The sequence below is a fragment of the Humulus lupulus genome, chromosome 5 (assembly GCF_963169125.1).
Source record: "Humulus lupulus chromosome 5, drHumLupu1.1, whole genome shotgun sequence".
NCBI classification, from domain to species: domain Eukaryota; kingdom Viridiplantae; phylum Streptophyta; class Magnoliopsida; order Rosales; family Cannabaceae; genus Humulus; species Humulus lupulus.
This window is the reverse complement of record NC_084797.1, coordinates 223,396,143-223,468,231: the sequence shown is the minus strand read 5'-3', so window position 1 is coordinate 223,468,231 and position 72,089 is coordinate 223,396,143. Positions and strand designations below refer to the sequence as shown.

Genomic DNA, 72,089 nt, shown 5'->3' with positions numbered 1-72,089 from the left:
CCCACTATAGGAGGCCTTGAAGTAGTCTTGCCTTTTTTTTTTTTTAACTTTGTAATACCATTATCACTGCTACTTTTCTTTTGGTAATTCTTGTACTATCTCAAGAACTCTTTTTTTTTTTTAATGTATAAATATATGTGTTGCTGTTTATTTCCTGTTCTACTGTATTTGAGGCCCTTTTAAGCCTGCATGATGGGGTTTGGTTGGTTCCCTTCTTTTATCTACCAGGCTGGAGGTCCTTTGGAGCCCATGCGAGAGGGTTCACTGGGACCTCTTTTGGTGCCTCTTGGTTGCTTCTATAAGGATATTTTGACCCCTTGGGTCCTAGTTATCCTTTTATGTTTTTCTTGCGCGTGCTTATTATTTCTTTGCGAGAAGCGTCCTTCTCGTCGTTATTCATAGTACTATTTTTGCAAGGGTCTCCTTTGGGACCCTTTTTGGCTAGGCGGCTTGGTGGCCGCTCTAGACTTATTATCATTATCATCACCATACATTTTTTGTAAGTCCCTATGGCCTCCCTTGGTGTTCATAAGGGTAGCTAATCCTTGTGATCCCAAGGGATGCCTTGTAAGGACTTCGTTTAAGGCCCTAGTATAGGGGGTCCCTTTGGTTTTGGGTCACTTCCTCTTGATGGAGGGCCCTTGTTAGGATCCTCTTGGTAGAGGGTCCTTTTTTAGGGGCCTCCTTTTTAGGAGGGCTAAGGGTCCTCTTGGTAGAGGGTCCCTTTTTAGGGGCCTCCTTTTTAGGAGGGCAAGGGGTCCCTTTTTAGGATCCTTCGTTATAGGGCCCTTTCTAGGTTCCCTTTGCTAGCCGCCTGCTGTCGCCTCCTATCCTGCCCCCCAAGTGTCTGGTGAAATATATTTCGGCAGGCACTTTGGTTGATGCCCACGTAGCGAAGGAAAATAATACATGAGGTTGCGAACAGTTTCACCCATAACATGCAGTTCCATTCATCACATTCATAATAAACAGTCTCATACAAATAGTTGCAACGGTACATATGAGATTTTCATAGAAAACTGAAATAAAAAGACTCACACCTACTCAGGAGGCTATCTAAGTAACCTCTTTGATTTCTCCCTATCACATTAAGAGAGTGTGCAACACTTGTCCTTTTACCATCGGACGTGGACGCCTTACTGGTAGTACTTCCTCAGGTGCTCCGCGTTCCATGCTCGGGGTATGATGGTGTCGTCCATGCGCGCCAGCTTGTAAGTGTTCGGGGGTATGCACTGAACAACCTGGTAGGGCCCCTCCCAATTCGTCCCCAGCACTCCTGCGCCTGGGTCTCGTGTGTTAGGGAGTACCTTCCTTAGCACCAAGTCGCCAACTCTGAAAGTTCTCTCTCTCACCCTTGAATTGTAGTACCTTGCGGCGCGCTGCTGGTATACTGCCACCCTCATTTGTGCTTTTTCTCTCTTCTCTTCAAGCATGTCTAAGCTTTCGGCCAGGGCTACGCGGTTGGTCTCGTCTCCATATGCCTGTACCCTGTAGGACTCGACTCGCATCTCAACTGGGAGCACTGCCTCGCACCCATAGACCAAGGAGAATGGGGACTCCCCAGTAGTCGTGCGTGGGGTGGTTCTGTAAGCCCACAGCACATTTGGTAGCTCATCTACCCAGGCTCCCTTCATCTTTTCTAGCTTTGTCTTCAAGTTCTTCTTAAGGACCCTGTTTATGGCCTCCACTTGTCCATTGGCCTGGGGGTGCACAACCGCGGAGAAACTCCTCCTTATGCCCATTTCCCTACAATATTCATCGAAAGCTCCTCCCTCGAACTGGGTACCATTGTCGGAAATAATTTTGTAGGGTACTCCATATCTACAAGCAATGAATTTGTTGACGAAAGAGGTGATGTGCCTGGCGGTTATCTTCACAAGGGGTTCTGCTTCCACCCACTTAGTGAAATAATCCACTGCCACCACCGCGTATTTCGCTCGACCCCTGCCTGTAGGAAGAGCGCCGATCAAGTCTATCCCCCAGACAGCGAAGGGCCAGGGGCTGGTCATGCTGGTCAGTTCACTTGGGGGTTTCCGAGGGTAGTTGGCGTGCCTCTGGCATTTGTCGCATTTCGTGGCAAAGTCATGCGCATCTTTCTCCATGGAGGGCCAGTAGTATCCTTGTCTCATGGCCTTCCTAGCCGTGGAGGGTCCGCTCTCGTGGTTGCCGCACTCCCCCTCATGTATCTCATGTAACACCTTCAACGCCTCCTCTTCTTCCACACACCGCAGGAGTGGCATTGAGAATCCTCTTTTGTAAAGGACCCCATCTACTAGGGTGTATCTTGCGGCCCTATACACCAACCTCCGAGACTCGTTTTTGTCTGCAGGCAAGGTTCCTTCTTCCAGGTACCTCTTGATTGGCTCGGTCCATGACTCCCTTGGGACACTAATCATGTGCACGTCCGCACCTTCGATGCTGGGCTTGGGTAAGTACTCCACGGGTATTGACTCCAAGATATCACCATCCTTGGTAGACGCCAGCTTTGCGAGTGCATCGGCATGGGTATTCTTTTCTCTGGGGATTTGCTCTATATCATATGCCACCAACCATCCCAAATATCCCTTCACCTTCTCCAAGTAGGCTGCCATCTTGGGTCCCCTCGCCTGGTACTCCCCCTTTACTTGGCATACTACCAATAGAGAGTCACTGAAGATATGAAGGCGCGTCACTCTCAGTTCCTGGACTAAACGCATGCCAGCTAGGAGCGCCTCGTATTCTGCCTCATTATTGGAGGCCTCAAACCCAAATCGGATTGCGCAATACATTCTGTGTCCCTCGGGCCTAGTCATCATGATGCCCGCTCTAGATCCTCCTTCATTAGACGCCCCATCAACATGAAAACTCCACTCCTCTAAACCTCCTAGCTCTTCCTCCATAACAGGCTGCTCCCCTTCTTCATTCCTTCCTTCATTCGGCTGATGGGTGAGCTCTACTATAAAATCTGCCAGCACCTGTCCATTGATTGAAGCCCTTGGAGTGTATACAATGTCAAATTGACTCAGCTCGATTGACCATTTCATCAGCCTCCCTGAGGTCTCAGGTTTATGTAAGACCTGCCTCAAAGGACTATTTGTCAGGACTTCAATTGTATGTGCATGGAAGTAAGGCCTCAACTTCCTCGAAGCCACTACTAATGCATAGGCCAATTTTTCGATCTCCGGATACCGGTTCTCCGCGTCCACCAAACGCTTGCTGATATAGTATACGAGTTGTTGCTGCTTCTTCTCTCCTTTAACCAAGGTTGCGCTGATGGCATGCTCAGACACCGCCAAGTACAGGTACAGCTTCTCGCCCTTCTCTGGCTTTGCCAACAGGGGTGGCTTCCCCAGGTGCTCTTTCAGCTTGACAAACGCTTCCTCACATTTTTCATCCCAAGCGAACTTTTTGCTCCCTTTGAGGATGTCTAAGAATGGGAGGCACGTGTCGGTGAACCTTGAAATAAACCTATTAAGGGCCGCCACCCTTCCCGTTAGGCACTGCACTTCCTTCTTATTTTTTGGCGGGCTCATCTCTATTAGTGCCTTTATCTTGTCAGGATTGGCCTCGATGCCTCTGGAATTGACCATGAAGCCCAAGAATTTTCCTGAGGATACCCCGAAGGTGCACTTGACTGGATTCAACTTCATCCGGTATTTCCTGAGTGTGTCGAACATCTCACCCAAGTCCTTGTTGAGCTCTGTTGCTTCTTTGGTCTTCATTAACATGTCATCCACATACATCTCCATATTCCTTCCTATCTGGTTGGCGAACATTTTATTCACCAACCTCTGATAGGTGGCTCTCGCGTTCTTGAGCCCGAAGGGCATCACCTTGTAACAGTAGAGCCCTTTGTCTGTAATGAATGACGCGTGCTCTTCATCTGCCGGGTTCATTGGGATTTGGTTGTATCCTGAGTAGGCGTCCATGAAACTCAGTAACTCATGTCCTGCCGTCGCATCTACTAGCTGATCTATCCTGGGAAGTGGGAAGCTGTCCTTAGGACAAGCTTTATTCAGGTTCGTGAAATCGACGCAAGTTTTCCATTTCCCATTCGGCTTCGACACGAGTACTGGGTTCGATACCCACACATGGTAGTAAGACTCACGAATGAACCCGTTGGCCTTCAGCTTGTCAACCTCCTCTTTTAATGATGCGTATCTTGTTGGGTCTAGCGCCCGCCTCTTTTGCCTGACGGGCCTTGCCTCTGGGGAGATATTCAGGTGGTGGCACATCATACCGGGGTCTATACCCACCATGTCCTCATGACTCCATGCGAACACGTCTAGATTATCTTTCAAAAGTTTCATCAACTCCTCCTTCACGTCACCTTCCAGGCTTCTCCCTATCTTCAATTTCCTTAGGGGTTCCTCCGTCACCGTAACCTCCTCTGCTTCTTCTACTGGTTCTGCTCTTGACTCATCCATGACCCGAGGGTCCAGCTCCTGCGGACCCCCCGTGGGCATACGTAGCGACTCATGTATCACCATGGCCATTGGCTCCCGCGGTTTTGCAGGCGCGCAGAGTGAGGTGTTGTAGCACTCCCTCACCTCCTTCTGTTCTCCCTTCATACTAGCGACCCCTCCTGGAGTCGGGAACTTGACAACCAAGTGATATATTGAGGTTATGGCTTTCAATTCTCTTAGGGAGGGTCTCCCCAATACCGCGTTGAAAGCTGATGCACAATATACTACAACAAAGTTAGACATGACTGTAGTCTGCCGGGGTTGCTCCCCCATGGTAAGTGTCAATTCGATCATTCCAAGGGGTTGCACTGAGTCCCCTGTGAATCCGTATAGGGACGACTGGCAGGGCTTTAAATGACGAATGCCCAGTCCCATCTTCTCCAAGGCAGGGCGATATAGGATGTCTACTGAGCTCCCGTTGTCCACTAGGACTCGATGCACACGCATATTTTCCAATTGAACTGTCAGCACCAGCGGATCATTGTGGGGAAAGTGTACCCCCCGCGCATCTTCCTCGGTGAATGTTTTCGAGTCGTTTTCCCCCTTGAAACTTTTTGGGGGTCGCTGTTCTAAACTCATGACGCAGGGGGGCGGACTTCGCCGAGCCTCTCTAGCATATCTATCTCGCCCCTTCCGAGAGTCTCCCCCAAATCCTGGACCTCCAAAAATGGTTCGGACCTCCCCCTGTATTTCTGGGGCTCGCTCTTGTGCCTGGGGTACCGCGGGCTCGTCCTCTGGCCTTTGCCTTTCTCTCCTGGCATAACGGCACAGGTGTCCCCGGCGGATGAGCTCCTCAATTTCCTCCTTCAGATGGATACACTCTGCTGTGGTGTGTCCGATGTCCTTGTGGTATTTGCAGTATCTACTGGGGTCCTTTTTGGACCGATCCTTTCTCATTGGTGGGGGCTTTTTGAAGGGCACTCGATCTTCGTTGGTGATGTAAATATGCTCCCTGGTATCTGTGAGGTTCGTATAGTAAGTATAAGCCATTTGCCTATGATCACCCCCTCGTTTGGTTTTCCTCTGCTGGTCATCTCTTGACCCATCGTACGTCCTTTTCTTCTTCGCTACATTCGACCCGTCCTTATTGGGGGCTTTACGTGGGGCTCCTCCTTTCCCGCCTTTAGGTTTGCGTGGCCATCCTCCACACGGATGTACTTCTGCGCTCTCTCATAGAAGTCATCTAAGTCAGTGACTTCCCTCTTCAACATGTTGTCCCACAACTTGCTTCCTGGGAGCACTCCAGCGGTAATGGCCATTTTTAACTCTCGGCGCGTTAGGCTCCCCACTTTTGCGGCCTCCATATTGAACCGGTGAATGTAGCTCTTCAGGCTCTCATTCTCCCCTTGCTTCACGTTGGCCAGGCTGGTACCTAGAATCGTGTAGTCCCGCACGGCATGGTGCTGTTGGAGGAATTCGTCAGAAAACTGCTGCCAGGACCTGATGGACCCCGGCCTTAGTCTTTTGAACCACTTGTAGGCGGGTCCTTTCAGAGTAACAGCGAAGCAATGGCACCTGGCACCACTTCCGATCCCCCTCAGTTTCATCAGATCATTAGACGCATCCAGGTGGTATTTCGGATCCGTGTTCCCTTCGTATGGGGTCATATTGGGCTCCTTAAAATTGGTAGGGAGTCGGATTGCCTGAATTTCTCTCACAAAGGGCGACTCATGGTCGAAGTCCTCCTCAAAGGCCTGGCCGCCTGAAGCGGTGACGATCTTGCTCCGCAGGCTCCTCATCTCCGTGTCTGGGTCCTGTCTCCTCTTGCTGAGGGTGTCCCTCAAAGCGAACGGGCTAAGATCCGCCTTTCCCTTGCCTTCTCGAGGTGCCACAGGGGGCGTGGTCCCTTTGCCCGCCCTCTTCTTATTGAGCTCCTCCCGCAAGTCTGAGGGTGCTCTTTTAGAGGTGACCTCATCCTCATTGCGAGGGGCAGCGTTGGTCCTCGGCGCTGGCTTCTAGTCCTGCTTAGGCGATTTAGGGTGACCACGTTGCTTCGTTCGGGGGGTGTTACTGGTTGAATGTCGAGTTCTCCCATCATCTACCGGTACAGTGGTCTCCACCCCATCCTCGCCCTTCTCCTTCCTCTTAGGCAAGGTTACGCTCGAATTACCCTGCAGCAGGCCGTTCAGGACCTCTTGCATGTGTTTCCAAGGTGGTTTCCAACCTTTGGTTCTTACGGTGGAGCTCACATATTTCCTCCTCGTAAAACCGGGATTTCAAACTCGAGCTCACGGAGTGGACCCGGGGGTGCTTATCATGCCTATGGGCAGAAGGGCCCGGGTCTTGCCGGCCAGAGTTCGGTGCCTGCGGTGGTTTTGGAGGAGGGAACTCATCAGCATTTCTCGGTGGTGCTCTTGGAGGAGTTTCTCCAGGTGGAGCGGCCGGTGACGAGGCCACTCTATCACCTCCGTGAACCTCAGGGTCCTTAAGGGGTTCCACGTCTCTAGGTGGAGGAGCGTCCTTCATGGAGGCCTTCAGCTGGACTCCGTTCAGGTGAACCTCTACCTCTCGTGGTTCCCTCAGTCGCTTTGAACGTCTTGGCATCTTCTTCTTGCCGGAAACAATGGTGGAACAGTAGCTTGAGACTAACGTTCCCACAGACGGCGCCAAACTGTTGACGGTGAGAACTCGTCAACTAAGTTGAGTTGGAAGAAATTATTAAGTTAGGATCGTCAATAAAAAATCTATAGAAATCAAAGCAATAACTCAAGAATTATGACAGGATAACAATGGAGAAATCAATCAATATTTCATTAACTCTCAAGCCTTTGCTACAGTAAAACTCCCAACAACCTTTCAGGTGGTCTTAGAGTTCATTTTATAGTAGGCTCTAATGGCCTTAGATACATAGTGGTCCAGGAGACCATGGGATACATAAGTACTATGTTAGGGGAGTGGCTTCAGAGGTTGTGGTCGTACATCCAGCACAGGAGCAGATGTCAGGAGAATGCCTCCACTACTTGTCTGTACCCATATCTGATGAGTGGTGGCAGGCGTAGTGGTGCAGGAGGTAGTGGTGTCGGTTCTGACCTTTGGTCGTAGACGTACGGACCATGACTCTTACCCCAGCAGTCTCACTGGCACTGGTATCCGTACTCAGTACTAGGTCGTACAAGTATGTCCCATTCGACTCATACTGGAGCCTCTAGGCATAGCGGTCTCAAGGTGTAAGGAATGGGACCCTGGGTATGTGTTATGGTCCCGGCGTGAGGTGGAGATCTTGGATCCATGGCACGAGATGCCTGAAGCCTTCCGAGATCACTCACAAGTCTGGTTGATAGGCATGTGGCCTTGACAGATGTCTAAGGATGCGTAGCGAGACGCCCTCTTAGCGACCCCCTTGGTGGTGCGGCTCCCTTAATGGCGTGGCTCCCTTGGTGCATGGCTCCGCTCATGTGGTTACCAGGTTGCGTGGCTCACATTCCTTCGCGAGGCCCTCCTCCTCACGCGTGGCCAGGGGCGAGATGGCGAGGCGGGGCCACGGGCGAGGCCACTTGAACCAAGATGGCGAGGCGGGGCCACGGGCGAGGCCACTTGAGCCAGGATGGCGAGGTAGGGCCACGAGCGAGGCCACTTGAGCCAGGATGGTGAGGCGGGGCCACGGGCGAGGCCACTTGAGCCAGGATGGCGAGGCGGGGCCGCGGGCAAGGCCACTCCGGAGCGAGGCCACTTGAGCCAAGATGGCGAGGCGGGGCCACGGGCGAGGCCACTCCGGAGCGAGGCCACGGGCGAGGCCACTTGAGCCAAGATGGCGAGGCAGGGCCACGGGCAAGGCCACTCCAGAGTGAGGCCACTTGAGCCAGGATGGCGAGGCGGGGCCACAGGCGAGGCCACTCCGGAGCGAGGCCACTTGAGCCAAGATGGCGAGGCGGGGCCACGGGCGAGGCCACTCCGGAGCGAGGCCACTTGAGCCAAGATGGCGAGGCGAGGCCACTCCGGGGCGCGGGCCTAGATGGCAAGGCGGGGCCACGGGCGAGGTGCATGGGCGAGATGGGCCTCGCGTATGGCCGAGGTGCAGGTGCGTGAGGGGCCTCGCGAATGGGCGAGGTGAGGTGCATGGGCGAGATGGGCCTCGCGAGGCTACTGAGCCTTGGCACCTATGCCTTGCCAATGTGGGCCACCTGGCATCGACTCCACGAGGAATGAACCCAGACTCGTGTCGTGATGGTGCGATGGCTTCCCGAGACGACGGTGGCCCAAGGGCCTTGCCTCGGCCTCATATTTTCTCTCGATGAGATTATGAGCATCAACACTACGTGGTGTCATTTTATTAGCCCACATAGCATTATTTTATTGGTTTGTTACGCAATTTATATTTTGTTCAAATTTAATGGTTATGTGTAGGTAAAAGATAATAACAGTTATTTATAAATGTTATATATTAGAAATAAACTAGAAAAAAACCATTCAATAATAAAATGTTTAATGCTAAAATTCTTTATAATGTTCAATACTAAAATAAGTCATAAAGTTATCATTTTAAGGTTACCCCTACCAAAATAAAAAAAAACTTCATAAAGTTCATTCCTTAGTAAATTAATGTAAATAAACTAAGAATCATCTTGTGACTCTCGAACTGAAATAGATGGTGACTCTCTTAAATTTGCATCTGAAGCTTGGTCTGTTGGAGGTGGTCGGGGCGGTGCCATCAAATTTTTATGACGAATTATATCCACAACTACACTAAGTTGTTCGTTAGTAGCATTAAGGCGGGAAGTTGTATCATTAAGTCGTTCAACTAACTCTTCATAAGTTGGTTGATTACCCACAATGACCCTTCCAAGCTTTTTTCATTTGTTCATCAATGTATTTTTTAGTTGTCTCATCATTCAAGTTGATGTCAAAATGTTCCTATAACATAAAACAATATTAATTATAAATATTACAGATATAAATGTAATATTGTGAAATGACTTACCAAAAGATAGTGTCGCAATGGAGCTCTCACATCTTCTGGGACCATTCTCCACTCTTTGTAATATTGTGTTTGGGTCTAACAGGTTGATCCTATTCTAAGGAAAACCTATCAAGGTATGCTTCGAGCAAGCATCAGAATTTTAATTTTTTGGCCGTCCAAAACAAAGGCTGGACAAAAGCACAATATTGAATACTTCGGCAAATTTGATTCGGTAAGTCGAACTATCTATCTGAAAGCTAGTTTTACTGTCAGTTAGAAATTGCATGTGACTAGTTCACTAAATTAGCTGTGGCAAGCATCTGTTGGGATATTGATGATCAAATGATAATGAACTGGCAGTGAAAAGGGAAAACAGGTACTACCTCACAACCCGTGCAAATTGCAGATTCACTTTCGTGTTGGGTCCTCTCTCACGCAAGATGGGAACTTCATCCAGCTTTGCACCAAACAAAAACTAGAAAAAGAAACAGAAGAACTCTACTCAGAAATTTGTCCCCACACAACCAATATTGGGTGAACAATGCATGGACAGGAAAAGCAATCACATCTTATAGGAAAATAATCAGACATCATGCTTAGTGCTTCAACCATCTTGAAATGACTATTGAATATTTCTGAATGAATTTTTTCTCTGCTCAACCCATGACATCATATTTTTTATGATAAACAGAGGTATTCAAAATAACAAGAATAATAATAGTACCATATTTTCTGCCCCAATTTCTTCAATAATTTCAACTGTTGAACCATCAGCTGCAGCTAAGAGTAGACATCCATTCATAAGAAATTTCATGCTACCAGTTCCTGAGGCCTCATGCCCTGCAGTGCTGCATAGAAACAGTCACGCTCACACAATGTGCATAGGTTCTTAGATAAAATAAAGTTCTGAATGGTCAAGCAATAAAAAACACTTAGTAAAGCATATGATCTCACTAAATGTCTTTAGAAACATATCTCTCATTCTTTCCATATGCCCAAATACACACAGTACAACCTTCCTCCTGTCACTCTCATTCATATTCTGGAAAGGGAAGAACCAACTATTAGCTACTTACTGGAAAATACTTATACCCCAAAAAGGAAAAAGAAAAAAGAAAAAAAGAGAAGAGAATACATTAGTATACAGATCCAATTAATTGCACCACTTACACTTGTAATAATCATTTATACAAGTGATCATTAACTGACACAAGATTTAATTATGCGAATTCCAAATGGTGTTAGAATAATGTATTCCCAACAATTAGCATGTAGTGAAAGAAGGAAAAAGAGAGATCCACGGTACTGCAAACAAATTATTTGATAGCTATAGAAAACTATGACCACTTCAATGACACTTAACAATGATAAGAAGAAAGAGGCTTGAAAAGTTGCAGGAAATAAGTATGCATGAGTAAAGGCAGTAACAGGACCTTGTAACTCTAGTATATTGTGTCAAAGTTAAATGATGTCACCTTGATACAATCATATCGATGGATAATGTCGAGGATATTAAGCAACTGTCTTTTGTACTCATGTATTCTCTTGATCTGTACATCAAACATTGTGTCTAAACTGACCTACATTAAAAATGATATGCATTCAAAATTGTAAAATATTGAAAATTAAAAAAAAAAATCAAATACAACATATCTCTTGCAATTAGCTACCGATCCCATGTTTTAAGACCAATCAAAATATTAACCTAAACATTATTATTAACATTATAAAAAATAAAAAAGTTAGATGTATATTCCATATCATGTTATTACCCCAAGTAATGTTATTTAAAATTCTATAATCAACTTAATTATTAATTATTTAAAACTTTGGAATGTTGCCTTGTAGGCAACTTATTGGGATAATGAGTTTGCTCATCAATAACTTGACAAAAATTGTATTATGGTTGATAGGGATAATGATATACTACTTCACCAAGCATCAATAGTTATTGGCTTCAGAAAATTCAAACTGAGTAGTGTTGCGAGAAAAGAAGGCTTCAAAGTCCCCAAGCATCAATAGTTATTGGCTTTAAAAAAAGCAAACCTGAGTAGTGTTACGAGAAAAGACGGCTTCATAGTCCTAGCTGGTGTCTCAGGTCCCTCATTCTTTTCTACGTTTTCTGGAATAATTTACATATTTAAGTCTTTTGGAGTAAAATAGGTGCTTGAGGAAACATTAAAGGCTCCTATATAACATATATACCACCTAAGTTCCCTATGTACTTCTAAAGTGCAGCAACACCCATATTTAACAAAATTAAAAAATCTAGTAAGTTTAGTGTTTAAGATCAGTTTTCCACTAACAAATGAGATCATAAATGTTTATAGAGATTCTTTTGCAACAATTTATGTACAGCAAATGTAAATCATAATATATAGTGGGCTAAGTATTTTAGCAGTTATTGCAATTGGGTGTAGATAAATATACAATCAACTAATTTTTATCAAATCAAGTCTTGCTTGTTGAATTAAAGCCATTATAGCATATAAACACAAACTTTGAACCAACTACCACACATCAAGGTATGTAACCCAATCAGCATATAAACAAAATAGATATGCCAATGTCATACAAAATGATCGCATTTGCTTGAATAGGGCTGAGTTCCCAAATAAAATACAATCTACAGTCCTTTATTAGGGAAGATGCAAACATAATAACTCAAAAAGCTAGATCCCAAACGAAAAGAAAAAAAAACAAGAAATCAGACATATAAAAAAAAGAACAATATACATTTGAATGAACTTACATAATTGCTGACATAAATGAGATTATGGATAGTCCAAGAGGTCTAAAGAAAGATCCTAACTAGCTACCCCATCACATTCGTATGAACCTACAGAGTTACCTCAATAAATAATGAAGTTATATATAAAAGTAAAGCTAATTCAAATACCCATTGCAGAGATTCCATATTCAAAGTGCTAGGCACATGATTTAATACCCATGGCACACAAATTTGTAGTTGTAAATACCAAAATGAAATTAAAAAATCCGTACACACATTGCACATATTTGTCTCTGTGAGCCCAGCCCTATTTTCAGATTCTACTATGGGTACAAATATGATCAAACACCATAAACCCATACATAAAAGAAAAATAAAATTTATCATCTTCTCTTGTAGCACTAATATTAAAATCAAATATAAGAAAGAAAGTGTGAGAAGAAATATACAGGTCTTTGATTGGAAAGAAACAAAGAGTCTAAATGCAAAGGGAGAGAGGGCTCGACATAGAGTTGCTCTTACCTGAAGACAGTGAGCCACAACACGAGGTGTCTAGGCTTCATCACAGTCATCTAGTAAAGGGCGAGAGACAAAGAGAATGTGTGATGCAACATCATCTCCCTTATATTTTTAAATAATTCGACCATCTGTTTCAAATGCAACATCACAAATCAATGGTAAAGATTTAAAATTAGCAAATAAAGAAACTGAGATTGATTAATTATGAACCTTGAATGTAGCAAATCAAATTCAGCCGTGCAAGTGCAGAGGGATTGCGATTGCGATTAAAAGAAAAATTGTGCTAGTAAATTAAGAGAGTGGAATCGGTGACATTTTCACAGCGAAGAACCCAAGCCCACCACCACCAATACCAGCCAAAAACTGTGCTTGTATACATATATGCATATATTTAGAAATAAATTAAGTTAACAATATTAATAATAAATCAAAATAAATATATATATATACCTTAATAGTCAGCCGTGCAAGTGTAGAGGGAGATGGGAGGAGCCATATCCGATGGAGCTCGAAAGAACCGCAGATGGCTGAACCAGATTACCCAGCAGCCCAAGAAAAAAAAACAGATGATTGAGGAAGAAGAAGAAGTAGCTGAGAAAAAAAAAATTAAAAACAAGAGGTGAGGGAGGGAGAAATACCTCTACCGTGGGTTTGGGTCTCTCCGTTTGGGGTTTCGACGCTAACTGAGGTTTGAGTTTGGGTCTCTCCGTTGGGGTTTCTGCCTTTGGGGTTTGGGGGTTTCCAAGTATGGGTCTCTCCATTGGGGTTTCTGTGTTTGGGGTTTGGGGGGTTTTCGAGTATGGGTCTGAAAGTGAAGGAAACAAAATATATTCATGGCACAGAGAGGGAAATGAAAAAAATTTTGGCACTTTGTTTTTGCGCGAAACAAAATATATTCATGGCACTTTGTTTTGTATTTTGATATAGAAGCATACACTATGTACTCATACATTAAGGACTCCCAAAGCAAAGCAAGTCCTTAAAAATTGTTAATTAAAACACTCATTTTTTTAGCCCAAATTTTTTTAGGACTCGCATATTATTTTAGGACACTCATTGCGAGTCCTAAAATTGTATTTTTTCAGGACTCTCAATGAGTGTCCTAAAAACTCCATAAATATTTTTAAGGACTTGCATTTATGTGTGTGTCCTAAAAAAGTGTGAGTATTTTGTAGTAGTGTTATGATTTTGTTTTTACTGGTAGTTAGAATTAATTTAATTTTAATTTTTGTTTTTGTAATGTTTATTTGTTTTTAAGATTTGTACCCTTTGTTAAAAATAATATGACATGTTAAAAATAAGTAAGATGACATGTAGGATATTTTTAACACATCATCACACAACTCAGCATCATTTTTATTAAAAATTAAAATAATAAGAGGGAAACATTGGCGCCAAATGCAAAAAAATTTCCCTCCAGTATATGTGTAGGGTAACACTCTTTACTTACCCATATTATTAGTAGATAGTCATCCTTCTAAAATATTATAATATTGGCAATATTTACCTACCAATAAATCTTACGAATAAATATTGGTGGGTAAAGGTTCCCTTTACCTACCAATATATATTGGTAGGTAAAATATTGGTAGGTAAATATCAGATTTCTTGTAGTGTATGCTTGGAAGTAAGGTCGGAGTTTTCGAGATGAGTGAATTAAGCTAAGAGCAAACTTCTCCATTAACGAGTATCTCGATTCTGCCCCCAGTAACCTTTTGCTGACATAGTACACTGGTTTTTGTACCTTCTGATCTTCTCGGACGAGTACGACGCTAATGGCGTGCTCGGTTGTAGCGAGATATAGGTACAAGATTTCTCCTGTGATAGGTTTTGACAAGATGGGAGGTTCTGCAAGGTGCTTCTTTAGCTCCTGAAATGCAAGCTCACATTCCTCTGTCCACTCGAATTTCTTGCCCCCTCTCAAAAGGTTAAAAAATGGAAGACATCGATCTGTAGATTTAGAGATAAATCTACTTAATGTTGCCATTCGTCCAAATAAGCTCTAGACATCTTTATGCTTTAGAGGTGAGGGCACGTCGATTAGCGCCTAGATCTTGTAATGATTAACCACTATTCCTCACTCGTTCACTATGAAGCCCAGAAACTTCCCCAATGATACTCCAAAGGAGCATTTCTGGGGGTTGAGCTTCATGTTGTACTTTCGTAGACGGCAAAGCATTTTTTGAGGTCGTCCACATGGCTATTGTTATGTTTATATTTGACCAACATATCATCAACATACACTTCCATGTTATTACTTATCTACTCGGAGAACATCATGTTTACGAGTCTTTGGTACGTGGCTCCAACATTTTTAAGCCCGAAAGGCATGACATTATAACAGTACATCCCTTTATCGGTTACAAAACTTGTATGCTTTTGGTCCGGGGCATGCATGGCAATCTGGTTATATCCAGAATAAGTGTCCATGAAGGACATAAGTCTGTGCCCGGCTGTGGCATCTACGAGCTGATCGATCCAGAAGGTAGGGGAAAGCAGTCCTTAGGGCATGCCTTACTGAGGTCAGAGTAGTCGATACAAGTTTTCCATGTTCCGTTAGGTTTTGGAACCAGCACTGGGTTGGCGAACCAATTAGGGTAAAAGGCATCTCGTATAAATCGGTTCGCCTTTAACCTATCGACTTCTTCCTTCAGGGCTTTCTTCCTGTCATCATCCAGGAGTCTTCGTTTTTGTTGCTTCGGGGGGAAGCTCTTGTCCATGTTAAGTGCATGGCTTGTTACATTCGGACTTATCCCTACCATGTCCAAATGCGACCATGCGAAAACATTCTGGTTCTTCCTTAAGAAGCAAATTAATTGCTACTTTCTTTCTTCTGAAAGATTTTTCCCCACCTTCATAGTTTTCAGGGGATCAACTTCTTCGAGTTTGACCTCTTCATGCTCTTCTAGCGGCTCGAGGCCAGCCCTCTCTTCTACTCTAGGGTCAATTTCTTCGTCTATTTTGAAGATCTTCCCATCCTTCTTCTGAACTACAACAAGTGCACATGCACTTGTTTTCCTTTTCCCTCTAACAGAAATGTTATAGCATTCCCTCCCTGAGCTGGTCCCCTTTTAGAGTCCCGATGCCACTAGAATTTGGGAACTTGATGGCGAGATACCTTACAAACGAAACTGTCCCCAGCCCTACTAGGGTGGGCCTCCCGAGCAACACGTTGTAGGCTGGTGGGAGATCCACTACGACGAACTCCATCATCTTGGTTATCGAGACTGGGTAGTCTCCCAAGGTTATAGGGAGTTCAATGGATCCCATACAGGCAATCCCTTCTCCTGAAAAGTCGTGCAACATCGTTGCACAGGCCTTTAGGTCGCGAAGCACGAGTCCCATCTTTTCTAGAGTGGCTTTGTAGAGGATATTCACCGAGCTCCCATTGTCAATTAGGACTCAGTGCACCCTCTTGTTCGCGAGCTGAAGGGTGATGACTAACGTGTCATTATGAGGGAACTGCACATGAGACGCGTCATCCTCAGTAAAAGTTATGGGCTGAGATTCAACCCTTTGTTGTTTCGAAGCTCTGGGTTCGGGTTCGTAGGGAGACCCGTTACCAGTTTTCAGCTCATTCACATATCTTTTCTGGGCATTCCTGTCCGATCCTGCGATATGGGGTCCCCCAAAGATGGTTATGACATCTTCTCCATCAATCGGAGGGTGTCGTTCATCTTCCCATGCTCAGGAGTTGTTGTTCTGGGCAGGTGGTGTAGCTGCTGCCCTCTGGCTAGTGGAAGCCTTATTGGGGTTTTGATTTCTCACATACTGCTTGAAGTATCCTCTCAAGATCAGACCTTCGATCTCATATTTTAATTGCCTGCATGCATCGGTTGTATGTCCGATATCTCTGTGGAATCTGCAGTACTTTTTGGAGTCTCTTTTCCCCTTTTGGTTTCTCATGGGGTCAGGTCATCTGAAAGGGATCTGGTTTTCATTAGCCAGGTAGATATTCTCCCGAGACTCATTGTGCTCGGTATACACTTTGTATACGGAGAAGTATCTCTCCTCTTTCTTCTTCTTCCCCTCATCCGCCTTGGGATTATTCCTTTCATTCTTCTTTCTTTTAGAAGGGTTTTCCCCAGGGGGTTTTGAGGTCATAGGATCCGCCGAGGTTGAGGCAAAGTTTATGTTTGTTGTTGTAGTTATGGGCTGAGAGGTCATATTCAATGTTGACCTCACCTCCTCTACATTAACAAACCTCTGAGCTCGTCGATTGAACTTGGTTAAGGACCTTACGGGCTTCCTTTGCAAATCTTCCTAGAGAGGGCTTCCAGGCATCACTCCAGGTCGAACAGCCATTAAATGGCCACTGTCGTCGACGTCACAAGCTTGAGCGACTTCCAAATTAAATCTGGTGAGGTAACTTTTCAGTGATTCATTTGGCTGCTGTTGGACATTGGTCAAGGCAGATGCCTCGGGCCTAATGCTGACCATGGCCTTGAATTTTTTCTTGAAATCTCGTGATAGTTGATCCCAAGAAGCAATCGAATGTATTTTATATTTTTCAAACCAGTTTTTCGCTGGTCTCGTGAGCGAGGCCGGGAAGAGCATGCATCTGATCTTGTAGCCCACATTACTGGCTCGCATGATTGTGTTGAACTTACTGAAATGACTATACAAATCTGAATTTCCATCGAATGGAGGGACATGAGGAATTCTGAATCCTTGAGGAAACGGGGTGCTAGAAATATCGGGGGCAAAGGGCTCGAGTTTCTCATCAAACTCTTTGCCCCTTTCTCGGCCACGTTCATTATGTAAGAGCCTGAATGCCATTTCCAACTGCTCAATCCTTTCTTGGACTGGATCTATTGGGGGTCTGGCTTGAATCAGTGGGAACTGGTTATCGCTGATTACAACTCTAGCTCCACGCCTTGGCACGGGGTGCTTGCGCCCATTGAGATGGTCTCTCAGATCAGGATTCGAGGGATTATCCCGCCCCGACTATGGTTCAGATGTTCCCATAAATCTGGGTGATTTCATTGATTTCTAGTGTTCCTAGGTTCCTGGTCGTATATACTTACCGACCTAGTATCACCCGAGCCTTCATTGACATGGCTCGTTGCACGATTATTATGAGATGAGTTTTTTGCTGGTCTCCTTGTCACAATAGTTTGAGATCAAGACATCTGGCTTCTCGTGGGATGTGGACCCCTATGCTCCCTAGCAGTTCCCCCATTCTCTGGCCTTCGCCCAGCTCACCTTTCCCACCATGGGTCGATTGTGCATTCCTCCGAATTGGCGAGGGGTGCCTTATTGGCGATGGTGGGTGTCTTATTGGCGATGGTGGCTGCCATCCATACGGTGCCTAGAAGGCCCTGGATTAGCTTGATCAGGTCCTACAACATTCTACGCGGTACCAGGATTTCGGGTCCGAGCCTTTGAGGGGGTTCGGTTATTCCTTCCTCTGGCTGGTGCCTCGGTAGTTGGGTTGGCAGGACCTTCAGCCCGGTTACCCCTCCGGGGTCTCAGTGAGACAGGCTGCTCTGCTGGTGGCAGGGGTGGCCTTGCTCTCCCAATGGTTGCATTTTTACGTGGTCGACCCCGAGGCCTACGGGGTGGAACAGGAGCGTCTCGTGGAGGCAGCGCCTAGGTGTCTTGCATAGGCGGGGCTTGAGTCGCCTGTGCTTTGGCAGCTAGTCTGGCTAGCTCTTCGTTAGGTTTCTTAGCTTCTGCCAACTGCTTACGCAGTTGATGATTTTTGAGTTCCACGATCGGGACATATCTCTCAAGATTGTAGTACATGTCCTCGTCGTCCCTGGGGGCAGGTGGTCCTTGAGAGTCGAATGAACCACTCCTCTCATCGGGCTCATAATCCATCATAAGCTGCTTTCCGGGGCATCGAGGGTACTCTTCTTCATCTTGGATCTCCTCTTCAGGGATATTGGGATCATTTGCAGCCATTGCTAATTTGAGAGGCTTTCTGACTAAACAGATCACGCACGCACTGTTTAATGGCTCTCAATGAAAGCACCAAACTATTGACACTGTTTTTCGTCAACTTATATAGGAGAGCAATTAAACAATAAAATATTGGAGGAAATGAACAAAGAAGAACACAAGAGGTTTTTTATGTGGTTCAGCAGTTAAATCTGCCTAGTTCACGAGTCTATGTTATTGGAACTTGGGAGTTTTCTAGAAACTTTTCAGAGAATAGTTGCCTAGAGTTTTCTCCAAAAATCAGAAATTGATCATTTACAAATGGTGCCTCCTTCTCTATTTATAGAGAAGGTTGCAGAATTTATTCCCACATATCTCGGGAAGATATTATGTGAAACAATTAATATAATGCCATTTAATGCATTATTTCCTACATACACGGAAACGTCCCATAAAATGTGGGATCAGATAACAGATTAAATAATATCCCTTCAACATTGGGATTGTACAACAATAAATATGTTCACACATATAACTGATTACGAGATTCATCAGATCTTCGAAACTGGCAGTCGATCTTGAACTCGCCGAGACTATCAGTTGATCACGAGCTCGTTGTCCAATTCTGCTTATGCTGAGAACAAATAAACATTGACAATGTCATCACATTCGAACTCACACATTCCGAGCTCGAACCAGTCTGGAAGGCAAGGGATGGTTCAAGGATATGTCCAAGTGTCACACCATGTTATTTGCGATCTCAGAGCATTTTCAAGGCAACATCCCCATTTGCTCCTTCGAGGACGCTATTTACAGAAATGGTTTAACTGAAAGGGCACACGGCGACCGTGTCTATTTTGAGCTTATACACACAAGCCTAGATTTTGTTACAGTTTTATTAATTATAAATTAAAATATTTAATTTATATTTTTAAATTTTCTAAATCTACCAAAATTTTGGCAGCATAACGACTATATTCTAACCTATCCAAAAATTTAAAACCTGTTAATAACACTCACAGAACAGTCTGAGGATATATACCCAATATACATTTACCAATAATATTACATACCATATATAAAAGAAAAAAAATAATCTAACATGCACTAACAAAAACTTAATTAACTTATAAAACATTCAAATCAACAATAAACAAATAAAACTTATACATGTGTTCTAACTTTAACAACAACAAAAATTTATAATCTAATTCATTATTTCATTTTGAAACTCTAATTATATTTATTATTTAACAACATTAAAATACTATTGCCACAAAAATTTCTCCCAACCTAATTACAATATAACTAATATTATTTATTTTAATTAACAATTAACAAAAAAACACAAGAATTTTTTTAAAAAATATACCTCTATCCAATGCTACAGTGGACAACCAATGGTGGTGGTCGTCGTAGGCGGATCTGCTGGTGGTGGTGGTTGTGACAGTCAGAATCCCGTGATCCGCAGGGAGAAAGACCAGGTAAAACATGTGCAATCCCACATCGCCTAGGGATGGTCAAGTGTGATGATTCTAAGACTTTGTAGGTATGGGACTACACAGTTGAAGAGGGCTTAAATGGATTGATGGGTACTACATATGCCAACAAGATGCATCTTCTTTTCGGTAGCCCATCACTTGAGAACTCCAAAGATAGCGTGATTGACCTAGAGCAATCCCATGATGGGTGACCTCTCGGGAAGTTTTCCCAAGAAGTGTGTGAGTGAGGACAAAGCACACTGGAAAGACTCATGTTGGTTTGTAGGGCTATTATTTATTCCGGGAAGAAGCCACAGTAACGTGGGGCGTTACAAATGGTATCAAAGCCTTGACCCAACCGGGAGTTTGGTTGACGAGGACGTTGAACCCCTAAAGGGTGGTGATTGTGACAGTCAGAATCCCATGATCTGCAGGGGGAAAGACCGAGTAAAATATGTGCAATCCCACATGGCTTGGGAAGGTCAAGTGTGGTGATTCTAAGACTTTGTAGATATGGGACTACACAGTTGAAGAGGGCTTAAATGGATTGATGGGTACTACATATGCCAACAAGATGCATCTTTATTTCGGTAGCCCATCACTTGAGAACTCCAAAATTAAGCGTGATTGACTTGGAGCAATCCCATAATGGGTGACCTCTTGGGAAGTTTTCCCAAGAAGCGTGCGAGTGATGACAAAGCACGCTAGAAAGACACTACAAGAAAAAGACTCTACATCGATGACATCTATTGCGACGACTCTAAAGTTGTCGTTGTATGTAAGCAAAATCCACGAAAAATTATTTTCTCTTAATTTATTAAAAAATAAGCTACAGCGACGACACATCGTCGTTTTAGGGTCGTCATCAACACACGATCTGGCCCTCCAAATTCCTGATACCCTACAGCGACAACGTGTCGTCACTGTAGGGTATCAGGAATTTGGAGGGAGCACGAGGCAGGAACAGACTATACAGCGACGACATGTCGTTGCTGTAGGGTATTCATAAGAAAAAAATAGGGAAATATGTTTATCTATAGTGACGATATGTCTTCACTGTAGGATGCTAAGGGAACTCAACCGCCCATAGTTGGTTGCCTATTTGCACACCCAATATATCCACTGATCAGCTATTTTTTACTCTACAACGACAACATGTCGTCGCTATAGGGTCCAAAATAAAATGTGGGAATGTGAACCGCCAAAAAATTTAAGTCAAATTTCACTGCCTATAGCGACGACATGTTTTCGTTGTAGAGTAAGCGCGTAGCACACGAGGGGATTCATGTACTATTCACTATCATACAGCGACATCATTTGAGTAAAACGGTGTGTTTGATATCAGCGATGACATTGATATACTCTATAGCGACGACATGTCGTCGCTATAGAGTCTGTCGATATAACCTCCAACCCGAGCCTTCATCCTCATTTCTGCAAAAAAATTCTCAAAGGACAGCCATCCCCCACCGCCATCTGAGGTCTTCCAGGCTAATTTGTGGCCATTTCTTGCTTGTTTTGGTACTCTAAACCTAATTTCTTTGTATTTTATGGTTTAATTTGTATTTTTTTTGTTAATATATGTGTGTATTTTGTATTTGTTATAAATGAGTTTATGAAATTTTTTGTGGGTTTTTTTTTTTTTTGCAGATTACTTGTGCCTAGCCCGAGCCTTGAGATTTGATTATTGGTGTTGGATAACACTTTAGCCACTTTTGGGTATTGTTTTTAAGTTTTAAAGTTTTTTATTATTGATTAATTGTTAAATTAAGTTTTTGATTGTGTAATTGGTTATTTTATAGAGTGATGAATTTTGTATTTTTTATGTTTTATTTGTTAATTTAATTATATTTGTATTTTTTAGGGATAGATTGTAAATATATTTATTAATTTGATTTAATTAAATATTATGTTTTAAAGAAATGCATATTATAGGTTTAAATTTTAGATGATATAATTTTATTTATTTATATATGTTTATTTTTTATGTTGTTGACGCTGTTTTTCGTCAACTTAAATCATAGAGCAATTAAACAACGTAAACTATGGAGCGAATGAATAAAGAAGAAAACCAAGAGGGTTTTTACGTGGTTCAGCAGTTAACTCTGCCTAGTCCACGAGTCTATGTTATAAAGACTTAGAGATTTCTGGAAATTCTTCAGGGATGAAGTACATAGAGCCTTCTCTTAGGTCAAAAGAAATCGATCCCTTACAAGTGGTCATTCCTCCTCTATTTATAGGGGAGGTTACAGAGTTCATTCCCACATATTTCGGGAAGATATTCTGTATATCAATTTAAATAATGACATTAAAAGTAATATCTCCTATATACATGGAAACGTCCCATAAGAATCGGGAACGGATAACGGAATAAATGATATCCTTTAAATATTGGGATTATACAACAATAAATGTGTTCATACGTAACGAGCTATCCCAAGCGACCCATCGGGTCTTCGAGGTCAGCAATCGGTCTTGTGGCTATCAAGACTTATGGTACTGTCATGAGCTTGACACCCTACTTCAGGACATACTCGGAGTAAATAAACACTGTCGAAGCTATCACACTCAAGCTTGCACTTCCCAAGCTTGGACCGTTTAATCCGAAGACAATCGATAACTGATGCATCCTAACGACGTGCTATTTCGAACTCAGAAAGCATTTCGAGGTTACACATCTTCGAGGTCGTTGTTTTACTTCAGAGATTATACAGCTGGACCATACTATGTTTCCATACGTTTCGAGCTCACACTTGACGAGCTCAGTCTTCGAGGTCATAACCTCTGGTCTCGAAATCTGGGTGTAACATATGTGTATATGAATGTATGTATAAAAAATGTGAATATGTTTATATGATTTAATGTGGATGTGAATATTAGAATTTAAATAATAATTAGATTATTATGTTAGATAAATACAATTAAATGTTTATAATATGATTTATGTTGTTGATATGAGATATAAATCTTTGAAATTAATTATATGTATGATCTGGGACTCGTTTTGTAGTTTTTATGCAGGTTTTAAATATTGGGATATGTTAGATTATAGTCGTTATACTGCCGAAATTTTAGTAGTTTTAGAAATATTAAACATTACAATTTAATTTTTAATTAATTTTAAAACAATTAATTATAAAAATTTTACAAATATAAAACTTTATTAATATTTTTTACAAAATAAGTAGAAATTAAAATAGTAATCTTTAATGGTAAATTAATAAATATAATATATTTATAAAATACAATAATATATATAGATAAAATAAGTAATTAAGTTAACTTTATTCTAATTTAAAATTAAAATAATAAAACTTTATTGGCATTTTAAAAAAATGAAAATTATAAATAGAATTTTATAATTATTAAATAATTTAATAATAAGTATAATTAAATATTATTTGTTTATATAATGAATCTTTATAATGCATTCATAACTAACAATAATATATGTTCATAAAATTTGATAAGATATTCATAAAAATTTATAATTTATTCATCATAAGATTCAATAAGATATTATAAATTACTTAAAAAAAATTAGTGCTTTGGTGATACAAAATTTATTACCAAATAAAGGTAGTTTATATGATTATCACATTGTGATCATTTTTTACCAAATAAAATTAGTGTTATTAGAATTTTTATGATTGTCAATTTTAAATTAATTAATTAAAAAAATTATAAAGTGTAAATCAAAATAATAATATTAAATAAAAAATTATAAATATATAATTAAAAATAAAAAGTACAAATTTTAACAATGTAATTTTAAGATTAGTGTTATTAGAATTTTTATGATTGTAAATTTTAAATCAATTAATTAAAAAATTATAAAGTGTAAATCAAAATAATAATATTAAATAGTAAATTATAAATATATAATTAAAAATAAAAAGTACAAATTTTAATAATGTAAATTTAAAATTAGTGTTATTAGAATTTTTATAATTGTAAATTTTAAATCAATTAATTAAAAAAATTATAAAGTGTAAATCAAAATAATAATATTAAATAGAAAATTATAAATATATAATTAAAAATAAAAAGTAGAAATTTTAACAAAGTAATTTTAAAATTTGATAATATATTCATAAAATTTATTAATGTATTCATAACATTCAATAAGATATCATAAGTTAATTAAAACAATTAGTGCTTTGGTGATAAAAAATTTACTACCAAATAAAGGTAGTTTTTTTATGATTATCATATTGTGATAATTTATTTTCCACTTGAATTAGTTATGACGATTAATAAGAGTTGGATAACTAATAGACGACGTAACTCTGTGAATTTTGGAATGATCTTCAAGCATTTATACAAATGGCCAAAAATCGTGTGAATGCTTCGGGAGAAGTCAGATGCCCATGTGTTCAGTGTGTCAATATGTTGAATCAGAAACTGGATGTGGTGGAGGCTCACATACACAGATATGGGTTTCTGCAGGGATACGTGAAGTGGACCTACCACGGTGAAGTTGATATGCCTCCAGTAGTGGACGACGGGGCTCCAGTGACTGATGAGATGATTGACATCATCAATGATGTTATTGGTGAACAAGACACTAATGAAGAAGGCGTAAATGAAGAAATTTCAGATGGTGGTGGCAATAGTGCAGAGAATCAATTTGATGACCTGTTTCAAGAGGTCGAAGATGAGTTATACCCTGGTTGTACATGGTTGTCTTCCTTGAACTGCTTGGCGAAGATGATTGTAGCGTCCCAAATTTGCTAATAAGGCTTGGGGCCTTGATTAGCGTGCCTGGAGGGTAATAATTGATTAATTATGTTAATATGTGAATTTGATGAGTATGTGATTACAAATGCATGTTAAGGTGAATTAAATATGCATGTGGGCCCCATTTGGTTGTTAGGGGCATATTTGTATGTTACACCTAGATTTCGAGACCAAAGGTTACGACCTCGAAAACTGGACTCGTCAAATGTGAGCTCAAAATATATGAAATACATTATATGGACCAGTTGTAAGATCTCCGAAGAAAAATGACGATCTCGAAGATTTGTAACCTCAGGATTCTTTCTGAGCTCGAAATGACATGGCATTGGATACATCCGTCATCAAGTGCCTTCGGATTGAGTAGCCCGAGCTTGGGATGTGCAGGCTCGAATGTGATAGCCTCGACAGTATTTATCTGCTCCGAGCATGTCTTGGAGTAAGGTGGCAAGTTCGTAACGAGTCTATAAGTCTTGACAGTCACGATGCTGATCGCTGACCTCGAAGATCCGATGAGTCACCTGGGATAACTCGTTGTGTGTGTACATATTTATTGTTGTAAAATCCCAGTATTTAAGAGATACCATTTAGTTTGTTGTTTATTCCCGGGTCTTCAAGGGACATTTCCTTGTATATAGAAGATATAGCATTTAATGTTATTGTTTAATTGCTCTACGATATAAGTTGACAAAAAACGGCGTCAACATTGTAATTTTAGCCTGTTGAGGGCATAAATGCAATATTCAAGTATATTGTGATTGACACCACGTGTGAGTGGTGATTTATTGGTGATGCACGATCCGAGATAGTCTTAGGGAGCAGTATACCTAGAAAGTCACAACAAGGTCAAATACCTGCTGGTTCGGGAGGAGCCTAGGGGTATTTTGGGTATATAATATGAGTTTGAGATTTATTAAGTATCGGGTAGTAATTTAGTAATGATTTGAGTAGGCCGGGATTAACGGGGATTTTTAGGTGTACTCGAGGACTTAGCGGGATATGTCAAAATGACTAAATAACCCTTGGTGGTGTTTGAGGACATAGACTAACTTAGGGGGGCAATTAAGTCATTTTGGCAAAAAGGATATATACAATTTAGAAGCGCTCATAATTATGCTCTTCATAGGAAAATTATTCCTTCACCTATTTGTCATGCTTATGGTTTTCAAGTTGAAACACACTTCTCATGCACATTGTTGGGCTGCACTAGAGCTAGAAAGGTTTGGAAACACTCTAACTTTAAACAATTTGTTTTTTCTAATTTGCAACTAATTTTTTTATTTGTACCTATTAAAAGCTATTTAGTCTATGTTGGCTTTGGAAAATTTGGAGGCTTTTTTATGTACTACTTGGGCTTTATGGAATGACAGGAATTCTGCTTCATTTATTTAGAAATCATAAGAAGCTCCTCAAGATATGGGCTAACTCTTTTTTGTAGGAATTTAAACAAGCAGATGCTTTTGCTAAAAGCCTTTAGATTCAGATTAATTCGCTTTGATCCTGTAAAGTATAATATGGCTTCTGGTTTTTTAGTTTAATGTAGATGCAACCATGTCTGCTTCTTCTTTGGTGTAGTTGTTAGAAATTCTGATGGTTGTATAGTGGCAGGTTTGGCAAATACCTTGAGGCTTGCAGGGAGTTTCTTCTTCATCAATCATGGAAGCTTAGGCTCTTTTGTTGGCTATCAGATGGTGTGCTGCGGTTAAATTTCCTTTAGGTTTCCTTAAGTCTCATGCCAAATTAAGTTGTGAACAAAATCAATTGTTTAGATTCTGATTTATCTATTTTTCAAGATATTGTATGTAATACTGAAAGTTCGTTATCTTCTTTCCCTGGTGTTTTTGTTGTTCATGTTTGTAGAGAGTTTAATACTTTAGCTCATTTTGTTCCAGGGTTTGATAATGATCTGCTTTAGAATAGTGTTATACCAAGCTCTTTAACTTGTATTCTTGACATTCATGTTTACTTCTAATGCTGGATATCTCTTTTTTCTTGAAAAAAAATAAAAGAAAAGAAATTTGAGGACCTATATGATATGTTGGAGATTTTTGTGATATAAATAACCCAGTGAAATAAAATTGAACTAATAAATTACTATACAGTCATGCATCAACTGATCAATATTTGTTTTGAAAAATGGACGCAGCACCTGATTTTAAGCCATCACTTCCATCTATAGAGTTTAAGGCAAATAGAAGACAGTCTTCAATATCTCAAGCTATCAAATACTGTAACAGTTAAAATGTTAAATTATATATGACAAAAGCAGTGGCAATATAACTATCTCATACCGATAAAAGAAAACCATATATATGGAGAGCCAACTAATAAAGTACTTAGTGTAAAGCCTGAGAAAAATATATATAAATATATATATATATTTTAATGGGTGGGACCACTTAAGTGAAAAGAGTCAATGGACTCTTTCTTTCTTTCTTTCTTTTTCTTTTCCTTTTCCTTCTTTTCTTCCTCTTTCTCTTCTTTCTCTCTTCTCTCCGCGGCAACACACCACCACCACTAAGACCCAACTTCCGGCAACCACCATTTTTGGCATACGGCGGCTCATTGGATTCGCCTTGCTCCGGCGACCTCAACCACCAAGCGGCACCGCCCAACTCGCCGTAAGTTGTTCGGAATAGTCAGTCAAAGTTCTGGTCCGTTAACTTTGACTGTGTTTTCCGGCCAACTCCGACCACCACTCGGCAAGTGGTTGGTACCTTTGGAACCAGCGTGGAGAGAGGAACAAAACCCACTAGGTCATTCCGGTCAACTCACTGTTTTTCTCCGGCAAGATTTTGGGTATCTCTACCTTTTTGGAAGCGTTTTCCGGCGACACCGGAGGTCATTTGGGAAAAGGAGTTGTACTTTCGTGATGTACTCATAAAGATGATCGTTTTAATATATGTCATGCATATATTCGTTGACGTTTCCGGTACCGCCACCAACCGCTATTGTGCACCGTTTGGGTGAGGTTCGGAACTTGAAATTTTAAATATGGTCATATTATATGTCATTGGACACGATTTTGAATAAGGAATGCTATAATGATAATCGTTTGCTCATTTGGTGCACGTAGGAAAAACGTGATATTAAAATCGCACTAAATCACTCTAAGTTCATCGTTAAGCTTAGGAGCGTCGCTTTGGGCTCGGATTAAATTCTAAGGAGGTATCTAAAGAGGTAGGGACTCAACTTGACTATTGGACTTATTTTACTCGTATTGAATTGCATTAAACATATTCAAATTTTGATATTTATATAATGTTTGAAAAATTGAAAACTTAACCTGCATGTTTTCTGATCTGTTCTGAGGGCACTGAGTGCCAAATATATATTTTTGTTCACTTATTTATGCAGGTTATGATTTTTGGGTATATTCAAATGTAGCTGTTATGCTGCCCAATTTTCTAAAATATAAAGGAAATATGTTTCTTTCTTTTCATGTTTACCTGCATTTGGTTATACCGATGAGAGCCATAGTGATCATGATTGGTGCACGTTGTTGTTTCACGACCTAGTCTCTGTGTCATCATAGTGTAAAGACCTAACATCTATATACAGGAAGTGTTCTGAGCCTCCCCCTTGTGGTGGTTATCAAGTCTGGCTACCCGGTTTAGGATGTCGGATTTTCTATGGTGGGTAACGGGAACTAGGGATCTAGTGGACGGTGTGATGTGCACTTGTAGCTATTCTCTTATGATTATTTGTGGTTTCTCTATTTTGGTTTATACATGATGATGTATGTTTTGTTTTCAAAGCTAACCATGCAGGGTTGTATTAAACTTTTGGGTCCTATGTTATTAGTTGTTTTCCTACTGGGCTTTATAAGCTCACCCCCTATCTCTCCCATTCCAGGAGTCTAGTGACGCGAACGTGGAAAAGATGAATTATCGATGGAGCCAATGTGTTTAGCCTATTTTTATTTCGTGTCTTTGTCTTATCTTTTGAGCATTATATATGCATTCGACTTCGAATCTAATGATCGGTATATCTGAATGAGCTATGAAACAGTTATGGATGAGGAATGGTGGATGCTAGGTATTATTTTGGGTGTTTATGACTTATTAAATTTAACTATTTGGTGATTACATAACTGTGGGAATATTATTGTTTTATGTATAATGATAAGTGATTATACTTTTATTACTAATATTTTTATATATAATTATAGGATTTATTTCATTATTTTAACTTATAATTATAGTACGATTTAATATAAATTAAATGACCATTTATAAAGACTATTTTTCAACGAGGGTTAAAGTTTGACTTTTGACCACCCAAGTTATGGATATTACAAATCTGCCACGGCCTAGGGCTCGGGTCGTGACAGAAAAATGGTATCAGAGCACCGGGTTCAAATACCTTGGAGTGTGTCACCAAATAGATTAAATTTATTTTAAAATAAAGTATTTTGATCTATAAAAGGCGTATGTATATAAATAGCATCCATTCCTCACTAACTGGTTAGCTTTTGATTTACTGACCTAAGAAAAATGCCTCCGAAAGGAAGGACTACAAGGAGAAGGCCTGCAGATGATGTCCTTGAGGCTGAGGTTCCTTCTTTGCCAGTTGCATTCCCTGTGAACACCATTCTTGAGGCTTTAAGAGGCATTCCTGCCCAATAGATGGATCCAGCTACCCGACAGAGCAATCACTTCCAAATTTTCCATCGGATTCAAATACTTAAGTCTAAAGGTGGAAAAGATTCCATGGTTGCTGAAAGATGGTCGAGGCAGATAAAGAAGAGTTTAAACATTGTGGGAACACCTAAGGAGTATCATGTTAATATTAATGTGCCCAAGTTGGAAAGGAGCGCACTAGATTGGTAGGAAGCCTTAAGTAGGATGAGTGGAACTGGTGGGATGACTTGAGGAAATTTTGAGATGGGTTCTCGAAGAACAACATTTTAACCCATCTCATAGGAGGACTTGATTGGATCATTTGATTGTTTAAGATCAATGATAGGAAAATGAACAAGAAGAACCAAGGGCGATGGTTATCTCAAGGACAACAACTTAGTGGGGGTAGCAATAGTAGTGGAACTTTAGGAAAGACTCGAATTGGGTCGTATGGGTGTTTTAGTTGTGGCCAACAGGGTCATAAGAAGAAAGATTGCCCACACGACAACAGAGGTTCCAACCATCACCTGGAGGACCCATAGGGAGTTATGATAGGTCTACTCCTTTCACAGGACAACCTAAGAGTAACCAGTTTGAGACTTCATCCTATGGTTTCATACCCACACCAGGGCAACAATCCCAATATCAACATCAGTTCTAGCCCCAAGGTTCAGGATTCAACCAGGGGTACTCGCAGAGTTTTCAAACTCCTATTTCTGCTAGAAGTTAGAGAGGGTTCAATCCCGGAGGAGGCTCAATTGCAAGCACAAGCCATATGGTCAAGGAAAAGGGAAAGCAAAGGAAAAAGCCTATGGTCAAGCCTATGCTCTTGGTGGTGATGATGTACAAGGAGGAGCATGTCAGGGAGTTGTGGATGGTGTGGTTCTTATCTCACACTCTTGGGCTCATATATTATTTGATACTGGTGCATCTCATTCTTGTATATCACTAATGTTTTCTAGCATGTTGGATTTGAGTTTGGTAACTTTTAGTCCTACATTGCAGTTGAGTGTACCTATGGGAGGGCATGGTGAAGTATCAACCATCTGCAAATCAGTTGTATTGTGTTTGAATGGCATAATTTATTAGGAAACCTGATGGTGTTACCTATGTGACAAGCTGATGTGATTCTTGGCATGGATTGGTTGTCTAAGTACTAAGTCATTGTTGAATACTCACACAAAATGTTGACTCTTTTAACTCCAGGTAGAGATTTCATTGTATATCGAGCCAACATGAGTGCAGTAAGGCAGGATCCTATCCTTAAGGCATGTTTAGGTGGGAAAAGAAACTTAGAGTGTTATGGGAGTCTGTTTGCAATTGAGGATAAGTCTAGGCCTCTAGACAAGTTTCCTTGGATATCAGTGGTTAGTGTCTTTCTAGATGTGTTTCTTGGGGATTTTTCAGGACTACCACCTAATAGAGAGATCAAATTTTGCATTGATTTGATTCCCGTGACTCAACTAGTTTCTACTACCCCTTATCGCGTTGGACGAATTGAAAAAGCAATTGAGTGAGCTAATGGATAAGGTACATTAGGAACAGTACTTCCCCATGGGGAGCTCCAGTTTTGTTTGCCAAGAAATCTGATGGATCCTTGTGCTTGTGCGTCGATTATAAGAAATTAATTCAGATGACAATTAAGAACAAGTATCCATTGCCAATGATATATGAGTTGTTTGATCAGCTCATATGTTCAAAGTGTTTTTCCAAGATTGACTTAAGGTCGGGCTATCATCAATTGAGGATTTAGGAAGAGGATATTCCTAAAACTAATTTCAGAACGCGTTATGGACACTTTGAGTTTTTGGTGATGCCATTTGAATTGACGAATGCACCTGCAATATTTATAGACCTTATGAATAGAATCTTTAGACCCTATTTGGATAAGTTTGTGGTTGTTTTTATTGATGAAATTTTGGTGTATTCCAAGACACCTGAGGACCATACAGAACATTAAACAGTTGTGTTGCAAACTTTGAGGGACCATCAATTATATGCTAAAAAAAGAAAAATGTGACTTCTGGAGGACTGAGGTCAAATTCTTAGGGCATGTAAAATATCAAGAGGACATTACTGTGAATTCATGCGAAGATAGATTCTATCTTACAGTGGGAAAAATCAAAGAACGTTACTAAGATTCGAAGTTTTCTTGGGTTAGTAGGTTACTATCATCGCTTTGTGGAGAATTTTTCTCGAATTGCTATGCCTTTGAAAAAGCTAACAAGAAAGGATTTAAAGTTCGTGTGGGATGACAGTTGTGAAGAAGCTTTCAGAGAACTTAAGCCAAGAGTGACTACGGTGACTATTCTCGCTGTGCTTAATAGTGATGAACCGTTTGTGGTATTTGTTGATGCATCTGGTACTGGTTTAGGTGGAGTTCTCATGCCAAATGGCAAGGTTGTTGCCTATGTTTCACGCCAATTGAAGACACATGAGAAGAACTAACCCACACATGATTTGGAACTTGCAGTAGTGATTTTTGCCTTGAAAATGCGGAGATGTTACTTATAGGTGGAAAAGTTTGAATTAGAATTTGATCATAAGAGTTTAAAGTATCTCTTTACTCAAAGAGACTTGAATTTTAGGCAAAGAAGAAGGGTTGAGTATAGGGTAAATTATGATTTCAGTTTGAGATATTCTCATGGAAAAGTAAATGCGGTTGCTACACAGTGCTACTTCAACAAGTTAAGTAATGTTAGTGGCAAGATGAGAAATTGAGACTTATCTAGAATCGAATCCAAAACGGTGAGCAATTAGATGGATGGACAGTAAATGCTGAAGGATTCTTATACCATAAGGGAAGATTAGTCGTTGCAAATATCCCTGATCTTAGAGAGTCTGTTATGATTGAGGCCCATAGGTCTAAGTTTGTTGTACACCCTGGAAGCACAAAGATGTACCAAGATTTTAAAAGACAATATTGGTGGGAAGGTATGAAGAGCGATGTGGCTAACTTTGTAGCTAAGTGTATGGTTTTCCAACAGGTTAAAGCTGAGCACCAGAGACCTTCAGGGTTGCTTCAACCTTTACCTATGCCAGAATGGAAGTGGGATGAGATCACGATGGACTTTGTGATGGGATTACCATTAACACCATTAAATCATGACACTGTCCGGTTGATTGTCGATCGTTTGACCAAATCTGCTCATTTCATTCCAATTAGGAAGGATTGTAAGGTTTCTAAACTAGCTTGACCTTATGTGGGTAATATACTTTGACTGTATGGGTTGCCTTCCAGCATTGTTTCTGATAGAGGTCCTCGATTTATATCAAGGTTTTTGCGAGCATTGCTAGAAGCTTTAGGAACTTAACTTAACTTGAGCACCGCTCACCACCCTCAGACAGATGGACAGTCTGAGAGGACTATCCAAACTTTGGAGGACATGCTTCGTTCTTGTATTTTGGATTTTGGGGGTAGTTGGGGAAAACATTTGTCATTGGTGGAATTCACTTATAATAATAGCTACCAGGCCAGTATAGGCATGGCTCCTTATGATGCCTTATATGAGCGACCATGCAGATCACCTTTTGTGTTGGGCAAAACCAGATTAGCATGTCACAATTGGATCTCAAATTGCTAGTACTACTGGGAAGATCAAAGTATTTTTTTTTCCAAGAGAGACTTAGGGTTGTTCAAAGTTGTAAGAAGAGTTATGCTGATCTCCTCCAATGAGAAGTTGAGTTTGAGGTTGGTAACTATGTCTTCTTGAAAGTTACTCCCATGCTTGGTGTGTCGAGATTTGGAGTGAAGGGTAAGCTAGCCCCGAGGTATATTGGACCTTTCGAGGTTATCGAGATGGTTGGGGAGGCCGCTTATCGATTGAACCTACCGTCGCGGTAGGGGCATGTTCACAATGTGTTCCAGGTGTCGATGCTGAGTAAGTATACTCCAGACCCATCGCACGTCATTGCGTATCAAGCTTTCCCTCTTCAAGAGAACATGACATATAAAGAATAACCTATCAGAATCCTAGCAAGATAGTTAAAGGTGATAAGGGATAGAGGGATTCTCGTAGTCAAGGTCTTATGGCGGAACCAAAGAGAAGATGAGGCTATTGGAGAGTTAGAGTCGGAGATGTATGAGAAGTATCCTCATTTGTTTAAATTTTCAGCTTGAGGTTGTACTTTGAAAATTTCGGGACGAAATTTCTTTAAGGAGGGAAGAATGTAAAGCCTGAGAAATATATATATATATTAATGGGTGGGACCCACTTAAGTGAAAAGAGTCAATGGACTCTTTCTTTTTTTTTTTCTTTTCCTTTTCCTTCTTTTCTTTCTCTTTCCCCGACTACCCTCTCTCTCTTCTCTTTCTCTTCTTTCTCTCTTCTCTCACTACAAGAAATATTGGTTTTAGAGGCAACTCTATTAGGGGCGACATATGTCGCCCCTAATATTCTAAAAATCAGGGGCGACAAATCATTAGTCACCCCTGATATTGGTATGAGTCGCCCCTGATGTTGAGATATTTTCGCCATTTGTGAAAATTATTAGGGGCGACGTGTCGCCCCTAATATTCTAGTATCAGGGGCGACACATGATTAGTCGCCCCTGATATTGGTATGAGTCGCCCCTGATGTTTTGAATGTTTGCCACTTGTGAAAATTATTAGGGGCGACTATATGTCGCCCCTAATATTCTAGAATCAGGGGCGACACATCATTAGTCGCCCCTGATATTGGTATGAGTCGCCCCTGATATTTTGAAAATTTTGGCCTTTTGTGAAAATTATTAGGGGCGACGCGGCGACACATGATTAGTCGCCCCTGATTTGGTATGAGTCGCCCCTGATGTTTTGAAATTTTTTCCACTTGTGAAAATTATTAGGGGCGACTACATGTCGCCCCTAATATTCTAGAATCAGGGGCGACACATCAGTAGTCGCCCCTGATATTGGTATGAGTCGCCCCTGATGTTTTGAATGTTTGCCACTTGTGAAAATTATTAGGGGCGACTACATGTCGCCCCTAATATTCTAGAATCAGGGGCGACACATCATTAGTCGCCCCTGATATTGGTATGAGTCGCCCCTGATGTTTTGAAATTTTTGCCATTTGTTAAAATTATTATAGAATGGCCATAAAAACAAGATTTTACAAGATCCATGACATTCAAATAGAAAAATAGAAGCAATTTAATATAAGGGAATAAAAAAAAAATTCATCAATGCATTCAAGATATCATGTCTAGGGTTTTGAAATAACCCTTAACTATAAAGAAAACTACTCCATAATCATATTTCATATTCATAAACATAAATATTCAATGAAAATAAAAGTGTTTTGAGAAGAATGAAAAACTAGATTGAAGAATATAGATGATGATGTTTTTTCCTCCTCCTCTGCTGCTCTAGCCTCTAAAAATCGCAATCCAAAGTTATGATAAAAGTTAACCCTAATCTCTTTTATAGCCCCCAATAATTACATTTAAAATTTAAATTTTAAAGAAAAATTTGTCGCACGGCCGCGGCCACGGGTCATATTCTGGGCCATGTTCGCGCGGAGGCCGCGGCCAGGATATCATGTTGGCTGCGGCCAATCACTACTACAATCTGGACATCAGGCATGGTAGGTCAGTTCTGCAGAAACTGACTTAATATATGTTCATAAGTCGGTACTTAGGGAACCGACCTATCATGTTAGTCAAAGAGAAGCATGGCAGGTCGGTTTTTAAGGAACCGACCTACCATGCATAACATAAATTATCATTGATGATTTCTTGTCATAACATAAATTTTTTATGACTATATGTCGTTTTTAATCTTAACAAATAATTATTTGTGACTGAAAGTATTATACAATAACAATTTGTCCTTGAGCAAAAATATATTTAGTCACAATAAATTATTACTTTTGTTGCTAATACTTTTAGCTACGGACTTTTAAATATATTTTTAGTCACAAATTTTATTATAATCATGGAAACAATATTATTTATAGTGAAACTTACATATATGCCATCTTAAAATTTTAATTAAAGAGATAATTAATGTAATAATATAATTTCATATGTCATTCTACCTCGATCACTATCTTTTTCTACCAAAAAATTTACAGGATTTATACTCTTATTTGTTGGCAATTAAGTTTCAAAATTTTCCACATTCCCACATACTGTAAACTTTCATTCACAATTTCGATTGATTTTATGCTACTCAAGATCAATATTAGTCGATCTACAATTCTATTAAAAAAATTGAGACCAACAATTGATTTATTAGTTGAGAGTTTGAATATGAAATTGTCCTTTTTTTCAAAATTTTATTCAGGTAACCAGCAATGAGATAAATTATAACCGGTTACAACTTTTTCAAGTTTAAAACTTGTAACAGGTTACAAGTTTAAAACTGGTAACAGGTTACAAGTTTGGGAAAAAAAATTTCTTTTGGTTTCAAAATCGTAACCAGCTACTACTCTTGAACTAAGAAAAAGTTGTACTCGTTCCAAGTGGTTTCTTTCCGAAATATTCTTGGCGAATGTGGTGGGAGCCTTGACTGTTTCAAGGTCCCTGGCTGACTGAGCGTATCCGGGTTCATGTTCGGGTATGGTTTTGGGCGTTTGGATGGTTTTGGGTCTTGTTGGCTAATTAGGCTAGCTCATTGGGCTGAGTGATTGCTTGTTGGATTCTTTTTTATTAAGGTCACTGATTTTGCCCACTACAGTTTGTCCCTCACTCTTTGGTATGGAATTCATTCTTTATCAAAGAGTAAAAAATAAATTAATTCTATCGTGTTTATCCAACTTCCCCATGGTTAGAGAAAATTATTAGAGTATGCCTTGACTCTATTTACCCCTTTCAGTAATTATTCACGGGGTCTAGGGGTGAAACGCCCTAGTTTTGGGGGTTCGGGGGCGGAACGCGGCCCCCGAAAGGTATACGCGATTTACTTGCGACCGAGTGATGCGCACCTAGCTCATGCTCAAACCGGACCAATGATGTAGCTTTTGGATATATATATTCATTTGTATAAATGGTCATATTTTCTTTAATTTATATATTCGGTCTGCAATCTCGCGAGCTAAGAGATTAGACAAATGAATCTCCAAATTTGGGGGTGTAACAATATTGTATATACACCGTAATATAAAATAAATGGAAAATGGTTGTAGGGATATTTTTGCCATTTCATTGTTATTATTATATTTCAGTATTTAATAAAAAAGAAATAAAACCCTAAATCGTTAATCTCCTCCACTCTCCTCATTTCGTTTTTTGCATTTTTCAGTTTGAGATATCTGCATCTTCGTTCCAAAATCGAAGAGGAGATTATTTCCCCAGCTTCTCTCTGCTCTCTGCATCGTCTCCAGTCTGCCAGCCTCCGACTTCGACGATCTTGGGGTTCTTAGTAGGCGTTCTCAGTTCGCCAGCCATCGACTTCGACGACAGTCGGCGTTCTCAGGTTTCCAGCCTCGTACTTTGACGATCTTGGCCATTCTCAGCTTCACCTTCGATCACCGACGGGTCTGCTCACTCTCGGGTCTCTCTCCCTAACGCCGACGGTCTGCGACTCCCTCTCGGCTCTCTCTCCAAACGGTCGGCGACACCCTCTTGGCTACGAGTTGCTCTCTCTGCCGAAACACAGATAACCTGAAACCCACCCAAGTTTTTGTTTGAGTTATGAGTTTTGAGGTTTTGGTTTTGAGAAGAGAGGAAAAGAATACACATGGAAATGCAAGTAACGGTTTTGGTTTCTCTAGCTATTATAAACATTTGAGCTTTCTCTGTGATCATTTTTTGGTTTGTTTTCTTTATTTTCTTATATGTATATATTTGTTTATTTGGAAGATTGATTGTCTTCTGTTTGGCTGCTGAGAGAATTGAGGGAAAGTCAAGGAATGATTTTTCTGAGTTTTATGCTTCTTTCGGTCTGGGGTCTGGTATTTCAATCATTCAGCTTGAAGGTCTTTTTTATTCTTCCCCTTTTAATCTAGTCTTCAAGTCTTTAGATATTTGAGCTACCGTGTACATATTCTGTTCTAAGAATTTTTTGAATCATCGGCTATATGCATATTGAAGAAGGAAAGTTCATCGCTGCCTTCCTTTGTGTTTGTCTAGTCTGTTAGAGAATGGGTCTGGATTATTTGTTGAGACTTGCTATATATACTAAAGGGCCTTTGATATTTGCATTTATCTCTGATTTATTTTGTTGGACTATTGTGTTGAAAGATTCAAATATGCCTTAATTTTAGCTATTCCTAATTTTGGAATTTTTCTTGTTTTAGCATTTGATACTTTTACTCAGTCAAGGTTTTGTGAATTTTATACTGAGCATAAATTACAGATGTCTATTAGTGAGTTTTTGTAGCTTTGTTGAAGGGTCTGATTCTTTTATTGGTCTTTTCTGTTGATTGCCTTTTGTGAAATGTTGTTGATATATCTGATCATTGAAAAATGAACCTGAGGTTTGAGTTTTGTATTTGTAAATTCAATGTGTTTTATTGAAGGAACCAAATCATAGTGTACAGTTTGTAAGTATTTAAATATGTATATGTATATATATACATATATATAGAGAGAGATAGAATATATGTAAGTAATGATGCTTATAACAACCTTTTAAATATATTGGATTTTAAAAGTTATATTTTTTACTTCTGATATGAGGTTTTTCAAATTAGTTGATATAGTTCAGTGCACATTCATATTATATTGGAATTATATATATTTTACAGAAAAAGTTACATTGGATTACAAACTTAAGTGCACATTTACATTGGATTTTAATTTTATAGAAAAGTGCTAGAACATGTTAATTATTACATACAGGACAATATCAAATCTGGAAAATAGCATGTGAGACATAACTTCATTATTAAACATTCCCATAGTCACATATATAAATCAGATAGTACTTTTCAGAATTTACTCATGCAATAACACGGCAATGCATTCAGAGTTGAATGGTAGTTCCAGTAGTAGTAGAAGCATGGTTTTCAGAGTTTATTACTAGATAATAAATATTATTATAGAGTGTCAGAAGACTAAGTTTTCTTTAACTAAACACAGTGATCTCTCTTGCAACTACCTCAATGGATCAATCCCCCCAAGCCTTTCTCGTGCACCCCTGCGCATTCTGTAAGTTACTTGTGCTCTCTTCTTATCAATTATTTATATCAATATCACAATGTATCTCTCAAATGTGTCATCATTTTTTAACTGTTGGCTGGTTTGGTGCAGGGGTGTACTGGGAAACCGACTCAGTGGTTCCATTCCTCCAGAGATTGGTAACATTAGAACGCTCAGGGAGCTGTAAGTCTAATATATAAATGTGTAATATATAGTATGGTAGTGTCAAAATGTAAGACTTTTTTAGCAATAGTTTTCTGTCAATTCTTTTAAGGATCAATTTAATGTTTCTTCAAAATCTGTAGGACTCATATAGAAGCAAATATTTTAAACCACTTTGTCATATCAAGACTTTTTTATAATTGTGTATTTATATATAAATATATATATACTCAGTCAAGGTTTTGTGTATTTTATACTGAGCATAAATTACAGATGTCTATTAGTTTAATTTTGTACTTTTACTCAGTTAAGGTTTAAGTTTGTTTAAATTTAATTTTTTGTGTTGATTTTGTGTAGAAATTGAAGGAGTATCTATTGGAAATTTGGTCACTAGAGTATTTATAATTTTGTGGCATCAAGGTATGTATTTTTTAATTATGTTATTATTTTAATTAATATGTGAATGTGTGTACAAAGTAAGATGTGTTTAGTGATATATTTATATATGTGTATAAAATTGTAGCATGTTTTAGTATTTAAATTTGATTAATAATCTGTATATTGTGAATGTTCTGGGAATTTTCTGAGTGTTTTTTGTAGGGTTTTAAATTTTTGGGATATGTTATAATAGAAATGTTATGCTGCCGAAATTTTGGTAGAGTTAGAGTACTAAATAAATAATAATATAATAAATAAAACATTGAATACTTAGAATTAACAAAATAAATTAAAACATTAGATAACTAATTTAATTTAATATTAATAATTTAATAATTTTAAAATAAAGTGAAAAATTATAATTTAATAGTAACAAATTTAGTAATTTAAAAATAAATTAAATAATTAGATATATAATTTAAAAATAAATTAAAAGTTAGATAAATAATTTCAAAATAAATTACAAAATTATAATTTAATTTAATATTAACAAACTTAGTAATTAAAAAATAAATTTAAAAATTAGATAAATAATTTCAAAATAAAATAAAATTTTAGATAAATGAATTAAAAAATTATAATTTTATTTAATAGTAACAAATTTAGTAATTTAAAAATAAATTAAATAATTAGATAAATAATTTCAAAATAATTTAACAGTTAGATAAATCATTTCAAAATAAATTACAAAATTATAATTTTATTTAATAGTAACAAATTTAGTAATTTAAAAATAAATTAAATAATTAGATAAATAATTTCAAAATAATTTAACAGTTAGATAAATCATTTCAAAATAAATTACAAAATTATAATTTTATTTAATAGTAACAAATTTAGTAATTTAAAAATAAATTAAATAATTAGATAAATAATTTCAAAATAATTTAACAGTTAGATAAATCATTTCAAAATAAATTACAAAATTTTAATTTAATTTAATATTAACAAATTTAGTAATTAAAAAATTAGATAAATAATTTCAAAATAATTTAACAGTTAGATAAATAATTTCAAAATAAATTACAAAATTTTAATTTAATTTAATATTAACAAATTTAGTAATTAAAAAATAAATTGAAAAATTAGATAAATAATTTCAAAATAAATTAAAATTTTAGATAAATGAATTAAAAAATTATAATTTTATTTAATAGTAAAACATAAGATTTAATAAAACATCATAAGATTATAATTACAAAATTATAATTTAATATCATAAGATTTTATAAGACATCATAAAACATCAATTGTTAAAAAATATTTCTTTTTTTGTTGCTTTTCTTTGGTGATAAAATTTGATCACCAAAGATTGGATAGACGTTTTATATATTATCACTTAGTGATAATGTTTTATTAATTATTTTCAATCACGAAAAGCCTTAGACCCGTTCGGTGAAGCTGAGTCAGTAAGAACTCTTAAATATGCTTCTCCGAATTATCCAGGACGGTATGTGTCCGCATGGATAGTTTGGATTTGTTGTGTACCTATAATTTGATCTAGTACTCATTTTATTGTTTCGTTAATAGAGATTTCAATATGTGTCTCTTTATTTGTTCTCGTAAGTGGGCAAACTTAATTTTAGTCTGCCCATTTATGAGAACTATAGGGAGGTGCTGCCGAAATTTTTACATAAACGAAACAATTTTAAGAGTGTAGATTAAATTATATGTATACTACAAATCTGAATGGGATAGGTTCTTTACCCTTATAGAAGTGGAGTGAAAAGGTGGATTAGGGCACACACACACATAGTCAATAAGTTTTAATTATTGTTTATTCTTGTATCGTAGATGCCGATAGATAAGAGTTGGACGGCATTAAGGAAGCGTAACTGTGATGCTTATTGGAACGGTCTCCAAGCCTTCTTGAGAATGGCAAAAGAACACGTAGACTGCGACGGGAGAATTTTATGCCCGTGTGTGAGGTGCCTGAATGTTAAACTACAAACTATAGATACAGTGGAGGCTCATGTATTTGACAAGGGTTTTCAACAGAGTTATCAAAAGTGGGTTTACCACGGTGAGGTGGAAGCTAGTGTCGCCAATGAGGTAGTTGAGGAGAATGAAGATGTAGACGAGATGGTTGACGTCGTTGATGATTTCCTCTTACCGAAAAATGCAGAGGAAGCAGATGGTGTGTCTGGCAGTCGAATGGGACAGTATTATGACGAGTTGTTCGACAAGATTGAAGCTGAGTTGTATCCGAGTTGTGATTGGATATCATCCTTAAACTTTTTGGCAAAGTTGATGCATTTGAAAGTTAGAGGGAAGTGGCCAAATAACTCTTTCGATGAGTTGTTGAAGTTACTAAAATTTGCATTTCCGAAAGATAATAAAATTCCCCCAACACACTATGAGGCGAAAAAGAAGCTGAGTAAGTTAGGGATGGGATATCAATCAATCCATGTGTGTAAATATGATTGTTCCTTATTTTATAATGAGCATGCAAGCAAAGATTCATGTCATGTGTGTGGGAGTAGCCGATGGGTCAATGAAAAGAAGAAGGGGAAAAAGGTTCCACACAAGATGATGCGTTACTTTCTGCTGACTCCCAGATTAAAGCGAATGTACAGTTCAAGACATACAGCTAATGGCATGTTATGGCATCATACTTGGAGATCAATAGAAGATGGGGTGATGCGTCATCCGGTTGACGGGTCTGCATGGAAAGACTTTGATGCCACCCATCCTGATTTTGCAAAAGATCCTAGAAATGTCCGTCTAGGCTTGGCTGCTGATGGGTTTAATCCTTTTGGAAATATGAGCTTATCATACAGCATGTGCCCTGTGATTTTGACGAACTACAATCTCCCCCCTTGGCTATGCATGAAGGAAGAGTATTTTATGCTAACTCTGCTTATTCCTAGGCCAAAATCACCGGGTAAAGACATGGATGTATTTCTAAGACCCTTGGTGGATGAGTTAAAACAATTGTGGATTAACAGGGTCGACACAAGAGATGGCACAAAGAATGAATTGTTCAAGACGCGTGCAGCCCTTCTGTGGACAATTAACGATTTCCCTGCTCGTAGTAGCTTGTCTGGTTGGAGCGGGCAAGGGTATAAAGCATGTCCAACGTGCAATGAAGACACCACTTCCATTCGAGTGATTGGTAAGACATCGTATGTCGGTCATAGGCGATTCTTGAGGACTAATCATAAGTATAGAAGGGACAAGGAATTTGATAGCAAAGTTGAGAAAAGAAATCCTCCACAACAGTTTACTTGTCAACAAGTTTTAGATCAAGTCAATGCTTTACCGCTTCAAGTGTCTGGTAAACATGACAGATTTGGGGGGTGAAGCGCAAGCGAGGTGCAGGGGAAAGTAATTGGAGGAAAAAAAGTATTTTTTATGAACTTGATTACTGGAGTTCAAATCAGTTAAAACACAACCTAGATGTGATGCATGTTGAGAAGAATGTGTGCGACAGCATCCTTGGGACTTTGTTAGATAATGATAAATCTAAGGACACCACTAACGCAAGACATGATTTAAAGAATATGGGGGTTAGGAAATTGTTGTGGATTTACGAGGATGCCAATAAAAGGTTAATGAAACCGCATGCTCCATACGTGTTCACTTTTGAACAGAGGCGAGATTTCTGTCAATTTTTGAAAGGAGTGAAGTTGCCCGATGGTTTTTATTCTAATCTAAAGAAAAAAGTCACAAACAATGACTCAAACATTGTTGGGTTGAAGTCCCATGATTGTCATGTGATAATGCAACGATTACTTGCAGTAGGTGTTCGCAAGTTTTTGCCAGAATCTATATCCACTACCATCACTGAATTGTGTAATTTTTTCAAACAATTGTGCTCTAGGACACTGAACGTTTCTGATATGGAGAAAGCTAAGGATGACTTGATTGTTATTTTATGCAAGATGGAGTTGATTTTCCCTCCAGCATTCTTTGACATAATGATCCATCTGGTTTTGCACTTGCCTGATGAAGCAATATTGGGAGGACCTGTATTTATGAGGTGGATGTATCCTTTTGAAAGATACATGAAAAAAATTAAAAAACTATGTCAGGAATAAAGCTCGTCCTGAAGGATCTATAGCAGAAGGATATGTTGCAGATGAGGCTTTGACATTCTGTTCAATGTATTTCAAAGGCGTGGAAACAAAATTTAATCAGCCTGATCGTAACGAAGATGCACCGTATGTGAATCGACACCTCACAGTGTTTGAATCTCAATGTCGTCCTCTTAGTAAGGGAATTCCCGTGCCCCTCGATGAAAATACTCGAAATAAAGCTGAGTGGTTCATATTGGATAATTCTCCAGAAACTGAAGTGTATTTAGAGTAAGTACATAATTAATATTCATTTTATTCTTTGTTCAATCTACTCCTTAATTAACAATATTGACATTGTTAATTAATTAACAGGGAACACCTAACTAAGGTGCAATAAAGAGATACGGCTGCCAATCATAAATTGATACATAAGAAAGAGTTTCGTTCATGGTTTCATAAGAAGGTAACTTGTACTTAGCAAATTGCATACTACAAATTACATTCTCATTCTAATATATTTCTTTATTATTAGATATATGACTTGCACCAACTTGGGTCATTAGAGCATGCTGATGAATTACTAGCTTTAGCATCTGGGTCAGATCTATTGGCTTACTCCTACCAAGCATGTATAGTGAACGGAGTTCGATTTGTCTCATACAATCGAGATCAGAATCGAATTACACAAAATAGTGGAGTGTGTGTTGCTGGAACAGATGGTTTTAACTATTACGGGCAACTTGAAGAAATACTCCAGCTGTCTTTTACTGGTTCTTATTCGGTGGTATTATTTCGATGTAAATGGTTCAATACAGATCCGAAAAAAAAGAAAACCATCATTGTAAATAATATTACTAGTATCAATGTTAGCGGTGAATGGTATAAAGATGAACCGTTCATACTGGTTAGTCAAGCAAAACAAGTATTCTACATCGATGATCTCGTTAGAGGACGAGATTGGAAAGTTGTCCAAGAAGTGAATCATCGGCAAGTTTGGGACTTTCCAGATGCTTCAGATATGATTGCTGATGTTGATGTTGTACATGACACCAACTCATCGAATTTTGTTTTGACTGTGGATCTCAGAGAGTTGGTTGTTCAGCAATCTGATGTACCAGCGACTCAAGTCAACACGGCCCATCGACCTTCTTTAGTTGTTCAAGAAGATGATGGATTTATTAATGACAATGAAGATGATATGGTAGACAGTGTAGAAGAAGCAGAAGATGAGGATGAATTAATTGTCGACCTTAGTGATGATAATACTGATGATGTGTGCCCGATAGATGTTGATGTAATTAGTGAGGATAGTGACTATTCTACTTAGTTTTGTATCTAGTGTTCAATGTATTATACATATTGAGAAATAAAAAGTTCGTTTCCAAATAGCATGTTTCAAATTACCTAATCAATTGAAATAATACTCAATAAATTAATTATAAATAATAATTAAATATCAAAATAGATAGGATAAATTACTGTCGTGTTAGTAGATGTCAGCAGATGTGGCTAGAGCTCACGGTGGAGACGCTGGCGGTGATCCTCCACCGGATCCTACTAGGATCCCGACTACATGCGACTCAAGTAAATTTTTTGTTATTTTATTTACACATATGTTTATCATGTATATACTAATATTCTATGTATTATTAATAAAAAAAAAATACAGGAATCCCAACTAAGAGAAAGGGTCGTGGCGCAGCTATTGGAAAAGATCTAGAAGAGAGGCAGCGTAAAAATGGAAAACCACTGGAAGTAACGTTTTGCCCACGATCCTACAAGGTTGTTGGGGGCGAGCACGCTGCTTTTGTCCGCCTTGTGGGAACCCAAATTAAAACGAAAGTTCCCGGACATTACGGTTCATGGGAATTAGTGCCTCAACAATACAAGGATCAGGTCCTTGCCATAATTCAGGTAAAAATAGTATTAAATATATTTTTTTAAAATTTGTCTTTAATATAGTACATATATTATTAATATGTTTAATTTTCAATTTAGTACTATTATCAAATAGCGGGCCGCGAGGATTTCTTAAAGTGTTTAAATGGTATCGATCGAGAGATGAAAGACCGATACCGTAATAGGAAAACACTAAGACACGAACACTTTGAGAAATACTACAATGGACCGGAGGATTGGGATAAGGTTCTAAACAACCCAACCGATGATGTTAACAAGGAGGAGTGGAAGCAGATTTGTCAGTTATTTACAAGTCCACAATTTATTGCGCGCTCCATAAAGAATAAGGAAAATCGGAAGAAACAAAAGTATTCTACAACACAGGGTACAAAATCGCTGGCAGCCGTCCGTTTTGAAAAAGTAAGTAAAAGATAAAATATTATCAAAATTATGTTATTTTAAATTATATGTTCTCTAACATTTTGGTTATATTTTTTAGACGAACCCGGACCTCATTGAGTCATGGAAGGATTATCATTGGAAGAAATCAAAAAATGATTTCGTGAACGATGATGCTCGCCAAGATTATGTAAGTTTGAATTATATTTTTTAATATTAATAGAGTTATATTTAATGTTAGTGTCTAACATTTTTTGAAAACAGGAAAAACTGAAGACTGATTTTGAGTTACGAACTCAGCAAACATCCACTGATGCTTCTAATAATGATAGTCTGTCATCAGTTGATCAGGTGGAGGTGCTACAAAAAGTATTAGGCCAAAGGCGTGGACATGAGCGAGTAGTAGGCCGCAAATTGAAGGGGTCGGGGTCGAGGTCGGGGTCGAGGTCATCATCTACCCAACACTCTCACTTCAGCGAGTCTCAAGTTCCTCCTCATCATTCAAGAGAATATATAGAAAATCTGGAGAATAATTTACAGAAATTGACTGATCAAGTTAATTTCTTAACTCAATATTTTGTACCTTCATTTCGTCCACCAAACGTTCAGATGCCGCATGTGCCTGATAGTGACAATACTTCTAGGGCTTCGTCTTCTCAACCTCCAGCTCCAACTCATCCTTCTATGTACGGGGCAGCGCCGTCTTATCATATGGTACCTCCATATATGTACGGAGCAACATCTTATCCGTGTCCGATTCCACCGTCCTCCCAGCCATCGTATCCCTACATGTATGGAGCTGGATCGTCCACATTACCTCCCCAATATCCTTGGCCGATGCCGCCACTGCAGCAATCACAACCACAGCCACCGCAACAACCACAACAAGAAGACAATGGGGAGGAGGACGAGGCAACTGATTTAGGAGATTAAGTTTATATTTTTATTAATTATTGTTAAATTTTATGAACAATATGAATATTTGTTATGTTAATGTATTATGAATATATACAATTGTTATTTTAATATACTAATTTAAATATTTAATATAATATTTTTTTTAATATATTTGTTTTCAATTAATTAAATTTTAAATAATTATTTCGATAAATAATTATTTAAAATTGTATTTAATTAATTAATTTTATTATTTTTTTATAAATGAAGTAGTATTAGGGGCGACATTGTCGCCCCTGATAATATGTCACGTGCAACTATTTGGGGCGACAAAATATAATATTAGGGGCGACTTGTCGCCCCTAATACTATTTAATTAATTAATTTTATTATTTTTATATAAATAAAGAAGTATTAGGGGCGACATTGTCGCCCCTGATAATATGTCACGTTCGATTATTTGGGGCGACTGAGTATAGTATTAGGGGCGACGCGTCGCCCCTAATGCTTAATTATTAGGGGCGACAATGTCGCCCCTAGTAATATACCACGTGGACCCATTTGGGGCAACATATTATAGTATAAGGGGCGACATATCGACAAAATAAATTCAAAATTTTCAAATTTTTTAGGCAATATTTCAACTTTTAGGGGCGACTTTGTCGCTCCTAATATTTGAATATCAGGGGCGACCCTATAGTCGCCCCTAATGTACCCCTTCAGGGACATTTTTCCACCGGCGACTAATCAGGGGCGACAAGTCGCCCCTGATACATATTAGGGGCGACTTTTTGGGTTATTAGGGGCAACATGCGTCGCCCCTAAAACTCATTTTTGTTGTAGTGTCTCCACGGCAACACACCACCACCACTAAGACCCAACCTCCGACAACCACCATTTTTGGCATACGGCAGCTCATTGGATTCGCCTTGCTCCGGCGACCTCAACCACCAAGCGGCACCGCCCAACTCGCCGTAACTTGTTCGGAATAGTCAATCAAAGTTTTGGTCCGTTAACTTTGACTGTGTTTTCCGGCCAACTCCGACCACCACTCGGCAAGTGGTTGGTACCTTTGGAACCAGCGTGGAGAGAGGAACAAAACCCACTAGGTCATTCCGGTCAACTCGCCATTTTTCTCCGGCAAGATTTTGGGTATCTCCGCCCTTTTGGAAGCGTTTGCCGGCGACACCGGAGGTCATTTGGGAAAAGGAGTTGTACTTTCGTGATGTACTCATCGAGAGGATCGTTTTAATATATGACATGCATATATTCGTTGACGTTTCCGGTACCGCCACCAACCGCTATTGTGCACTGCTTGGGTGAGGTTCGGAACTTGAAATTTTAAATATGGTCATATTATATGTCATTGGACACGATTTTGAATAAGGAATGCTATAATGATAATCGTTTGCTCATTTGATGCACGTAGGGAAAACGTGATATTAAAATCGCACTAAATCACTCTAAGATCATCGTTAAGCTTAGGAGCATCGCTTTGGGCTCGGATTAAATTCTAAGGAGGTATCTAAAGAGGTAGAGACTCAACTTGACTATTGGACTTATTTTTCTCGTATTGAATTGCATTAAACATATTCAAATTTTGATATTTATATAATGTTTGAAAAATTGAAAACTTAACCTGCATGTTTTCTGATATGTTCTGAGGGCACTGAGTGCCAAATATATATTTTTGTTCACTTATTTATGCAGGTTATGATTTTTGGGTTTATTCAAATGTAGCTGTTATGCTGCCCAATTTTCTAAAATATAAATGGAATATGTTTCTTTCTGTTCATGTTTACCTGCATTTGGTTATACCGATGAGAGCCATAGTGATCATGATTGGTGCACGTTGTTGTTTCACGACCTAGTCTCTGTGTCATCATAGGTAGATTAGGTGTCCACTCACCTGTAGGTGTAAAGACCTAGCATCTGTATACAGGAAGTGTTTTGAGCCTCTCCCTTGTGGTGGTTATCAGGTCCGGCTACCCGGTTTAGGATGTCAGATTTTCTATGGTGGGTAACGGGAACTAGGGATCTAGTGGACGGTGTGATGTGCACTTGTAGCTATGTTCTTATGATTATTTGTGGTTTCTCTATTTTGGTTTATACATGATGATGTATGTTTTGTTTTCAATGCTAACCATGCAGGGGTTGTATTAAACTTTTGGGTCCTATGTTATTGGTTGTTTTCCTACTGGGCTTTATAAGCTCACCCCCTATCTCTCCCATTCCAGGAGCCTAGTGACACGAACGTGGAAAAGATGAATTATCGATGGAGCCAATGTGTTTAGCCTATTTTTATTTCGTGTCTTTGTCTTATCTTTTGAGCATTATATATGTATTCGACTTCGAATCTAATGATCGGTATATCTGAATGAGCTATAAAACAGTTAGAGATGAGGAATGATGGATGCTAGGTATTATTTTGGGTGTTTATGACTTATTAAATTTAACTATTTTGTGATTACATAACTGTGGGAATATTATTGTTTTATGTATAATGATAAGTGATCATACTTTTATTACTAATATTTTTATATATATTTATAGGAGTTATTTCATTATTTTAACTTATAATTATAGTACGATTTAATATAAATTAAATGACCATTTATAAAGACTATTTTTCAACGAGGGTCAAAGTTTGACCTTTGACTACCCAAGTTATGGATATTACAAATCTGTTACGGCCTAGGGCTCGGGTCGTGACACCTAATCACTCTCAACCTTAATATTCCATTTATGCGTTGAGAAGGTTAAGCTTGCAAAATAATTGTCAACAGTCTTGAACTAGTTATATGTAGTCATTTTATCAATTCAATCCTAGTAATTTTATTCTATATATAGCACATAACTATATATAGAATAATATTACTCTACAACTTGAACACAAGCAAATTGATAACTTAAATCTTTTCTCAATAATATGAGTGATTAACAATTATGATATTATTGAGGACAACAATTACGACACTCAATGTTTTATGTATTTTACTCAAATATTTACATGACATTGAAGCCATCTGTCTTTGAAATCTCCTAGCATGTTTTAGTGAAATGCACTTTGCAATGTATAGGTAATATTTACATGCATGTATATAAATGCTGCAATAGGCATGATATATACACATACATATATATCCCAACATATCTTTGTGCATAAAAATAATACATAATACTGATCATAAAAAGCAACTTCTGTATTTATTGCACATTGAAGAAATACATCTATATATATATATATACATGTACATATATATATATGAGAGAGATAAAGAGCACTACTCATAAAGGGCTGGATCAGATAATCTTGGAGTAGGAATAGCAACAAGTGGTATCTTCTTCTTCATGACAATACCAAATCTCTCCGAAAGATCCAACTTTTGACCATGAGGGACTTCCCAATCAAAAGAATGCAAAAGGGTAGCCAGAGAATACATCACCATCCTCTCAGCCATAGCTATTCCTGCGCAATTTCTTCTGCCAGACCCAAATGGGAAATACTTCAAGTCACTTCCAGTGAAGTCCCACTTAGGACTGTCCTTTAAGAATCTCTCTGGCTCAAACTTCAATGGATTTTCCCAGTTAGAAGGGTCTCTATGAATAGCCCATACATTGACAATAACTCCACACCCTTTGGGAACCGAGTACCCTCCCACAACGCATGTTTCACTTGGGGAATGTGGCACTAAAAGTGGCAAAGTTGGGTGCAAGCGTAGGGTTTCTTTCATCACAGCTTGTAAATATGGTAATTTCGAAAGGTGGGATTCCTCTACTATGTTGTCTTTTCCAACTACGGCTTCTAACTCTTTCTGGGCTTTCTTCATAATTTCTGGTTCGTTCATGATCTCTGCCATGGCAAACTCAATTGCATTGGATGATGTATCAGTCCCCCCAACTACCATATCCTGTTCAATATATAGAAGAAGTTATCACTAATGATTGACATTTATAATGTTTAGTTACAAAACCACATTGTAAACTCGGAACACAAATGAGACACACTTGTAAAATATGCAAATATAGTGAAAGAAAAGCATACTCATCAACACTTATAATATAAGCCTACCAAGAGCAAAGATTTGACATGGGTTATGGTCAAGGGAGTCTTGGAATCTTCTTCATCTTTCAATCTCAGCAAAAACTGCAAGAAATCATTTCTTCCATTCCCACCATCTTTCTCAATATTCATCCTTATACTAATCATCCTATCAAAAATCTTATCAAAACTTCGGGTCAACTCAAGATTCCTCTTAGATATCCCCTGAAAGTCAAACCAGGCCAGTCCCGGAAAGAAGTCCGAGATGTTGGGTTTGGACAGAAGCTCAGTAATTCCGGAGACAATCTCCCTAAACTCCGCACCAACACTGGCCCCTTCGTCACCATCCACCGTGCCACCCCAAAGCATGTTCATTATCAAGTTAAGTATGCTAAAGAAAACATGTTCACCCACGTCAACGGGCGACTCAACACGATTGTACAACTGACTCACGCCTCTCCGGACAGCCCGGCGGCGAAGAGAGTAAACTGAGTCCAACGTGGCGTTGCTAAGCATCTTTAAGACGCAGACTTTTCTCAACATCCGCCATTCCGGGCCGTATGATGTCCACACAATGTCGGTCACGCCGTAGGCCGAGCTTCGGGTTACGTTGGGCACGTCCCGGTTGGCGAAAACGATATCATTCTCTTTGAGCACTTCGCGGGCCAAACTAGGAGAGGTGACGATGATCTTGAGTTTGCTACCTAGGCGGAGCTTTAGGATTGGACCGTAGGTCTGTGAGAGGCTGGCGAAGTAGGAGTGGAGCTCTGGTTCGAGGCTCAGAAGGTTGCCCACCATTGGTAAGCCTCGTGGGCCTGGTGGCAAAGGTGAGGGGTTGAGGTTCTTGGCTTTGATGTACTTCCGTGCATACCAAATTAGAACTAAGATGGCTGATAGAGTGAAGAAGAGACTTGTAGAGTTGTAATTTTCTTTGATTATCATGGTGTGTTTTGGGTATTGGGATGAGATACTTAAGATTTTGATAAAGTTAATAAATATGTTAATTTGTTTGATCTTGGAGAGTACAAGAAGAAGTGAAGACTTTTGGGGAAAATTCTAGTAGTGGTGTTCTTAGAAAGGTAAATGGAACTATCATCATATATAAGACAAAGTTATTAAGGGATTTCAAATCACAGCAGCTTAATTATGCCTTTTCTCTACCAATCTATACAATAGAATCTTTCCATTTGGATTATAGCATGGTTTTGTCTTTACTGTATCTAGTATATATCAGCTACTTATGTCTTTAGTCGGCAGCATATTTATGCCCTTGTTTATCCAAACGCATAAAAGTAAACATTTCTCTAAAATTAACTTAAAAGAGTAATAATAATAATAAAGAGTATATCTAAGCATGACTCCCTATTGAGAGTTTAGTTTTGGTTTATTAAAAAATATTTTTACAAAAAGCCACATTTTGTAGTTTTTTTTAGAAATAGCTTATTAAACTTAAAAACATATTTGACTAATATATATATTAATCTCTCAAAAGAGCTTTGTAAACTTAATACACATAAAACAGCTTTTTAAAAGCTATGTCAACCACACACTCATTCTCTACTATTAGTAGTATATTTTCAGAAAAAGTATTGAGATGATCTCATGTAATTCTTCTAAACAATAGAAAACAAAACACAATTAGGTCAATAAGTTATTAATATAATGAAGCTTAACAAGTAGTTACAGATTAACAAAGAAGTAACTAAAACTAACAGTTACTAACAATCAATCTAACGGCTCAACTGATTAACTGCTACTAAACAACTCATATTAACAAGCTGTTAAAACTCAACATATATATGTTTATAAGACCATCTTGCCAATCAAATATTGAAACTGAGTAGGGAAAAGGACTGTTAATACGTAGGATTTTATGTGATTGTTTCCAAACACTAAAAAAATTGACGATCAAGTGATACAAAAATGTCATCATTGATGTAGAAAGATTAGCCCGTTGGTTAAATATTATGCACCTGTTCTGTGCGGACTTTTCAAGAAATTCTTTGGAAGAATCACTACAAGCATTTGTGATAACATTTTCGAAGAGGTCAGGAGTCACTAAACTCCCTAGCTCTTTTAGAGCAACTCCAAAAGTTGTCCAACTTCTTCACATCACCAAAAATTATTATATTTTATTTTCTTTCTCTTTCACATTATATTTGGACAACATTTTCAAAAAATAAAAATAATAAAAATAAATGCATCAATTTTTAATATGTTTCTTTACCAATGTATATTCTCATATTAAGATATTTTATAGTTTATATAATAGCAACTATCCCTGAAGGACACCCTTGCTTTGGACTTGGTTGGCCCCAGGGACCCTAATGCAACCAGCAAGGCTGAGCAACAGGTAGATCATCTAGCATTGGAATTGCTCTTAGAGCCCATTTAGTGCATTGGACTAAGAATGAGAATAGGATTATTTATTTTTATCACATGCTTGTCATCAACTTTTGGGAATATAACAAATAATCCAAACCTTCAAAATAGTCTCATGCATATATATATATATATATATATATATATGGGATGATTTATTCCATCCAAAATAGTAGCATGTTCATGTTCAGGCATATTAAAGAAACATAATGATTTGCTATCTTCCTATGATAAGAACTATGATTGACTTTATCCTTAGTTTTTCTTCTTTCTTTTTCTTTTAGCAATAAACAAGCGAAAAACTAGTTGCTACTTTGGCCACATGTTAAAGAATATTAACCAATCAAAGAATTATGAATCTAAGAAAATCTATCTTAATTATGTGATTATGACAATATAATTCTTTATTGATTGGTTCTTTGACGTGTAACCAACCAAAGATTCATAAATCTAAGAGAATATGGATTTTCTTCTTTTAATGGATCCCACACACACAGGATGCGTGGTGAATTAGTTGCGGAAGATCGATCGAGGTTGTGTGATGATAGTTCTCTAGATTCATAGTGTAAGTATATAGAAGTATTCTACACCGAAATAGTGTGGGAATATTCTAGCGTGTTTGGTGCTTAGCTAAAAAACAGTTTTTTGTTTTCAAAAACTAAAATCTGTCTTTTGAAAATAAGTTGGGGTGTTTGGCATTGTTTTCATAAAATAATTTTTAAAAACAAAATTACAAAAAACAGAAAATTTTGAGAACAACCACAATTTGTTTTCTGTTGTTCTCAAATTTTTTTGTCTATTTTTTTTCTCACATCACTTGTTTTAATTATTATTATCTAACATCATTTATTGTCACATCATTTTCTCTTTTATTAATTTCTCTTTCTTCACTTTCCTTCTCATCGCTTTCTATCTTCTTATTTTCACTCTCTCATCACTTTCTCTCTCTTTACATTTTCTCTCTTCATTTTCTCTCTTGTTATTTTCTCTCTTCTCACTTTTATATTTTTATTTTCTCTTTCTTCATTTTCTATCTCCTTATTTTCTATTGCATCATTTACTATATCCTCACTTTCTCTTCCATCAAATAATATTTCCTCATTTTCTCTCTCGTCATTTCTTCTCTCTAATCACTTTTCTCTCTTTCTCATCACATTCTCTTTCATTTTTCTTGCATCGATCAATTTCTCTCTTTTCAATTTCTATTTCTTCAAATTTTCTCTCATTACTTTCTCACTCCTTATTTTTCATCATTTTTTCTTTCAAACTATTTTATCTCATTATTTATTACAAACATTTCAAAGATTTTTATCTTTGTAAATATATTTGTTAGTGTTTTATTTAAGATTTTTAAAAAAAATAAAACTAAAAAATTGTTTTTAGAAAACATTAACCAAACACCTCTTGATTTTTTAAAACTACAAAAACTGTTTTCTGTTCTCATTTATGATAATACAACTTTGAAAACAGAAAACAGAAAATAAATCCTAACGGGGCCTTAATCTTTTTGTAAGATTACAGGTCACTATACTTATCACAAATTAGTCTCAATAAGTATAGTATTATTAGAGCTCAATGGCTCTAATAAATACCCGAACCAAATACATAATTTCGTAAAAAAAAATGCTTGAGATATGTATATATACAATGCACAATATAGACAAAAGAGAATAAGGGGAAAATGACATGATTCTCATTAACCCAGTAATTAGAGTTACAGAGCAGAGTATATATACAAGGGTTAGAGTTAGTTAGAGTATTATTTGTACAATTAAAAAACTCCTTACAAACTAACTAATTACATAGCAGTAAGTAAGCTAACTCCTAACATCCCTTTCAAACTGAGAGTAGGGACTAACAATACTCTGAGTTTTTCACGAAGAAGAAGAATATGAGATGTAGACAGGTTTTGTTAGGATATCAACGGTTTGATCTTGAGAGGGGCATTTTTCACAACCAGTTGCTTGTTCACCACTTTTGCCCGACCAAAATACAAGTCTAGCTCTATATGTTTGGTTCTTGCATGAAGTATAGGATTAGAAGCCATAAGTACAATACTTAAGTTATCACACTAAACAGTAGGTTGATAAGGTACAGAAACTCGAAGTTCAGAAAGTGGGGACTGAATCCTAGTCAATTCAGTGGTAAGATTAGCAAGCTTCTGTACTCAGCTTCAGTATTGACCCTATAAACGGTATGTTGCTTCTTTGAGGACCAAGAAACAAGAATAGTGCCAAATAAACACAAAAACCAGAGTTGGGCCTGTCATCAGGATCCAAAGCCCAATCGACATCACAAAGGCAACCTAGAACTGAGGCCCTTCTAAAATGTAATCCAAAATCCAAAGTGGCTTTTAGATATCGAAGAAGCCTTTTAACTACTTTCCAATGAGAAGCAACAGGAGCGTGCGTGAATTGAGATACCTTGTTGAAGTGCGAACAGGCTCATCCTAAAACTATAGAGGCATTGAGCATGAGCAAGTAAGCTCAACGATATTTCAACTAAATGGCAATGTTTTCTTTCAGCTACTCCATTCTTCTGATAATTAGTGCAACAATACACCATATTGAGCAAAAGCTTGAAACTCAGTCATATTGGAAGCATTTAATAGTGCATTGTGTTTTAAAATTAATCTGTTTAGAATGGTTCAAATTTGGCTCTTAAAAGATATACACAAGTGTACCTAGTGAAGGCATCAACAAAATGAATATAGTACTTGTAACTGCTAGAGGATAAAACGGGTTCCGACCCCAAAGATCCGAGTAAATAAGCTGTAATGGTTTATTATAGGTCGAATCAGAATCGGAAAAAGTTAAACGATGTATTTTTCCATTACAACAAGTAGTAAAAAAATCAACATGAGTTTTATTTGAATGAGGACTATTGCATTTGGAAAGCACTGACTTTACATTTTTAGCAACTGGGTGACGAAGCCTGCTATGCCACAAATGAAAAGAAGAATGTGGTATAAGTAGAGGAACACTACTCTCGGCAAAGTCATTACAATTATTGAAATAAGAACTCATAGAAACAACATAAGATTTGAGGTTGGAAGGAAAGGAACTCTAGAATTCTACAACAGGAGAAATGGAAGAAGGAGCTTGCTGAAAACGCAGAGATAATGGTGTAAAGGCATAAAGACCATCACTGAGATGCCCTCACATCAAAACCTCATTGATAACCTGACCTTTTACAAGACAATAGTGAGGAAAGAACTCAAAATTAAAACAGAGTAATCTCGAGCAAACACTAATGAGATTTTTAGTTATTTTTGGAACATGTGTTGAGAACAAGAGACTTAGAATTGTAGGGAGAGGAAAAAACAGACTTACCAAGATTGTTAACAATAAAACCATACCATCACCCACATGTAGTTTTTCGGGCCCATTGAATTTGTGCTTCTTCATCAAATTGGACTCATCACTAGTACAATGATTTGCAAAACCTGAATCTGGATACCAAGCGGAGTCATTAACCATATCCAAAGTAGCCACCATAGCAGACATATAAGAGGCATCCTTATTAACTAGTGAAGCATCATAGCCTGGATACTTAGGATTAAATCGTTGATAACATTTTGATGCAAAATGACCAGGTATGGACCAAAGTTGACACATCGGTCGGCCACTAGAGTGAGGAGAAAAATGAGCTCTAGAACTACCATCGTTATTGACCTGTCCCTTTCCACCAGTAGCAAACGGATTCCAATATCCACGATTAAAGGCACCTGGAGTACTTCCATGACCAGAATTGCCAGAAGCACCTTGAAAACCAGATGGAGGAAGTTGAGAGTTAAAGCTACCATGTCTGTGGAAGGCATAAGACTGAGAAAGATTTGTCATCACTGGAGTTGAATCAAGTCCTTGATAATTCTTTTCCAAACGATTTTCTTGAGATAGCAAAAAGTACTCAATTTCAACAACATTGTAGGGTTGAGAATTGATAGACACAATGAAGACATCGTAGTGAGGGGGCAGACCATTAGAGATTGTTGTGATATGCTCTTATACAAAAGAGATAGACTAACCAGCCTATTGAAGCTTATCTACCATAAATATTATCTTTAATAGAGAGGGAACCTTTTCTCACATTTCTTAGATGTGTTTGATACTGATCAATCTTAGCATTTTTTTGAGAGGTGTAATATTCATCAGGAATTTTCCAAACCTAAGAAGAAGTACGAAAACCAACAACACGAGTGAGAATTCCTTCATACATAGATGAGAGCAGCCAATAATAAAGAAGTTGATCTTGTTGGGGCCACTTAGTATACTCCTTTTTGACAGTACGAGCTTGATGATCGACATCAGAGAAGATTGTTTGAGAGCTTTGAAATCGAGATCAATAAAATCTTGAAGCTGATGACCTATAATCGCCGCTTGAACCTGAGGTCGCCAAAGAAGGAAATTATTAAGATCTAGCTTGATCGAAAGATTATGATAGAACACCACTGGAGAAAATGAAGGAGCATATCCGGTTGGAGTCAAAGAAATTGTAGTGGTCTCCATAGCCGTAAGATGGAAAGAAACGAGAGAGAAACGAAAGACAAAATACCGACAAAAAGGATCAAGAGAAGCATAATGATTCTGATACCATGTAGAGAAAATGGAATAAGGGCAAGAATGATCTAATTCTCATTAACCCTATAATTAGAGTATATATACAAGGGTTAGTTAGTTAGAGTAGTAGATGTACAATTAACAAACTCCTAACAAACTAACTAATTACATAAGTAAAAACTAACTCCTAACACACAATCACTTACAATGCAATAATTAGAAAACTAATCGTGATTTGAATTACACTTTATGCCATTTTGGTTGGAGGGAAAAGAAATGAATGGAATAGAAAGGAATCTATTTTTGTTCCTTTCAAAATCAATTTTCGTTTGTTTGGTTAGAAACTAAAGTATTAGAATGATTTTTCCACTATTTTAGTAAAATGGTTGCTATTCTATCCAAATTAAAACGAAAAAAATTAAATAATATTTTATCAACTATATTATTAATTTTAGTTCTTATTTTATTTTATTATTATTCCTATTGACTTGTTTTCATTACTCATTTGGTACTCCCAACCAAATAGGTTAGTGAACAGAAATAATCAACATCTGATATAAGTGTCTCACATCAACAACAAGAGCAGAGTGAAAATATTTATCTATTAATTTTTTGAATTTGGAATATTCTTTGATATGGGTAATTGATGATTTTCACTACTCTCAGTGTTTTTAACAATAAAGTGACTTCATTCACAATCAAGACCATCGTATTTTCACAATAATAATATAGTAGCTCTAGATACCACTTGATGCAGTGGATTGGAAGAAAATAAGTTTTCAATCCAAATAAGTGGCTGAATAATGAAAAATTATATTTTATATTTAATACCACAATAAGACCATGTTTGGAATAGGAGAGAGATATGAGCATGTCTGGGATGAGGATATGGAATGGTCAAAGAGGTAAAATCCTCTTGTACGTTTGGCAAGACTATCATTAGTTTTGAAAGAACATGAAAAGCAGATGAGTGTTGTTATGAAGTACATTTTAAAGTAACCAACACCTTAGCGATGTTTTATATTTATTATTAAACTAAATTATGTAGATTTCGATATTAGATTGTACTAATAACAGTTCGATATTAGATTGCACTAATAACAGTGTGCCAACTTCATATGGTGTTGGGTACCATCGATGATGTCACCTAGCATTTCTGTTTAAAATGTTAACATTAGTGGAAGGATTTATTATATTCTAATTTCTCATTTATTTAAAATTTCTTAATCATGTACCCTCATCAGAAAACTATTAAAAGAATAATATAATCTATTACCAAACATTATTGTAAATATCTCCACTTAAAGTCACATTTCAAACAATATCAAAAGATACTTAAGCTAATAAATAATACCAACAAAACAAACATCAAATATTAATTAAGCTCATAAATTAATCGATAGTTATACGAAAGAAAGCATAATCATTATATATAATACTATTAATAAAGCTTACCAAGAGCAGGCATTTGATATTGATTATAGCCAAAGGAGTCTTGGAATCTCCTTCATCTTTCAGTCTCAGCAAAAACTGCAAGAAATCACTGCTTCCATTCCCACCTTCTGTCTCAATCTTTGTCCGCCGACTAATCATTCTATCAAAAAATATATCAAGCCTCTCGATCAACTCATCATGCTGCTTCGTTATCCCCTGAAGATCACACCAAGCCAGGGCCGGAAAGAAGTCTGAGATATTCGGTTTGGCCACAACACCGATAATCCCAGACACAATCCCTCTAAACTCCGCACCAACACTGGCCCATTCGTCACCATCCACTGCGCCACCCCAAAGCATGTTCGTTATCACATTAAGTATGATCAAGAAAACATGCTCGCCCACGTCAACCGGCGACCCGACCCGACTGTATAACTGGCTCACTCCCCGCCGAACCTCCCGGCGGCGGAGAGAGTGAACCGAGTCCAACATGGTGTTGCTAAGCATCTTCAAAACGCAGACTTTCCTCAACATCCGCCATTCCGGGCCGTATGGGGTCCACACAAGGCCGCTGGCCTTGTAGGTGCAGGTTCGGGCTATGTAGGGCACGTCGCGGTTGGCGAAAACGATGTCGTTTTCTTTGAGGACTTGGCGGGCCAAAGTTGGTGAGGTGACGATGATATTGAGTTTGGTACCAAGGCGGAGCTTCAGGATTGGACCGTAGGTGTGAGCGAGGATGGCGAAGTAGGATTGGAGCTCCGGTTCAAGGCTTAGAAGGTTGCCCACTATGGGTAGGCCTCGTGGGCCTGGTGGCAAGGGTGAGGAGGGGTTGAGATTCTTGGATCTGATGAAGTTTCTCCATGTGTACCAGAATAGGACTAAGATGGCTGATAGAGTGAAGAAGAGGCTTGATGAGTCGTAACTTTCTGTCAAAGTGGTCATTATCAATGGTGTGTGGTAGTTTAAACTTTAAACTACGAGCATATATATTATCATCAGGCACATGTGTATTCACATTGGGAGCTTAAATATATTATATATAAAGTTAAACTCTTCTCCCACCACTGTGTCACACCACCCACTCTTATTATTAATTATTATAAAAAATGGCACTATATGAGTCATTCCTCACCTGTTCTAAGATCTTGACATATTTATAATTTATTTTTTAATTGAATTTTAAATAATATAAAAGAAAACATGAGTATGTGTGATATATTATAAAATTATATATACGTATATTATACATATAATTATTTTCACTCAATTTATTTATGAAAATTTTAGTATATAAAAGATACGCAAATCAATGAAGCTCATAAATGTTCTCGGACCTTCTCAAGGGTTTACACCAATTAGGTGTGTTCCACTATTTTTGGTGTTGCGACTCCAAGAGAAACACCAAATAAATATTTTTTTTTGCTTAAAAGACCCAATATCTAATGTTTGACATAATTATGCATTCTAAACAAATTAAATAATATATAATCATTATTATATTTTAATAATTCATTATTAATTTAATGCATCTACCATAATGATCTATCGGAATATCAAACTGTTGTTTTAGTTAATGTTGTTTTTTATTCTCATTATGTTGTATGTTTGTTATTTTTTCTATTAATTTTTTAATTATTATCTTATGTTTTTTTTAAATATTAGTATTCTAAATTTTAGTAATTTTAATTTTTTTTCTTAGAAATTTGGTATTGCTCCTTTAGATTTATTCTTCTTTATTTTTTTTAATTTCTTTAGTTATAAGACTTAAAACACAACAAAATCAAATAAAAAATACAAGTTAAAAAATATATTAAAGATATTAATGTGATCAAATTTAATTTGTGGGTAAAAATGTAAAGTTTCTTTCAAAGAAAAATAAAAGTATGATTAAAATGCAAAAAAAAAAAAGTGTTGTGCCAAAATAGTGTAAATAAAAGATGTGACACCAAATTTGGTGTAGAATCCTCATCTCACGACAACAAATTCTATTTTCATTGACTCCCCACAATGTCTTACACTAGACATTGAATTTTTTTATTAATGACTAAAATTGGAAGACATTAAAACAGTAGGAAGACGTTGAAAAGCGGGGGTCTAACACGTGTCAGTGAGGACATCCAACGTCTCCCAGTAGGAGACGTGCCACATGTCTCACGTCTCCTAGTAGGAGATGTTAAAAGTGCATGACTTCCAACGTCTCTCATATCTCCTAGTGGGAGATGTTAGAAGTGCATGACTTCCAACGTCTCCCACTAGGAGACATGGGACACGTGGCCCGTCTCCCACTGGAAGACGTTGGATCCCTTCACTGAAATATATTTGATCTCCTCTTCTCTTCTTCGTACGATTACACAGAGGTGATTTGGGGCAAATATTTATGACGATTTCTAACGCTTGAAAGCTATGGGAATCTCTCCATTTTCAAGCTTTTGAGGTAAATCTTCTTGAAAAAAATCTATGGGTTTAGTATTAAAATGATATATATATTTATATGCGATTTTACGTTAGTTTTTTTTATGATTGTGAGTTTTTTTCAATGGATTTGTAGGATTTTTTTTGGAGTAAGAATAAAAGGTGGAAACTTGAGATTTTGACTAAAACATTCTATTTCAAACATACATTTGAGGCAAGTTTTTAAAATTATAAGTATAAATTATTGTTCAAATGATTTTAAGAAAATAAATTTGTTGACAATGTAGAAAATAATTTTAATTTTAATTTTACATATCACATTTTATAGATTTGATTCAAGTATATATGTTTATGATTTTTTTTATTTTTATTATTATTTAATTCAAAATTTATGTATATTTGCACATATATATTTAAAAAAAATTATTAACACTCTAGCTAGGTTGATTATATATATTTATGTTAAAATAAATTTTTTAAATAATTTTAAAAATTAGAGATATATGAAAAGTTATATGTTTGTTGACGCTGTTTTTCGTCAACTTAATCATGAAGAGCACTAAACAATATTTCGGAAAAAATTGATGAACATAAGAGCCTTTTACGTGGTTAAAAAATTAAAATCTGCTTAGTCTAGGAGTCAATGTTATTGATCATGATACTCTCTCAAAGCTTTTTCAAAATAATTTGGCAGAGTCTTCTCAGTACAATTTTGTGTGTGTGTATAAATGAAATTCCTCAAGCTATTTATAGGCCTGGTTGACATAAATCTTCCCATTCTTTCGGGAAGTTACAATCAATTATTCAAATTATGAAATAAATGAAAATAAACACATTAATTACATAATATCTCATGATAATGGGGATTTAATATCTGATAGCAACAAATTCCTAAGAAATAGGAATTTCCTAATAGCTACCGCGTGGAAAATGCGTTCATGAGCTCGATCATAAGGTTGACGTACTTTCGAGACTGATCCAGACTTCGATCTCTCGTCTTTCCAGTCAACCTCCTCCCCATCTAGTGTTTTCATCGAACTCCTTCGGAGAAGATTAATGCTTTCGAGCCTGCACATTAAGCTCAAACAATGTAACTCATGCTCGGGTGTTAATAATTGAGCAGGCCTAGATACATATCAAATTGTACAACTGTACAGACAACACTTGTAGTTTTCGAGCTTATTCTTTTCAAGCCTACATTTCGAGGCTTATTTACACTACTACAAAATAGGGAATTTGCGTCAGTTTTATATGTGACGCAGAATTCCATGACGCAACACAAGATTGGCATTTGTGTCAGTGTCTAACTATCACAAATGTCAAATTTGTGGCAGTTCCCCACTAACGCAAATGTCACATTAAAAAAAATAAAAAATGCTACGCAAATACTTACCCAGCTCCTAGCCAGCCACCATATGCGACCCCTGCTCCCAGCCACCCTCTCGACCCCCGCAACCCCAGCCACTCCCGCGACCCCAGCCACCCCCACGACCCCGACGACCACCACAACCACCAGCAAGTGCCTCATGCAAAACAAAACCCAAGCAGAGAAAAAAAAAACCCCAACCCCCATCAAGAATAAAAAATCTACACAATTTTTTTCTAAAAAAAAAACCATGTATAAGCTTCATAAACATATTATATTCATCAATTTAACCTTCAATATGAAAAAAAAATTAAAAAAACTCACCAAAATGGGTCACGTAAGTCAGAGGCGGCGCTGGTATGAAGGGTTTTCGCGTAGAGAATTTTTTTAGAAGTTTTTAGGTCAAATGGAAATTGGGGACGAAGCTGTGTATTATTGGGGTCTAACAGCGTTTGCGTCAGTGCCTAACTGACGCTAACAGAAGGTTTGCGTCAGTGCCCCACTGACGCAAAGCTTCCATTAGCGTCAATTAGGCACTGACGCTAATGTCCCCGTTAACAGCGTCATATTGCCACTGACGCAAATTTTCCCCATTAACATTGTTAATGTTAGTACTGACGCAAATGCCCTTGCATTTGTGGCAGTGCCCAACTGATACAAATGCTCAATCTCGGTCAACGGTGTAAGTCAACTACGTTGATTGACGCGTTTGACTGACACAAAATGGGCATTTTGTTGTTGTGTTATTCATTCTCGAATTTTTGGTGTAACAATTTTTTTGTTGATTATTGAGTTTTTAGTGACTTAGTTGTTAGAGTTTATAAGTCTAAACTCTATATATACCAAATTTTTTGTTTAGGTTAATTAGTGGCTCATTGAAAAAAAAATTATTTGTTTAGTAATCATTTACTTATTAATTCATTTTAATTTTGTAGGTTGAGATTTTGTTGGAGTGAGATTGTATGGTGAAGTTTGCCTCAAAACTTCTAATTGAAACACACATTTGAGGTAATTAAGTTTCTAAAATTACAAGAATAAGTTATTGTTAGATGTTTAGTGATATTTGTTTCACTACAACAATTTTGACCAGATATGACAACAAAATATGACGTATTATTAAAAGTGTTATTGATACATGCAAATAAAAAAGATAAAGTAGGCGCCAAATGAAAAAAGTGGGCGCCCAATGAAATTGACAAAAAGAAAAAAAGCTAAAACAATAAAAAATGAAGAATGTTTTCTGAATCCCTAATCCCTTTACACGCTGCCTCTCTCTCATACACACTCCAGTCAGTTCTCTCCCACTCTCACTCGCTCTTTCTTTCTCTCAGAGTCTATCGACTCTCTCTCCTTCATTCCATTATTCTTCAATCCCTTCCATTAAGCAGCTGAAGCACACCATGACCACACCATTATTGAAGCGATGAGTCTCTTGTCCTTTTCCATTGCTGTGTATCTCTATCGCTAGCTAGAAGCAAGAACCCAGGTGACTGTGAGGTATATGTTTCATTTTTTTTTTCAGATTTTAATTTAATATCTGTTCTTGAAACCTAATGCCTTTTCTCAACATACTTCCTCTTCCTTTGTACGATGGACTCTCACTCTCTCTTTTCCATCAATAGTTTCTCAATCTCTAATCTTCTCATTTCGATCGATCTATCCATTTGAGAAAGAATCTGGGTTTGCAATCATGGAGTAGTGCTTCTTCTTACAGCTGGGTTTGCCTCTCATCTATAACTCATCACATGTTAAAATAAATTTAGTAATATTTTTTATGTTTGTGATTGTAATATCTGGCCAAATTGTAAATTTTGTGTGTATTTATTAATATTGATTTTGATTTTCATGCTTTTGGTAAAGGTCTATCTCTCTCTCACCATGAGGTTATGTTGTTTTGTCCTTTGTTTGCTTCTGAACATTTTTTAAACGATGATTAATAGAGTTTATTTTAGTGATTATATGAATAGTTTTTTTATGCTTTTATGTTATGGGTTTGCTTTTTTCTTCTTCTCTCTTCATATTTTTTAGTATCTTTCTCGGTTTTGATTAATGGTGATGAAAATTTTGGCAGGTTTATGTTCTTATTAGTTTGTTCATTTATCGAATTGTGAAAGTTCTCAGCGAGTTTTGGATTTTAAGTTAATCTGAATTTGGTTTCTATGTTAGTTCTCTGTTTCTCCCTTTTATGGAATTATTGTTTGTTTGGGATTGATCAAGCAAAGATTACAACTTGATGATGTAAAATATATTTTGTATTGGGTTTATGAAAGCTGATAGTTTCATAGCTTTTGGTAATGTAGCTTTGGTTAGTTTCATAGCCTTTTATTTTGTATTTGATTACCCTCTGATAAAAAATAAGTTTATTTATTTATTTTAGTTGCCCCTCTTTTGTTAGGAATTTTCCATTTTGTGAACTTTGAATAATCTTTTTCCTATTTGTAATACTAATGCATTTGGAGCTATTACAGTTTTGGTTTCGTTTGGTGCTTGTAGTTAATTCTTAAAATAAATTAGCTATTAATGGTTTTGTTTTGAGTCTGAATTATGTGAGAGATAATAGTATTGATGTTGTTTTCTCTGTTCTGTTTACACTTTGTAGCATTGTTAATTTTATCTTGATTTTTAGACTATCTTTTCTTAGATTCTCTTTTCTCTAACTTATTTATGTCTAATATTTTTTGTTCATTAATCTACCTTGGGTGAGGTTAGTGATGATTGGAAGTCATTACTATGAAGCAAACTTGTTTATGAGACTTAAGACTTATGTGATGTTATACATTTGCAATACCTTTCCTTTAAACAACTTTTTGTCTTTCTCATTTAGATTATAAATAATAGAAACTGTTCTGTATTGCTGCTTGTTGGACTTAGAAGTTATTTGTCAGTTTCAACTTTCAAGACCTGCCCTCTTTAAAAATTACATATTCTTTTCCATTTTTGTGAAGGTAGAAAATTATTGTTTGGACAACTTACATTAATTTTGTTTCTGTGCTGCCAGCTTGGAGTATTTGAAATGTCACAATTAGGAATGCAAGCAGTATTAAATCCCAGTGAGATGTTTTTAAGTGAGGAGTATTCAGGCTCATATGTTTTAGTGGTGGTTGTTGCAGTTACTATGGATGGATCTCAAAGTTTTCCTGTAGAGATTCAGGTAGCTTTTCTATAGTTTGATGACATTATTTTTACATGTTGGAGATTCTGATTTACATTTTGAAATGACAATGTCTAACTGGGAGCTTTTTTCATTTTCATTTATATTTTATATTCTCCCGCTTCCTTTGTAATCAGACAGTGATGAGGTTATGTTTGAGTCCAATATGGGCTCCTTTCTGACCACAGGGATCTCAGCCAGCATATTTTTGGTTCATTTTATAGTAGTTAGAATCTACCTCACACAAAAATATGTTGAATAACTTGCAGCATAGCTAGAGAGCTTGATTTGGAGGAATGGACTTCCAGGACTGAAACTGCTAATGTGTTGCATGAGCCAGTATGTCTCTTTTCATCTCATCTCATCTCATCTTGCAAGTCATTTATAATTTAAGTAGTTTCTTTTTCTCTAGAGTTAATTATGAGAAATTCATAAACATTGTTTGGTAAATGAAAATGGTATTGTTCTGCTTTACTAACTCTGTTAGATCATTCCTTTTATTCTGTTAACTTTCACTTTTATACATATTTGTGTACTTTTTGGCTCATGCCTCTGTCACCATTTCTCTCACACTCGTTCTCACTCTATCTGTCTCACTATCTTCATCTCTATCATACACTCTCTGTCTCTCACACTTGTGTGTATATATATATAAAGCAAAAACTGAGAGTGGTTGCCATATGCTTGATAAAAGTCTTCTATGAATTCTGCTAAAACTTTAGAGGAAAAGTAAAAAGTAACACAGTTGTGGGGGCAAATCTTAAGTGAATTGTTTGAATCATTATTTGAGAAAAATAACTTGTAGTGTCTCATACGATTACAACAGTTTTGAGGTAGAACACTTCAAAATTGATGCACTGAATTTGTTTTCATTTGTTATACTGAATACATAATAGAGAGTAATCTTTTAGTTTATTAAAAAAATTATGCAATCTGCAATTGGTTTCAAGCTCAATAAAAATTCTCTTATGCTCTTCAAGAATAGAATTTTTAAGAGGTGTAGATTGAATATGGTATTGTGGTTAATGCTTAGCTGCTTAATTCATTAAGGTAATGTTGGAGGGGGCTATTGTTGTGAAGGGTGTTGTCAATGTTAATTGTTCATTTGTTTTTCGATAACCAATTCTATTTCATATATAATTAATTCTAGTTATTGTGATACATCATGTGTGGGATAATATATTTAAGAGGTATAGATAATATATGCGTTGTGGTTAATGCCTACTGTGTTGTAGGCTATTTGGTTGAGGTGTATTCAAGAATCAAATGAAATTATATTTGTGCCTAATGGAAACAACTTAGAAGTTTTTGAAGGTTTTTTTTTTAATCATTCAGGAATTATTAGCCATTTAGTAGCAAGGATGTAAAGCTATTGGATTCTTTTGGAACACGGATTATGGGATTCATGCATTGGGAATTTATTGAGATTCTTAGCTATGCAATGGTTATAATTGTAAGAGCTCTTGATTTTGTGTATCTTATGTGGTACTATAATTTTATAGTATTTCCCCTAATGTTCCTTGTAGTCTTGCACAACACTATTGTTGGCTGAATAATCAATATTCATAACGAGAATGTCAGAGGCTCAATGATGCTTTTTCTGACCATATGCATGTGGATGTAAATATGTTTGTGTTGTTCCCTTAAATTCCTAATTCTTGGGTATAACACAATTATGTGCATCTGACACTAATGCATCTGGAGCATTTGAAAAAGCAACCACTTGAGAGCCAGGAATTATTGTTTAAATTAAGAAAAATAAATTTACTCTCTTTTACTTCATATCTTTTAGTTAATGGTTTTACTTGTTGGAACTCTGATAGTTTATATGCTATCAAAAGATGATAATTACTGAATATATCTGGCTCGGTTGGAATTTAATTGAGCTTGTTTTATCTTTTGTTTAGTTTCCTAGCCAAAGTTAAATGATTGCTCATAATGGAGTCTATTTTTCAGTGGAAAGAGGCATTTTGCTGGTGACTCTATTCTATTTATCAGGTATGATGAACTGAGGATATATATTCTTTATGAACTGTAAAGTACTTTTTAACTTCATTGTTTGTGATCAAGGATGAAAAGCAACATCTACTTCTCGGTATTAGACGAGCTTACAAGCAACCTACGAACCTATCATCATCTGTATTGTCAAGTGCCAGTATGCATATTGGAATTCTGGCAGCTGTCGCTCATGCTGCAGCCAACAATAGTCCCTTCACTGTGTTCTACAATCCTAGGTTGGTATTCTACATTTTGTTTCTTCTTTTCAGACACACAAATTCCTACTAATTTTTCATGACTGCAAATTTCAATATCTTATTTCACTTTGATCAGTTTGAGAGGGCATTATAATTAGGCTACAAAGTGAACTGTGTAATTTTTCTTTGCAAGTGCAGCGCTAGTCCATCAGAATTTGTTATTCCTTTAGCCAAGTACTACAAGACAATGTGTGGAAACCAAATATCACTAGGCATGAATTTTCATATGATGTTTGAAATCGAAGAGTCTGGAACAAGAAGGTAGCTATACTTGAATCTTTATTCCTGTTTTGATAATAGGTGGACAAAAGAATATGGCATTGGTTTATGCTTAGATTTTCTTGGATCTAAATTAACATGTTGCCTTCTAAAATTCAAGAATGTTTTTTGTAATACTGATGAATAAGGATAATTTGTGGCTGAAAGCAAAAAGAATTCATTATTATTATTGTAGAATACTACCGTCATCTGTTTGTATACTTGATTAGGTTGGTTGGGACGAATCAATTGTTGGGGAAAGGCGTAATAAGGTCTCAATCTGGGAGATTGGACCTGTTACAGCTGCATTTTTAATATTCCCCCTCCATTTTTCAGATCAAAATGTCCCAGACAACTGGGAATGCCAGGTAAGAGATTTAGAATATAACCATTCTTTGATTTTTGTTTTTAATTTTTGTTTTTAAGAGAAAAATCAGTAGATCTAACCACTATTATTTGACATAAAAAAGTCTCACTTTTGTAAAAGAATGGAAAATGACTTAATGCTCATTTTTTATTAGTTATTTTGGAATATAGTTCTTATTTCATGTAGAATGTTAAATTTTTGTAGGAGTTGGCAAGTGATGTTGTACACTAAGTTCATGATGCCAAATTTCCACCAGAACTTGTGTTTTTGTAAGCATTGGCAACAAAGACAAGTGCACAAAGGATGATGAATTGAAGGATGGAGCAAGTTTCATGCGTGATTTACTTTTGTGTTTCTTGTAATGTTTCTGTTTTTCATTTTTGAAGTAAAAAATGTTCAAGATTATAAAATTTTATTATGTTATGCTTTCAAATTTAAGTTAGAACTAAGATCTCATGAAGTAGACATATTCATGGTTTTAATTAGTTATTGTTTAATGTAATACTTATGGTTTATCAATCTATTGAGAATTACATTTTATGATTAATTTTGATTTTTTTTATCAAAATACAATAATGAAAACTTTTAATTTTAAAAAAAAACTTATAAGTGTCCTTGTCACAATAAAAAACCTTAATATGTTATGATTTAGAAACATATTATAAGCGTAACAAATTGTTATGGTTTATATAATATAACAAACTAAAAATGCTATCAAAATAATAAAATGTAACAGTTGAAAAGTATTATGCAAAAAGTATAAGATTAAACTTCAAATTTATAACCAAATACTTTAACTAAATGTTATTATTTGAATATTATAGCAACTAAAAATGTGTTATTGAATAGTTTAAGATAACATCGAACATAACATTCGAATACTGTTATAGAAAAGACAAGACTTTTAATAACAGGGGCTATGTTAGCATTTTCAGAAGCATTATCAATACTCCCGGTTAGCAGTTTTTAAGTGTTATGAATACTGTTTTTTCTTGTAGTGTTTAGTTATATTAATTATTTGTTGGAGTGAGATTTTAGGGTGTTTTTTGCCTCAAAATTTCTATTTCAAGCACACATTTGAGGTAATTATGTTTCTAAAATTAAAAAAAAAAGGTTATATATTGTTAGATATTTAGTGATATTTTATTTATTAAGTATTAATTTGATTTTGTTGGTTGTGAGTTTAATAGCAAAGTGGATTGCTAAGTGAAGTAATTTTGCTAGCTTGAATTATTAATTGCAAGAGGTACATATATATATATTCTCTTACTTCTACTTTTAATATTATTAAACAAATGTTAAAGGAGTTTGAATATCTTAAATATTCATCCATATTGAAGTAGGTTCTAATATTAAAATTGTGTGGTGCGATGATAACTGTAATGCCCCAAAATCCATAATGTAGTTTAATGGTTGGATTAGTAGGTCGGGAGGGCCATAATTGTTTTATTGTACCATTAAATGAGTATATGCATGTTTATGTGAATTATATTATAACATTATGTTAAATGCATGCATGTGGGTCCACATTTGATTATAAGGGCATTTTGTTAACTTGGCCCGTTGAGGGCATATTTGTATATTTTGGTGCATGCTTGTGATTAATTGTTGAGGCCACATTATAATATGGATTTTTTTCGAGCTATTCGGCATGAGACGATCTTTGAATATAAACTATCAGTTTGGTCATAACAGGCTTAAGCTCGGGGTTCGAGGTGAGTCTCGGGGTGTTAAGGTGATTAGAGCGTTACCAGGAATTAAAGGGTAGCGGAATATGAATTATTGGTATTTGATAATATTGAGAATAGCGAGAATTGGAGGGTGTTAATTATGATTAATGAAGTAGGTGGGAAAGGACGGTTTTACCCTTGGGAGCCTTTAGAAACCTTTATTTGACCTAGGGGCATTTTAGTCTTTTCACCCCTAGGATTGATATAAGCCATTGAAGGTTGTGGAACTTGCAAGAAACAGAGCCTATAAAACCTTCTCCCGTGCATCCTTTCTCCTTCATTCTCCTTTGGAGTTTTTGATCTCAATTTGAAGAATTAAGCTAGGAAATCAAAGTTTGGAGCTTAGGACTTTAGTTCAACCATTGAAGAGGACTTAAATCCAACTTGAGGTAAGAATTCATCCATGAAAACTTAGTTATACTCTGTTTTTCGTATGGTTTTCAGTTGTGAAATTTAAGGTGTTAAGTTGAGGGTTAATGGAAGTTTTTGGAGGAAATTCACTTGGGTTTTGATGCTTGTATGGTGGGTAAGTTGTGGTAACAATTGGTGGTTTTACTTGGTGATATTGGGGGAATTTTAATGAGGTTTTAGAATGAGTTCGAAGGGAGAAAAACAGGGGTTTTGGCTGAGTTTTAGGTGGGGTCGCGACTTTGTTCTAGAGCGTCGCGACCCAAGCTTGGGAAAATGGGAGGAAGAAGCTGAAGGGCCGAAGGGTCGCGACATGGCCAGGGAGGGCCGCGGCCCGTGCTGGGAGCTGAAGGAAGGCTGCCTCTGGTTGAGTGGTGGGTCGCGACATGGCAAGGGAGGGTCGCAGCTCTTAGTGGCATTTTGGCCAAAAGTTGGTTTTTGGCTTCGGGATTCAAGCCTTAGGGCTCGAGATCAATTCTACTACCCGGTTTAGTAGGATTCGATGTCTCAGAGGCTAGGTTTTGGTTTGGGAACCTTTGTTATTCATTTTATTGATGGAATCTCATATTTGGTTATGACCAGGTGACCGTCAAGGAACCAAAAGGTTGATCGTTCTCAAAGGTCATTCTTATATTAATTCTCGCTCGAACGAGAGGTAAGAAAACTGCACCCTATATGTGACATGCGTGGTTCTTGATGAGGCATGTTGATTTTTAAATGTGGACATTGATCGCATATTAAATGCTTATCAAATCTTGCTTACTTGTGTATGGCACTGACTATTTAGAATCAGAACTAGTTGCGTATTACTGACCTAAGATTCAGGAACGGCATAAGTGTCATGTGCGCAGAGCCGATAAAAGATTAGATCTAATCGATATCAGCATTGAATGACTCTAGGAGCATTAATGCTGGACCGACCCTAAGGTCGATGAAAATTATAAGTGCTTGACTAGTCTAAGACTAGTTACTTAGAGACAGGGCCAAAGGCCTAGGTGATTGTTTGTGTAATGCCCCGAATTCTTCGATGTGGTTTAGTGGCGGTTTAGTAGGCCAGGAGGGCCATAACTGTTTAATTACGCCATCAAATGAATATATGCATGTTTATGTGAATTATATTATAATATGATGTTATATGCATGCATGTGGGTCCACATTTGAATAATTATGATGTTTTGATAAATTTGGTCGTTAAGGGTATAATTGTATATTTGGGTGCATATCGTGATTTGTGAATGAGATCCCATTATTATGGAGATATATTTGAGTTATTCAGCTTGAGACGGTCCTATATAATGGATTAGCGGTTTTGTCATAACGGGGTCAATTATTGGGTAATAGGAATGTTATTTGATGATAAATTGGGAGTATTTGAGATCAGGATGGAATTCTGGAAGTTTTGACTATAATGTCCCCGGGGAGGATTTTGGGACCCCGAGCACTAGGTTTTATTTGAGGTTACTTAAGCTTGAAGTAGCTTGTCAGATAGAACGTACGTTAGAAAACCTCCCGTTCTCCCTTTTGTCAGTT

At 37.3% G+C, this 72,089-nt stretch overlaps 3 protein-coding genes and 1 long non-coding RNA gene across 18 annotated transcripts; 1 reads left to right on the top strand and 3 right to left on the bottom strand.

Moving 5' to 3' along the window:
* Nucleotides 1–8,856: 8,856 nt before the first annotated feature.
* On the bottom strand, nucleotides 8,857–13,478 carry LOC133778244 (uncharacterized). 14 transcript variants are annotated; one of them, XR_009869064.1, is made up of 10 exons: nucleotides 13,231–13,478; nucleotides 13,043–13,119; nucleotides 12,803–12,955; nucleotides 12,596–12,720; nucleotides 11,389–11,464; nucleotides 10,818–10,922; nucleotides 10,067–10,384; nucleotides 9,726–9,817; nucleotides 9,364–9,599; nucleotides 8,857–9,296 (listed from the first exon to the last, which is right to left on the bottom strand). It is a non-coding gene; the product is annotated as an uncharacterized LOC133778244 (long non-coding RNA). The 14 variants fall into 14 exon arrangements; XR_009869060.1 differs by having other exon boundaries at nucleotides 9,364–9,817; nucleotides 10,067–10,190; nucleotides 10,297–10,384; XR_009869059.1 differs by having other exon boundaries at nucleotides 9,364–9,817; nucleotides 12,803–12,960.
* A 13,677-nt stretch (nucleotides 13,479–27,155) lies between these two features.
* On the top strand, nucleotides 27,156–46,328 carry LOC133778242 (uncharacterized). Of its 2 annotated transcripts, none has more exons than XM_062218111.1 (10): nucleotides 27,156–27,659; nucleotides 27,770–27,873; nucleotides 38,322–38,390; nucleotides 38,493–38,564; nucleotides 38,901–38,963; nucleotides 44,494–44,584; nucleotides 44,670–44,914; nucleotides 44,999–45,319; nucleotides 45,399–45,488; nucleotides 45,563–46,328. In XM_062218111.1, exons 6-10 carry the CDS (start codon nucleotides 44,494–44,496, stop codon nucleotides 46,229–46,231), a joined length of 1,416 nt encoding a protein of 471 aa, XP_062074095.1. In that variant the 5' UTR covers nucleotides 27,156–27,659; nucleotides 27,770–27,873; nucleotides 38,322–38,390; nucleotides 38,493–38,564; nucleotides 38,901–38,963; the 3' UTR covers nucleotides 46,232–46,328. The 2 variants fall into 2 exon arrangements, with proteins under 2 accessions (XP_062074095.1, XP_062074096.1); XM_062218112.1 differs by having other exon boundaries at nucleotides 27,156–27,664.
* A 2,797-nt stretch (nucleotides 46,329–49,125) lies between these two features.
* Nucleotides 49,126–51,515, bottom strand: LOC133778240 (flavonoid 3'-monooxygenase CYP75B137-like). Its single transcript, XM_062218109.1, has 2 exons — nucleotides 50,268–51,515; nucleotides 49,126–50,106 (listed from the first exon to the last, which is right to left on the bottom strand). The coding sequence occupies exons 1-2, from the start codon at nucleotides 51,177–51,179 to the stop codon at nucleotides 49,480–49,482; spliced, it is 1,539 nt and encodes a 512-aa protein (XP_062074093.1). The 5' UTR covers nucleotides 51,180–51,515; the 3' UTR covers nucleotides 49,126–49,479.
* A 5,195-nt stretch (nucleotides 51,516–56,710) lies between these two features.
* On the bottom strand, nucleotides 56,711–59,641 carry LOC133778241 (flavonoid 3'-monooxygenase CYP75B137-like). Its single transcript, XM_062218110.1, has 2 exons — nucleotides 58,634–59,641; nucleotides 56,711–57,004 (listed from the first exon to the last, which is right to left on the bottom strand). Exons 1-2 carry the CDS (start codon nucleotides 59,552–59,554, stop codon nucleotides 56,714–56,716), a joined length of 1,212 nt encoding a protein of 403 aa, XP_062074094.1. The 5' UTR covers nucleotides 59,555–59,641; the 3' UTR covers nucleotides 56,711–56,713.
* Between the last annotated feature and the right edge of the window lie 12,448 nt (nucleotides 59,642–72,089).

What these genes read in the sequence shown, in the direction of transcription:
- LOC133778242 (XM_062218111.1), top strand. Translation starts at nt 44,494, where the DNA reads ATGTCAGCAGATGTGGCTAGAGCTCACGGTGGAGACGCTGGCGGTGAT. An exon ending in CCCGACTACATGCGACTCAA is followed by an intron (nt 44,585 to 44,669) that starts GTAAATTTTTTG and finishes AAAAAAATACAG; the next exon opens with GAATCCCAACTAAGAGAAAG. An exon ending in AGGTCCTTGCCATAATTCAG is followed by an intron (nt 44,915 to 44,998) that starts GTAAAAATAGTA and finishes TTTTCAATTTAG; the next exon opens with TACTATTATCAAATAGCGGG.
- LOC133778240 (XM_062218109.1), bottom strand. Translation starts at nt 51,179, where the DNA reads ATGATAATCAAAGAAAATTACAACTCTACAAGTCTCTTCTTCACTCTA. An exon ending in ATGTCAAATCTTTGCTCTTG is followed by an intron (nt 50,107 to 50,267) that starts GTAGGCTTATAT and finishes TATATTGAACAG; the next exon opens with GATATGGTAGTTGGGGGGAC.
- LOC133778241 (XM_062218110.1), bottom strand. Translation starts at nt 59,554, where the DNA reads ATGACCACTTTGACAGAAAGTTACGACTCATCAAGCCTCTTCTTCACT. An exon ending in ATATCAAATGCCTGCTCTTG is followed by an intron (nt 57,005 to 58,633) that starts GTAAGCTTTATT and finishes TGGCGACCTCAG; the next exon opens with GTTCAAGCGGCGATTATAGG.